Genomic DNA, 72,089 nt, shown 5'->3' with positions numbered 1-72,089 from the left:
CCATGCCCTCATCATCTCCCGCCTTGACTACTGCAACCTCCTGCTCTGTGGCCTCCCCTCTAACACTCTCGCAACCCTCCAATCTATTCTAAACTCTGCTGCCTGTCTAATCCACCTGTCCCCCCGCTGTTCCCCAGCCTCTCCCCTCTGCCAATCCCTGCACTGGCTCTCCATTACACAACAACTCCAGTTCAAAACCCTAACCATGACATACAAAGCCATCCACAACATGTCTCCTCCATACATCTGTGACGTTGTCTCCCGGTACTTACCTGCACACAACCTCCGATCCTCACAAGATCTTCTATACTCCCCTCTTATCTCCTCTTCCCACAATCACATACAAGATTTCTCCCACGCATCCCCCCTACTCTGGAACTCTCTACCGCAACATATCAGACTCTCGCCTGCCGTGGAAACCATAAAAAAGAACTTGAAGACTTACCTCTTCTGACAATCCTACAACCTGCAGTAACCACCAATAGACCAAACCGCTGCATGACCAAAACTCTACCCTTGCCTACTGTATTATTGCTCATCCCTTGTAGATTGTGAGCCCTTGCGGGCAGAGTCCTCCTCATGTACCAGTCATGACTTGTATTGATTAAGATTATTGTACTTGCTTTTTATTATGTATACCCCTTCTCACATGTAAAGCGCCATGAAATAAATGGCGCTATAATAATAAATAATAATATATATATGTGTATGTGTATATACATACATAAGATAAAACTTGCACTAAGTAGTGCACAAGTTTATATTTTCAGACTTACTCACCAGAATAAAATGATGATAAATCCAGGGCTAAATGCAAAGAACATAAATGAAATTTCGAACAACTGCAAGTTAACCACAGGAACAGCTCTGGCATCAAACTTTTCCTGTCATTTATAGTACATTAGACTTTTCCATGTCATGTAATTTAATATAACAGTTGTAGCTTAGCTATAAATGATTTTAGCAGACACAGCAATTATGGTACAAGGTAACTTTTTAGGTAACCTTCACTTTGTTTGCCGTAATTTCCTGCATTGTCGTTGACCTAATTAGAAGTGATACCAAAATGCTGCACACAATGAAATAGTTCTGCAAATTACTTTTGGTATGAGTCCCAGAAAGGGTCACCCCATCTTTTTTTCTTTCTCAGTGTAAAGATGTTATTATTATGCACCTGGAGTAAATTATAAGATTATTCAGGAGGAACAGAAGGCAGAGTTACTCAGAACAGGGTAAATTGCTGCTTCCACAAGAAAAGTGCTAAATGCCAATTTACACTATTACTTACTGTTTACAACATTAAGCTGCATCATCAAAAGTAGGATTGTGAGTACAAAAAAGAAGAGCATAATTGTTTTTTCCAGTAGAAAATAGTTGTAAATTTGTAAATAGTAGTAAATTTACTCAGGGCTAATTACATGTCATATTACCATGCAAATTAAAGCCATTTTCCAAGACTACAAAATATGATTTTTTGCCTCAAGGGATCTAATGCCAAGTTGCTTAAATAGAAGTGTATGTGGCTCACTGTCAGAATTACTATATGGACGTGTTTATGTTTAAAGAGGAGTGCAAGGGCCAAATTAAAATAAAAAAATGTATGCTAAGGTTAGTGTTAGGAATATGTCAACTCAAATATGTGTCCATGCACAGACATTGCGTTAGCTACTTTGTTTCTTAGGTTGCAAGCGCTTGCTGAAATTTACCCTTACACCCCTGTGCCAGATTCTGAGGTGGCCCCTGGGTTTTGTCTACATAGTTGCTTCTGGCCATTTGAGTGAGTTGAAGAAAAATGTGATTGCTGCATTGCAATCAGAGAGACAGCAACCATGGCATAATTAGGCAGTCAAAGGTTGAGTACTCTGGCAGTCCACAGGTTGAATCAGATGTATGAACTAAGAACAAAGTCTGGTTAGATACAGGGATTAATCCAACAATAAGTGCACAAGGGTAGTCTAAAAAAACAATAACTGGGAGGGAATCACATGGGGAGTTAAGTAGTGCATTATGCTCCCCAATAGGCCATCAAACTCATCCAGCTGTTGGTCTATTGCCTAGCCCTCATGAAGAATTAGCAAGCAGGACCATAATTATCTGTATTAACATGAATGGTTGCATAGCTCAGACATGCCAATCACCAGGAGTGCGGTCACTCTCTAGAGGAGCTGCTTACTGAGTTTTCTGGGTTGTGAGTGGAGATGAGCTGGTCGATTCATGGAGGATCAAGGTCAAGTAGAATTTTGTACATTTATCGGTTTTACTTGATTTCAAACTTTTGATATTTGATTTACAGTTTGCAAAAAAAAAAAGCCCAACACTAGTTCCCACACTGCTGAGGAATCAGAAAGCAGAATAACGTCTTTTTGTATTCCTATAGAAACTGGTAAGTGAATGCCAAGTATAAAAAAAGTAATCTTTATTTAACATAATGAGGTAAAAATCTGATTCAATGGAGATACATGTACAAAAACAAGACTACAAGCATCAGATAAATATATTGACAAGTGGCTCAGTCACTTCAAATGTATTTCTTAACCCAACAAGTTGAGAAAAGCTCTACTTCTGCTCAAAATTTACATGCACAAAATAAAAGTATAAATAAAAATTAAATTTTTCAAATATTTTCCATAATGTAAAGTGCTTAGTGCTGTATGTCAGTAGGTCAGTGGTGAGTAACCTGGTACATCATAAAGTATGTGTCCAGCTACTGCAGTGCAGTACAGCACAACCTCCACCAGGGTTAGCTTGAGAGGGAAGTGAGACTGCACACACAGAGCAGCAGAACAAACGCCACCAAGTGGCGGGGGAGTGGTAAGACAAAAGGAGTCAAAAGCACGAGATAGCACGACAGTAAAAAAGGATTGGACAGAACGGATAGTCAGGACGTAGCAAGAGATCAGTAAACCAGAACAGGCAATATATGGTACAATAGGGATTAACAGTAACGGAGTCAATAGCCAAGCCAGGATGTCAGAACCGGAGAATCAAGCAGATAAACAGACAAGCAGAGAAACGCTGGGAAAAGGGCAGACAGAGGGAGTTAACAGACACAGGACAAGTCAGGGTTCACAGCAGGACAAATCAAGAGCTACCAGCACGGTCAGGTTCACACGCCGAAGGCAGAACTATAGCTGACTACCAGCAAGATTCATAGGAGCTAAATAGCAAACCTGAACCCAGAATGAGGCAGAGCAAAGTTAACTCTTGACATGATCTGCCCAGAAAAAGGGCAGACAGGAATAAACCCTGGAACAGATCATGACAGTATGTGACCATCTGACATACATCAAAAAGTGCATATAGTGTATTAGTGACAGCAAAAATACATATTCATATTAAAGTGCATATGGGAAATTAGTAAAAGCAGATTGTAGCAACAACAAAAATCTCATTTATAAAGGGTTTAAGCAGATTAAGCCATACATCAATGTCGCATATTGCCAGTGCATAAGGCTATATATACATGGTCAGAAGGTGACGAATAGATGATAGTGGTTCTAAAAATACATAGCCTGAGGTGTAGTCACGGGTCTCGATGCGCGTTTTGTGTTTGCTTCTTCTCAAGGGGGTAGTCTGCAAAATTCACTTTCATCTGACAATGACACTTTGGACCACTGAGCAACAGTCCAGTTCTTTTTCTCCCTGGCCCAGGTAAGACGCTTCTCGCCTTGTCTATTGGTCATCAGTGGCTTGACACAAGGAATGTGACTCTTGTAGCTCATGTCCAGGATACATCTGTGTGTGGTGGCTCTTGAAGCAATGACTCCTTATGAATCGCCTCCAAATTTTTGATTGGCCTTTTCTTAGCAATCCTTTCAAGGCTGCGGTTATCCCCATTGCTTGTGCACCTTTTTCTACCACACTTTTTCCTTCCACTCAACTGTCAATTAATAGGCTTGGATACAGCACTGTGTGAACAGCCAGCTTCTGTAGCAATGACCTTTTGTGGCTTGCCCTTCTTGTGGAGTGTGTCAATGACTGCCTTTTCAGCAGTCTTCCCCATGATTGTGGAGCCTACTGAAACAGACTAAGGGACCTTTCTAAATGCTTAGGAAGCCTTTGCAGGTGTTTTTTGTTAATTATTCTAATTTACTGAGATAATGACCTTTGGATTTTCATTGGCTGTAAGCCATAATCATCATTAACAGAAATAAACACTAGAAATAGATCGCTCTGTTTGCAATGACTCTATATAATATATGAGTTTCACTTTTTGTATTGAAGAATTGAAGTAAATTAACTTTTTGATGATATTCTAATTTTGTGAGAAGCACTTGTATTTTTTAGCATGTCAAAGGAGACCTCATCAACACAAACCTTCAGCAAGCAGTGCAGCTTGCTGAATACTTACAGTATGTACTATACACACTGCTAATGCAGGTGCACACAACCATTTTCTCCCCATCCAAGAAACATGTCCAATTATTCTTATCAGACCATTTAATCAGAGTGGCATCCATTTTTCTCAGAGGTGGACAGAATAAAATTCTCCACCCTCTCCATTCTGTCAGTCTGTGAAAATTGGATTGCACTCAAATATCATAGGATATTTCCCATGGACCCAAAGAGATGCATTGCTGATTTTGATCTGACACTCAGATCAAAATTCATCATGCTTCTTGGTCAGAGGAAAAAAATCAGATGTGCACAACCTCATAGAATATTATGGGTACGATTTCTATCCAAGAAAACCACAGATAGCACTTGTCCGATACAATCAGTCGAGTGCGCAAACCCTTAGGAATGAACTTTGCTAGCCTATTCAAGCAGTCATCGTGTCACTGTAATATGCGAATTGTACGCTTGAGATCATATGTCAACAACTTGAAATGAGTAGAAGACCCGAATCCTGACTGTTAGTTTTCAGCAAGCTGCACTGCTTGCAGAAGTTTGTCCTGGGATGGACACCATAGTTTTTCATACACGTGTCAAAATATGGGATGTTTAGCTATACCAAGGAAAGGTACTGTAATTATGTTGGTTTGCCGCCCATTAATAAGGCATGGAAGAGCAGTTGATCAGAGTTTATTTCATGGGCTACAGACAATTTAATTCACAGCTGGACAATGAAGCCAATACACATGAAGAAGTGCACAGGTATATTTTATAATGTGATCGGTTCCTAATTACTTCTGCAGAATGGAACAAGCCTTTACTGGACAGTATGTCCTGCCAGTATTTAGTGACATGTGTATAGAGCAGACTTTTGATATTCAATGTACTGTGGATCTCAATATTTTCTGTTCCAAATTATTCCAATTTACTTTAGTCATCCATCCATAAATCTGGAAGGTTTCTGTAAAATTGAATACATTTATTGTTTCCTAAGTTACAAAAGGCCACTTCATTAATTGAGATTAGACTCGCGTAGAGCATGAGCATTCTCTGCAATCATTAGTATGCCTTGATATTTGAATTTCAAACATTTTAATTGCAATTTCAAATTTACACTTTAATTTCCGGGAAAGTTGCCAACCGGTAACTTGTTTTATTGAAAGTTTTTGGTAAAAGTAATAGATAAAAAACAACTGCAATACTTCTTAGTTATAAAAAATTACCTTCCTGTACTATGAAAATGTAAGAAAAAATGTAATGTCAGACATTAGAGTGCAAAGAGGCCAATTGAACTCAACAGGGAAGGATGGGGAAGAAAGAGAATTAGTTTTATTTATCAAAAGTGTCTAAAAAAATGAAAGCTTTGATCTGATTGGTTTGAAGATCTGAAACAGTTCTGGTAAAATGAAGGTTGCACTGTCATTGGTTATAGCAAAAAAAACCTTTTTTCTTTCTCAAAGAGAGAGGTCTCAATTCAGAACCTACATCTATTAGCTAGAATAGAAATAGGCTGAATAAAGCGGACAATGCTCAAAGACCCTGTAATATTCATGCACATCAAGGACAGTGGATCACACCAATACCTTATATGTGGTGGAAAACTACTGTTTAGACACACAGCAGTGCTCGGAAAGGAAGGAGCACCGTTTGACATTTTGAACGCAAAATTTGCTGAAATCAAGAGCGGACGCCATGTCAAGTTTGGAGAGCTCCTGATTTGCCTAAACAGGGAAAATCCCTTACAAGTGACCCCATTTTGGGAACTAAACCTCTCAAGGAACTTATCTAGATGTGTGGTGAGCATATTGATCCTGCAAGTGCTTCACAGAAATTTATAGCATTATGCCGTGAAAATTAAAAAAATCATATTTTTTGCACAAAAATGTTTCTTAGCCACAATTTGTCATTTTGACATGGGTAACATGACAAAGTGCACCCCCAAAATTGCAATTGTTACTGAGCACGATGATACTCCATATGTGGGGGAAAACTATTGTTTGAGTGCACAGCAGGGCTCAAAAGGGAAGGAGGAGTGCCATTCGAATTTTGGAGCGCAAAGTTGGCTGGAACATTAACGTGTTTTGATAGCCTCTGATGGGCCTCAACAGTGAAAAACACCAAAAGTTACCCCATTTTGGAAACTAGACCCCTCAAGGAATTTATATAGATGTGGGGTGAGCACCTTGAACCCACAAGTGCCTCACAGAAATGTACAAAGTTGATCTATGAAAATGAAAAATAAAATTTCCAAGAAAAATGTTTTAGCCCCAAATTTTCTCATTTTCACTAGAAAAACTACTTTTGAGGCACAGTGCAAAGCTCAGAAGGGAAGAAGCAAGGGATGCAGTGATCATATTGACCCCACATGTGCCTCACATAATTTTATACCATTGGACGGTGAAGAAAGAATAATTAAATTTTTACCACTAAAATGTTGTTTAAGCCCCGAGTTTTGTTTTTTCTAAGGGCTATTAGGAAAAAATTGACCTCTGTTTGTTATAAAAATGCTCAAAAACCCTACATGTAATCAATAAATACTTTTCAGGCACAGAGTAAAGTTCAGAAGGTAATGAGCGCCATATTGTAGTGAAGATTTTACTGTTATGGTTTGCTGGTGCCAGGACCCACTGGAAGATACCATGAGGTGCCAGAACAGCGGAAACCCCCATAAGTGACCCCATTTTACAAACTACACTTCTCAGTGAATTCATCTAGGGGTGCAGCGATCATATTGACACCACAGATGTGTCACAGAATTTTATACCATTGGGCAGTAAAGAAAAAATAATTACATTTTTAACCCCTTAACGTCCAATGACAGACACAGTCACCACTTAGACAAAAAGAACCTAGACATGTTTTGTGTCTATGAACTCGGAATGACCTGGAGAATCAAAATAGCAGGTCAGTTTTAGCATTTAGTGAACCTAGTAAAAAAGCCAAACAAAAACCAAGTATGGGATTGCACTTTTTTTGCAATTTCACCACATTTGGAATTTTTTTCCTGTTTTCTGTTACAAGACATGGTAAAACCAATAGTGGCGTTCAAAAGTACAATTTTTTTTCCTACAGTCATTATTCGGTGATGACTTAAAACTAGCACCATTTGCAATTATACTAATCTGAAAGTATGTACCTGAATTTGCACACGACATCATCCTTGGTGCATTTTCATGGTACTTTAGAGGGGTTTCCAATTATGCGTATTGGCTTTATTGTACAATGGGTTTTATTTGATTAATGATTGTGTGATAACATAGACATCAAACCAGTTTACTTCATTTTGACTTGATCTTTGCTACAAGGCTGTAATTTTAGGGTCGCTTTGATCCAGAATGTATTTTTGTTCCCTTTCTATCTAATGGTGTCCATACCAAATTTGCATCGCATGTAGGATATTAGTCTAGCACAACATACATCAATTGCGCATGCCTGTATTTTATGCTGTCTTCATAGGCATTAACAAATTATCGATTGAATCTGCATTTGGCAGTAATGTTTTCTGTTTGTGAGTGCCTCTACATCAAATCCGCTTTTGTATGTGCGTTGCTTGCCTTGTTCACCAACGCATGCTGCACCAATTGCGCATGTGCATTTATGTTTTTTGCTTTTTTATGGTACTAACAAATGTTATAGTTTGCATAGATAATCAATAAACATTATTCAAAACCTGCATTATATTTGCAGCAATTGCCCTTGTTTATTGGTATATTAAACATATTAAACATTATGATTGCCTCATGCACATAAGTGGGACCTACAACACCAACGCTTATTGAAATATTGAGCCTAGGCAGCGCATGCGCATATGACATCTCTTTGGTACGTTTATTTGGTGTCTGTGGTATGCATGCGGAACCCTTGTTTTCTAAGAAAGCACTAAACTTTCAACGCGCACGTGCGCGGGGGGGTGCGCTATGCCGCCTCTTTGACAATCCTGACGGCAATGGTATCTCGTCCAGTATTCATGGAAGCATTAAGCCTGTACCACTCAAGTGCAGACTTTCTGTGAGTCATGCCGTCTCTATGGCAATGTGGTTGGCCATAGCGTCCTGGCTTCAGTTTACTGCGCATGCGCAGATGCTGTTTCCGGACGCTATCTTCCTGCACGAACCAGCTCATAAACCTGGCATTTACAATCATTATAATGTGTATGAAAGACACTAATTTGGACAAGTCCACTTTCTCTCCCTTGAAGAAGCCATGCTCCAAGGTGGCGATACGCGTGGGGTCTGCCTCCTCCTTACCAACTTGCTGGAAGCAGGTTTAACCTTGTTTTGACTACCTTACGGCGCATTTTGCCTCTTTATTGGTGTAACAATATCTTTCTTGCGATTGCGATTATTCACCATTCGCATCCAAACCTCTATCCGTATTCCTTATTTTTTATTAGCACATTTGCTCCCTTTGTGGGTCTTCTTACCCTAACAAATCATTTTGCTGTAATAATGTGCTGTTATTTGATTCATTTAGGATATGAGGCTTAATGTCTGTATTTATTTTTTTTCTGTGCTTTAACTAGCTGTACCATCTTGCCAAGCCGCTTTTGTGGTTTTCAATTGCTTGTTTGTTTATCACATATTAGGATGATCTTTATTGCCCATAGATGTGAATATATTTATTCATGATATGTAAATCACTCTGTGATCAATGGGGTTAGAGCACTACTTTATATTATATTGAATGATTTTACTATACCTTATATTAAGTTAGGAAACATACAGTGCCTTGCGAAAGTATTTGGCCCCCTGGAACTTTTCAACCTTTTCCCACATATCATGCTTCAAACCTAAAGATACCAAATGTAAATTTGTGGCGAAGAATCAACAACAATTGGAACACAATTGTGAAGTTGAACAAAATTTATTGATTATTTTAAATTTTTGTGGAAATTCAAAACCTGAAAAGTGGGGCGTGCAATATTATTCGGTCACCTTTACTTTCAGTGCAGCAAACTCACTGCAGAATTTCATTGTGGATCTCTGAAAGATCCAATGTTTTCCTAAATGCCTAATGATGAGAAATATAATCCACCTGTATGTAATCCAGTCTCCGTATAAATGCACCTGCTCTGTGATAGTCTCAGGGTTCTGTTTGAAGCACAGAGAGCATCATGAAGACCAAGGAACACAACAGGCAGGTCCGTGATACTGTTGTAGAGAAGTTTAAAGCTGGATTTGGATACAAAATGATTTCCAAAACTTTAAACATCTCAAGGAGCACTGTGCAAGTGATCATATTGAAATGGAAGGAGTATCAAGCCACTGCAAATCTACCAAGACCCGGCCGTCCCTCTAAACTTTCATCTCAAACAAGGAGAAGACTGATCAGAGATGCAGCCAAGAGGCCCATGATCAATCAGGATGAACTGCAGAGATCTACAGCTGAGGTGGGGCAGTCTGTCCATAAGACAACAAGCAGTCGTACACTGCACAAATCTGGCCTTTATGGAAAAGTGGCAAGAAGAAAGCCATTTCTCAAAAATATCCATAAAAAGTGTTGTTTAAAGTTTGTAACAAGCCACCTGGGAGACACACCAAACATGTGGAAGAAGGTGCTCTGGTCAGATGAAACCAAAATCGAACTTTTTAACAACAATGCCAAATGATATGTTTGACGTAAAGGCAACACAGCTCATCACCCTGAAAACACCATCCCCACTGTCAAACATGGCGGTGTCAGCATCATGGTTTGGGCCTACTTTTCTTCAGCAGGGACAGGGAAGATTCTTAAAATTGATGGGAAGATGGATGGGGCCAAATACAGGACCATTCTTGAAGAAAACCTGTTGGAGTCTACAAAAGACCTGAGACAGGGATGGAGATTTGTCTTCCAACAAGACAATGATCCTAAACATAAAGCAAAATCTACATTGGAATGGTTCACAAATTCCATGAACCCATAAATTAGGTGGGCTCTCATCACTACAGAAATGAAAAACATGTGGCCACTAAATGTGGTTTGGGCACACTAGGGCTCAGAAGGGAGGGGTGCATTTGGATTTGGGAGCGCAAAATTTGCTGAATTTCTTTTGTGGGGCGAGGAGCAGTTTAGCTTATCCAGAATCTTTGTACTACCAGTAACGTGGAAGCCCCCGATATTTCCGTTAACAGATGACAAACCTCAGTGGGGACTTGGGGACCTGTTTTTATTGATTTGAAGCTTTTCTTGGGAACATTTTACATAACATTTGTGAACACATTTATCCAGTTCTCTACGCTGAGCACTTACTTTGGCATTTCCATCTAATTCTCCGAGTGACAAACTTCAGATGAACCCCCCGTGGAATCCATCTATATATATAAAGCTGAGTGCGTGTGTGTATGTATCAAGCCACCCCCACTCCACATAGCCCCACCCACTCCGCATAGCCACAATTACTCCACACATAAAGTACCATCCACACGGCCCACATTGTTAGCACACACAGGTGGAGACAAATTCACCTCGAAATCCACCTGCAAAACTCACAGGCTGCGATGTCCCTGCCGCTGCGAGCTACAATCAGGGCCGCCGCCTTCAGAGTATCAGTGCGCAGCAGGCACAGGTCACATCTAGCTCCATCATGTCTAGAAAAAAGTTGCTCCTGTAAAGGAGTGACTTGGTACGTCACGTACCTCCCTGCCTTTGGACTCTTATACCTGTGTCTAGTGCGGCACTCTGATGTTTTAGCAATGCTTAGGTAATGTGTGGTTTCCTGCTGTTTATTAATGTGCACTGTAATGTATTTGTCATGAACTGTAATATGTTGTATTGTGCTTTAGTTTAGGGATAGATTAGTATAGTGGGGTTAGCTTAAGGGGGGCACATTAGAGCAAGGCAATACCATGCAATAGGTTAGTGAGATACAGGCAGCACAGGGGTTAAGCAGTTGGGAGGGGTTAAAGAGCAGAGCAGCACAGAGCAGGGATATAGGAGAAGGACTTCCTGGTAGAAGCCAGTTTAGCCTGGGTATCTTGCCCTAGGGCAAGGAGCATGCTGTTTATGGGGCTTCTTCAGGCTGTGAACACAGAGCTGCTATGGAGGAGAGGAGCCTCAGGCTGTAGGACAATGTGAGTGGGCACCAGCTTAGTGAACTACCCCCAGGAAAATCCGGGGTCTATGACTGGGACGGGAGCAGCTATAATAGTGTTTCTGGCACCTTTTCCTATGGGACAAGGGGATTATAAGTAGCTGGTAACGCAGAAAGGACAGATGGGACAAGAATTGTCCACAGAAGCAGCTGGGACTACTGAAGGTATGAAAGGAGAGGTCATAGAAATATTGAAGTTTGCCTGGAAGCCAGGGAGAGAAAAGGACATGAAACTCTGTATGAACTGTGCTACTGAAGTGACATGTGCCTGTGTTTTCAGTAAAGTTGATATGTGTGCAAAGGACTATGACTCATCAGTGATTCTTGGAACTTGGAAGTCAGAATGGCAGAAACCGTAAGTGCTATGCACCTAAAGGAACTTTATATTTCACCTGTGAGGCGCCAGGGTGAGGGAACGCTAACCTCTGTTGCCATGGCTACCACCCTGGTCCCCTTACACTCCTTTGAGGCATGACATCAAGAGAAAGGGAGGAGCCTCATGGATTACACCGCTGTGCTCATAACAGGAAGTTGCTGTGCACCTGTGAGAGGAAGAGAGGAGAGAGGGGAAAATGAGAGGAGTGAGGGGAAAATGAGAGGAGTGAGGGGAAAATGAGAGGAGTGAGGGGTAAATAGTGGAGTGAGGGGTAAATAGTGCAGTGAGGTGAAAATGAGAGGTGTGAGGTGAAAATGAAGAGGTGTGAGTGGAAAATGAGAGGAGTCAGGGGAAAATAGTGGAGTGATCAGAAAATGACAGGTGTGAGCTCAAAATGACAGGTGTGAAAAGGGAAAATGAGAGGAGTGAGGGGCAAAATGAGATGTGTGAGGGGAAAGTGAGAGGTGTGAGGGGGACAATGAGAGATGTGAGGGGGAAAATGAGAGATGTGAGGGGGAAAATGAGAGGCTTGATGTGAAAATGAGAGAAGTGAAGTGCTGCTGCAGTATGAGGCTGTGTATAGAGAAGAGTGAGGCACTGCAGGTGGAGGCTGTGTATAAGGCCACATTCACACGTTCAGTATTTGGTCAGTATTTTACCTCAGTATTTATAAGCCATAACCACGAGTGGGAGAAAAATACAGAAGTGGTGACGTGTTTCTAAGATACTTTTCATCTGATTGTTTTACTCCAAGTTTTAGCTTACAAATACTGAGGTAAAAATACTGACAAAATAACTTATAAACAAGGTCTAAAGGAAAAAAGTGTGGTGCTGCAGAGTTACAGACCCTGATCAAGCATTATTCTATCCAATAGAGTTCCTCAACTCCTGGGAACCACAAGGACTTCCGCCGCATAAACTCTTTCTAAAACCAGGAGCGCCTATTCTACTGTTGAGAAATTTAGATCCACCAAAGCTGTGTAATGGAGCAAGACTCTTGATTGAGAACATGTTTACACATGGAATTGAAGCAAAGATTTTGACAGGATGTGCCAAAGGAGAGGACATTTTCCATTCCATCTGACTTGCCTTTTGATTTCAAACACCTCCAATTTCCAGTTCAACTGGCATTTGCAATGTCCATTAACAAGGCTCCGGGTCAGTCCTTGAAAGTAGTGGGAACTGATGTGCAATCTCCATGCTTTTCTCATGGTCAACCTTACCTGGTCTGTTCAAGAGTTGGAACTGCCAAAAATTCTGTTCATCTTTGCACCGCAAGGAAAAACCAAAAATGTTGTTTAGCAAAAGGCTCTTGAATGAGTTGAAAATAAAATACTATCAATAATTGGGTAATAATTTAGTTAATTTGTCATGCAAATCTGTAGTGTTGAATATATGATGTGAAATGTTTTTATTTGCAATACAATTCATTATAATTTGTTATAACTAACCACAGTTAGTTACTATGCCCGTGCAATGCCGGGCTCTTCAGCTAGTTCACTATATTAAGGCAACATAGTTACTCTGAACTCCATCTGGCCTCTGTTCAGCGTTGTCCTCCTTTTCAGAAGTGCACATAATTGTGGCGGACCGCACTGTTATGCATGCCTTAAAAGATGGACACCACCGGATCACTGGCCAGACGGCATCCACAGTGGCTCTATTTACCTCATTATAGTGAATATTATGCCAGGGATTCCATCTGAATCATATATTTCAGAGATTTACATGGAAAAGCTGGTATAAGCTCTCAGCATAGAGCACAGGATAAATGTGACCCAAGCCTTACTGCGATCCTTGGGAGGCACAGTGAAAAAATCAACAGCAGGTGAATAATTGGTTTTATTTATTTTTTACGCCATTTCTCGTGTGGTATAAATGATTAGATGACTTTATTCTTTGGGTCGGTGCGATTATAGTGGTACCAGATTTATATCTTTTTTTTTGTTTGGCAGCTGTTACACACTAAAAGATGCTTTTTGTTGCACATTGCCATATTTTGATAGCTATAATTTTTCCATATTTTGGCTGACAGTCATGTGATGGCTTGTTTTTTGCTGAACGAGTTCACATTTTCATTGGCACTATTTTCAAGCACTTGACTTTTTTATCACTTTCTATTTTGATTTTTGGAAGCAGAATGAACAAAAAACAACAATTTAAGAATTGTTTTATTTTCTTTTTAATGGCATTCCGCGTATGGTAAAATTGATAAGGCAGTTGTATTCTTCGGATCAGCATGATTACAATGATACCTTCTTTTTTTTTTTTTATGTTTTGGCGCTTTTACGCAATGAAAACTATTTTGTAGAAAAAAATATAAATTTCTGCATCGCTTTATTTTGAGAGCTATAACTTTTTTATTTTTTCCTCTAATGGAGCTATGTGATGAGTAGTGTTGAGCATTCCGATACCGCAAGTATCGGGTATCGGCCGATACTTGCGGTATCGGAATTCCGATACCGGGATTCCGATACTTGCCGCGTATCGGATACCGGAATCGGAAGTTCCAAGATTCAAAATGCAGAAATTCAGCCAATGAGAATGATTCCAAGTGTGGGCACATCCTGTTTAGCATGGAGGGCATGAAACTACTGGCAAAGCTGTGATTGGCTGCTGAAATGATGTCATGATGCAGTTTAAAAGTCGCTGGCGCCATTTTGCGATCACTCTGCTGTGAATTCAGTTAGTGACAGGACGCTGTTTGCTGACTGAGGGACAGTTTAGAGATAGCGATTTGCTTCTTTGTGCTTTCCAAAGGCTAATTTAGCAACCGCTGTGTTCACCTACTATTCACCTTGCTTTTGCCTTGTAGCGCTGTTTTCACAGCGATCTGCAAGGTCTGTGTGTGTGTGTGTGTGAGTGCAGCCCACTCTCTAGTCTGAGTGCAGCCACATAGGCCATCCATAGCTGGTTGTATTCAGTTCAGGGAGGGTGGTTCATTGCCTCATACTGTTCTTTTTTTTTTTTTTTTTCAAGTAGTGTAGTCTGCTGCTAATTTATTCAAAAAAATCCTATTAGTGTCTTTCCACCCGTCTCCAGCTAATTTGTGGAAAAACACTACATAGGATAACGTAGAGGAGGGTTTTTGGGCCTTGCAGCGCCGTTTATGGCTGTCTGCACGGTCTCCGTGTGACTGCAGCTCGCCCTGTAGTCTGTGAGCAGCCATAGCCTGGTTGTCTCCAGCTCAGGGTTGTTCACTGCGTCATACCGCCAAATCAATTTTCATTTTGTTTTAAGTAGTGCAGGCTGCTGCACATTTTTTCAAAAAATTCCTATTAGTGTCTTTCCACCCGTCTCCAGCTAATTTGTGGAAAAACACTACATAGGATAACGTAGAGGAGGGTTTTTGGGCCTTGCAGCGCCGTTTACGCCTGTCTGCACGGTCTCCGTGTGACTGCAGCTCGCCCTGTAGTCTGTGAGCAGCCATAGCCTGGTTGTCTCCAGCTCAGGGTTCTTCACTGCGTCATACCGCCAAATCAATTTTCATTTTGTTTTAAGTAGTGCAGGCTGCTGCACATTTTTTCAAAAAAATCCTATTAGTGTCTTTCCACCCGTCTCCAGCTAACTTGTGGAAAAACACTACATAGGATAACGTAGAGGAGGGTTTTTGGGCCTTGCAGCGCCGTTTACGTCGGTCTGCACGGTCTCCGTGTGACTGCAGCTCTATCCGTTGTCAGTTCAGCCCCCCAAAAATAAATAAATAATAAAGTTCACCAAACACACCAGTTACACCACTTTACATTTGTGTAGGCCACATTAGCTCATATTAAAGTCTAGTCCACACTTTAGAAAATTAGTGTTTCTTATACCTGTTAGGAGGAGTTGCTCAGGAATAAGCACACAAAGCCGTTAGTACTTTTCTGCTTATCTTTATCAGTCAACCAAGATGAAGAAGGCAGTGAGTAAGGCACGTGGGCGTGGGCGTAGGCGCGGAGCAGGGAGGGGACGTGGGGATTCTGTGCCTGCTGCGGGCACCGGTGACTCATCAGCACCCACTTTCACCAGGCAACAGTCATTCATGCGCAGCTTTGTGTCAGAGCGCCGTACACCGCTGCTGCGTGAAGAACAAATTGAAGCCGTTGTCGGATGGATGGCAGCTAATGCATCAACTTCAATTAGTGCCACATCCTCTCAGACACAGAGCACTGGAGAGCAGCCATCTGTCTCTTCACCACCTGCCAAATTGCCCAGGCAGACAGAGAGCCCAGGACAGGAGCCGTCTCTACTTCTGTTCTCTGAATCTCTTGGCTTGGAAACAGGGGGCCAGCCAAGCAGCATTGGAGAAATGGAAGAAGAGGCAGGGTGCAGTGATGCCCAACAGCTTTTTCTCTCTTCCTCTGAAGAGGCGGGTGGGCCAGTGGCTCCGGTCACCACATCGCAGGCCGCATCAGCTGATGATGACACTCAGGTGCCACTTACTGGTGCGTGCTCTGCTGCTGAGACTACCCAGGAGGAGCAGTTGGGGGCAGAGGGTAGTGTAGATGATGAGGTCCTTGACCCATCTTGGCGTGAGGGACAGGAAGGTGGTGGGAGCAGCTCTGAGGAAGAGATTCCCCGTACGGCCCAAAGAGGGAGAGGGAGGGGGAAGACTGCGGATCCTGCAGCCTCAGCTTTGGCACCCGTTAGGAGCATGTCTCTTCCAAAAGCCAAAAAGGGCGCTCCCAAGACTTGCAGTGCCTGGTCCTTTTTTGACACAGTTGCAGATGACATTTGCTATGTCAGATGCAAGGTGTGTCATCAAAAAGTCAAAAGAGGTCGAAATGTCAGCAACCTCAATACCTCCAACATGTGGAAACATGTGCGCAACAGGCACCCGGCGGAGTTAGAAAAACACACTGAAGAGTTAGGCCAACCAACAGCGGCAGCTACCACCTCTTCAGCTCGTGTTGCCTCTTCCTCTAGCTCACACGCAGCTGGTTCGGCTTCCTCCCAGGATCGCCGTGGAAGAACCTCTGGCCCTGTTGTCCAGAGACCCGCTGTAATTCCACCCGCAGCACCACTTTCCCAGTCATCCACACACTCCCAGCCCAGTCTACAGCCATCGGTAGTACAGGCATGGGAGAAAAGGCGGCCTTTCTCGTCAAACCACCCACGAGCACAGGCTCTGACTGCAGGCATTGCCAAACTTCTGTCACTGGAAATGCTGTCATTCAGGCTGGTGGAGACTGACAGCTTCCGTGACTTGATGTCATTGGCAGTCCCACAGTACAATGTGCCCAGCCGCTTTTACTTCAGCAGGCAAGCCGTCCCTGCCCTGCACAAGCATGTGGAGGGACACATAAAACACGCGCTACTGAACGCCGTCAGTAGCAAGGTCCACCTCACCACCGATGCGTGGACCAGTCAACATGGACAGGGGCGATACCTTTCCCTCACTGCCCATTGGGTTAATGTCGTTGAGCCGGGTACAGACCGTGCGAGTGGCGCAGGACGTGTCCTGCCCACTCCAAGGATTGCAGGAATCCATTCTGTACGCATTGACTCCTCCTCTTACACCAGTTCCTCAGAATCATCGCTGCAGGAGCCGTCACAGTCCACCTCCACATGGACCCGTGATGAACGTGTACCTGTTACGACCGACATGAGCACAGCCGTGGCCAAACGTCAACAGGCCGTCTTGAAATTAATTTTTTTGGGGAATCGTAGCCACACAGCGCAGGAGCTCTGGAATGCCATCAAGCAGGAGAGCGATGTGTGGTTTGTGCCAGCGAATCTCCAGCCTGGCATGGTAGTGTGTGATAATGGCCGAAATCTGGTGGCAGCTCTGGGCCTCGGCAACCTCACTCACATCCCATGTCTGGCACATGTGCTCAATTTGGTCGTGCAGAGCTTTTTGAGGGACTATCCGGATCTTGATGCACTGCTGCACAAGGTCCGCCTAGAGTGTGCTCACTTGCGGCGTTCCAGCACGGCAAAAGCGCGCATTGCGGCTCTGCAGCGCCGACACCGCCTGCCGGAACATTGCATCATATGTGACCTACCTACCAGGTGGAATTCCACGTTACATATGTTGGAGCGGTTGTGTGAGCAGCAGCAAGCTGTAATGGAGTACCAGCTGCTTCAGGCGCAGAGAAGTCGCAGTCAGCGCCGTACAGACTTCACAACCACAGAGTGGGCCACTATGAATGACGTCTGCCAGGTTTTGTGTCCCTTTGATTATTCCACGCGGATGGTGAGTGCAGATGATGCACTAGTCAGCATGACTGTCCCCCTTATCTGCCTGCTTGAAAAATCACTGCAAGCGCTAAGGGATGATGTTGTGGAAGAGGTGGAGGATGAGGATTCAGCATTTCCATCATCTTCTGGACAGTCAGCGCCACGTGGTTCCTCACAAACGCGTAGGCAGGGGACAGTTTGTGAGGAGGATGAGGAGGAGTCAATGGAGGAGGAAGACATCCGTCCAGAGGAGGGAGTTACCGAATTGTCCAGTACTCAGTGTGTACAGCGAGGGTGGGGTGATGACGAGCGGGCAGATATCACGCCTCCAGCAGGGGACAGCGTTTCTTGGGCAGTTGGCAGTCTGCAGCACATGGTGGATTACATGCTGCAGTGCCTGAGAAACGACCGCCGCATCGCCCACATTCTCAACATGTCTGATTATTGGGTGTTCACCCTCCTCGATCCTCGCTACCGGGACAACGTAGAAAGCCTCATCACACCGTTGAACCGGGAGCGAAAAATGCGGGAGTACCAAGACACACTGGTCAATTCCATCATCTTCTCCATTCCAACTGAGAGAAGTGCTGCTAGTGCATTCCAAAGCAGCTCAGTGCGTCCAGGCAGTGGTGGAGGCTCTGCACAAAGAGGGAGCAGAAGCAGTGCCTCTGCCCAAGGCAAGACCAGTATGGCCCAACTATGGCACAGTTTTCTGTGCCCCCCACAAAAGTCTACACCATCACAGACGGCTCCAGTCAGCAGGAGGCAACGGTTCCGTCAGATGGTGACAGACTACATGTCTTGCCCTCTTGCTGTACTCCCAGACGGCTCTTCCCCTTTCAAGTTTTGGGTCTCAAAGCTGGATACATGGCCAGAGCTAAGCCAGTATGCATTGGAGGTGCTGTCTTGCCCTGCGGCCAGTGTATTATCGGAACGTGTCTTTAGTGCTGCAGGTGGTGTACTAACTGACCGTCGCATGCGACTATCCTCCGATAACGTTGACCGGCTTACTTTCCTGAAAATGAACAAGGCCTGGATCTCGCAGGAATTTGCCACTCCTCCTCCTGATTAAATAATTAGGTCACTGTATACGTTATCCAGGTCTCCTGTTGTGTTCATCTTTCTACCACCTGAACTTAAATTCCTGGGCTCCAACACCGCCAGTTGAGGCTCAGAAGTGCCGTCTGCACAGTCAAAACATACGACCCAGTGTTATTGGGTTTCAGTAACGTCAGCTGATCCCCAGCTGTGTAGCCGGCAATGTGTCATGCGACCGCCACGCTGACACAACAACTGAAATGTAAGGGAATCTGTCCCCCCCCCCCCCAAGGCGTTTGTTACTGAAAGAGCCTCCTTGTGCAGCAGTAATGCTGCACAAGGAAAAGGTAGCTATTTTGGTTTAGCTCCTTGCACACGCAGAACTTAACACTTATAAAATGTGTCCACTGATACCGTAAAACCGTCCTGGAGGTGGGACTTTCCTTCGTAATATGACGCAGCACAGCCGTCATTCCTCCCCCCCCGGCGCCGCGCCCCGGCTCCTCAGCGTTGTTTGATTCTGTCCCGGAGCCTGCGCTGTTATGTTATCCCGTGGCCAGGCACACTTAGCGCTGCCCGTCTTCTGGCATCATTTGGTGTCCGGATGGCTGCGCCTGTGCGGCCGCGCTGGCCGAGAGCCCGCCTCGCAGTGTCTTCTGATTTAATCCCACTGGGGGCCTGGGATCCATGGACATGCGCAGTGCATATCTGAACCTCCACCTCTCACTCATCTCCCTATGGCTTCTTCAGACTGTTCGGTGTCAGCTGGTCCCTAATAGCATGCCACGGCCGTGACACCGCACAGTCTTAAGAAGCCGTAGGGAGGGGAGTGAGAGGCGAGGATATGCACTGCGCATGGCCATGGATCCCAGGCCCACAGTGGGATAAAATCAGAAGACACTGCGAGGCGGGCTCTCGGCCAGCGCGGCCGCACAGGCGCAGCCAGCCTGACACCAAATGATGTCAGAAGATGGGCAGCGCTAAGTGTGCCTGGCCAAGGGATAACATAACAGCGCAGGCTCCGGGACGGAATCAAACTACGCTGAGGAGCTGGGGCGCGGCGCCCGGGGGGGAGGAATGACGGCTGTGCTGCGTCATATTACGAAGGAAAGTCCCACCTCCGGGACGGTTTCACAGTTTCAGGGGACACATTTTATAAGTGTTTAGTTCTGTGTTTGCAAGGAGCATGATGAAAAGAGCCACCTTTTCCTTTTGCATCTTTTGTGCTGCACAAGCTTGCTCTTTCAGCTACAAACGCCTTGGGGGGGGGGTTAAAGGTTCCCTTTCGACTTTCTCAGGCTTCGGCCTACATTGTGTTCCTCTGCTTTTCCACCTGTCCCTGGGCTCCAACACCGCTAGTTGCCGTCCAGAAGTGCTGTCCGCACAGTCCCAACAGTCGCTCCTCTGTTATTGGGGTTCAGTAACGTCAGCTGTTCCCCTGCTGTGTGTGTGGCAATCCCTCCTACCTCCTCCACCTCCTCCTCCTCCACCTGTCCCTGGGCTCCAACACCGCTAGTTGTTGCCTGGTAGTGCTGTACGCACAGTCCCGACAGTCCCTCCTCTGTTATTGGGGTTCAGTAACGTCAGCTGTTCCCCTGCTGTGTGTGTGTGGCAATCCCTCCTACCTCCTCCACCTCCTCCTCCTCCACCTGTCCCTGGGCTCCAACACCGCTAGTTGTTGCCTGGTAGTGCTGTACGCACAGTCCCGACAGTCCCTCCTCTGTTATTGGGGTTCAGTAACGTCAGCTGTTCCCCTGCTGTGTGTGTGGCAATCCCTCCTACCTCCTCCACCTCCTCCTCCTCCACCTGTCCCTGGGCTCCAACACCGCTAGTTGTTGCCTGGTAGTGCTGTACGCACAGTCCCGACAGTCCCTCCTCTGTTATTGGGGTTCAGTAACGTCAGCTGTTCCCCTGCTGTGTGTGTGGCAATCCCTCCTACCTCCTCCACCTCCTCCTCCTCCTCCACCTGTCCCTGGGCTCCAACACCGCTAGTTGTTGCCTGGTAGTGCTGTACGCACAGTCCCGACAGTCCCTCCTCTGTTATTGGGGTTCAGTAACGTCAGCTGTTCCCCTGCTGTGTGTGTGGCAATCCCTCCTACCTCCTCCACCTCCTCCTCCTCCACCTGTCCCTGGGCTCCAACACCGCTAGTTGTTGCCTGGTAGTGCTGTACGCACAGTCCCAACAGTCCCTCCTCTGTTATTGGGGTTCAGTAACGTCAGCTGTTCCCCTGCTGTGTGTGTGGCAATCCCTCCTACCTCCTCCACCTCCTCCTCCTCCACCTGTCCCTGGGCTCCAACACCGCTAGTTGTTGCCTGGTAGTGCTGTACGCACAGTCCCGACAGTCCCTCCTCTGTTATTGGGGTTCAGTAACGTCAGCTGTTCCCCTGCTGTGTGTGTGGCAATCCCTCCTACCTCCTCCACCTCCTCCTCCTCCACCTGTCCCTGGGCTCCAACACCGCTAGTTGTTGCCTGGTAGTGCTGTACGCACAGTCCCGACAGTCCCTCCTCTGTTATTGGGGTTCAGTAACGTCAGCTGTTCCCCTGCTGTGTGTGTGGCAATCCCTCCTACCTCCTCCACCTCCTCCTCCTCCACCTGTCCCTGGGCTCCAACACCGCTAGTTGTTGCCTGGTAGTGCTGTACGCACAGTCCCGACAGTCCCTCCTCTGTTATTGGGGTTCAGTAACGTCAGCTGTTCCCCTGCTGTGTGTGTGGCAATCCCTCCTACCTCCTCCACCTCCTCCTCCTCCACCTGTCCCTGGGCTCCAACACCGCTAGTTGTTGCCTGGTAGTGCTGTACGCACAGTCCCGACAGTCCCTCCTCTGTTATTGGGGTTCAGTAACGTCAGCTGTTCCCCTGCTGTGTGTGTGGCAATCCCTCCTACCTCCTCCACCTCCTCCTCCTCCTCCACCTGTCCCTGGGCTCCAACACCGCTAGTTGTTGCCTGGTAGTGCTGTACGCACAGTCCCGACAGTCCCTCCTCTGTTATTGGGGTTCAGTAACGTCAGCTGTTCCCCTGCTGTGTGTGTGGCAATCCCTCCTACCTCCTCCACCTCCTCCTCCTCCACCTGTTCCTGGGCTCCAACACCGCTAGTTGTTGCCTGGTAGTGCTGTACGCACAGTCCCGACAGCCCCTCCTCTGTTATTGGGGTTCAGTAACGTCAGCTGTTCCCCTGCTGTGTGTGTGGCAATCCCTCCTACCTCCTCCACCTCCTCCTCCTCCTCCACCTGTCCCTGGGCTCCAACACCGCTAGTTGTTGCCTGGTAGTGCTGTACGCACAGTCCCGACAGTCCCTCCTCTGTTATTGGGGTTCAGTAACGTCAGCTGTTCCCCTGCTGTGTGTGTGGCAATCCCTCCTACCTCCTCCACCTCCTCCTCCTCCACCTGTCCCTGGGCTCCAACACCGCTAGTTGTTGCCTGGTAGTGCTGTACGCACAGTCCCAACAGTCCCTCCTCTGTTATTGGGGTTCAGTAACGTCAGCTGTTCCCCTGCTGTGTGTGTGGCAATCCCTCCTACCTCCTCCACCTCCTCCTCCTCCACCTGTCCCTGGGCTCCAACACCGCTAGTTGTTGCCTGGTAGTGCTGTACGCACAGTCCCGACAGTCCCTCCTCTGTTATTGGGGTTCAGTAACGTCAGCTGTTCCCCTGCTGTGTGTGTGGCAATCCCTCCTACCTCCTCCACCTCCTCCTCCTCCACCTGTCCCTGGGCTCCAACACCGCTAGTTGTTGCCTGGTAGTGCTGTACGCACAGTCCCGACAGTCCCTCCTCTGTTATTGGGGTTCAGTAACGTCAGCTGTTCACCTGCTGTGTGTGTGGCAATCCCTCCTACCTCCTCCACCTCCTCCTCCTCCTCCACCTGTCCCTGGGCTCCAACACCGCTAGTTGTTGCCTGGTAGTGCTGTACGCACAGTCCCGACAGTCCCTCCTCTGTTATTGGGGTTCAGTAACGTCAGCTGTTCCCCTGCTGTGTGTGTGGCAATCCCTCCTACCTCCTCCACCTCCTCCTCCTCCACCTGTCCCTGGGCTCCAACACCGCTAGTTGTTGCCTGGTAGTGCTGTACGCACAGTCCCGACAGTCCCTCCTCTGTTATTGGGGTTCAGTAACGTCAGCTGTTCCCCTGCTGTGTGTGTGGCAATCCCTCCTACCTCCTCCACCTCCTCCTCCTCCACCTGTCCCTGGGCTCCAACACCGCTAGTTGTTGCCTGGTAGTGCTGTACGCACAGTCCCGACAGTCCCTCCTCTGTTATTGGGGTTCAGTAACGTCAGCTGTTCCCCTGCTGTGTGTGTGGCAATCCCTCCTACCTCCTCCACCTCCTCCTCCTCCACCTGTCCCTGGGCTCCAACACCGCTAGTTGTTGCCTGGTAGTGCTGTACGCACAGTCCCGACAGTCCCTCCTCTGTTATTGGGGTTCAGTAACGTCAGCTGTTCCCCTGCTGTGTGTGTGGCAATCCCTCCTACCTCCTCCACCTCCTCCTCCTCCTCCACCTGTCCCTGGGCTCCAACACCGCTAGTTGTTGCCTGGTAGTGCTGTACGCACAGTCCCGACAGTCCCTCCTCTGTTATTGGGGTTCAGTAACGTCAGCTGTTCCCCTGCTGTGTGTGTGGCAATCCCTCCTACCTCCTCCACCTCCTCCTCCTCCACCTGTTCCTGGGCTCCAACACCGCTAGTTGTTGCCTGGTAGTGCTGTACGCACAGTCCCGACAGTCCCTCCTCTGTTATTGGGGTTCAGTAACGTCAGCTGTTCCCCTGCTGTGTGTGTGGCAATCCCTCCTACCTCCTCCACCTCCTCCTCCTCCTCCACCTGTCCCTGGGCTCCAACACCGCTAGTTGTTGCCTGGTAGTGCTGTACGCACAGTCCCGACAGTCCCTCCTCTGTTATTGGGGTTCAGTAACGTCAGCTGTTCCCCTGCTGTGTGTGTGGCAATCCCTCCTACCTCCTCCACCTCCTCCTCCTCCACCTGTCCCTGGGCTCCAACACCGCTAGTTGTTGCCTGGTAGTGCTGTACGCACAGTCCCAACAGTCCCTCCTCTGTTATTGGGGTTCAGTAACGTCAGCTGTTCCCCTGCTGTGTGTGTGGCAATCCCTCCTACCTCCTCCACCTCCTCCTCCTCCACCTGTCCCTGGGCTCCAACACCGCTAGTTGTTGCCTGGTAGTGCTGTACGCACAGTCCCGACAGTCCCTCCTCTGTTATTGGGGTTCAGTAACGTCAGCTGTTCCCCTGCTGTGTGTGTGGCAATCCCTCCTACCTCCTCCACCTCCTCCTCCTCCACCTGTCCCTGGGCTCCAACACCGCTAGTTGTTGCCTGGTAGTGCTGTACGCACAGTCCCGACAGTCCCTCCTCTGTTATTGGGGTTCAGTAACGTCAGCTGTTCACCTGCTGTGTGTGTGGCAATCCCTCCTACCTCCTCCACCTCCTCCTCCTCCTCCACCTGTCCCTGGGCTCCAACACCGCTAGTTGTTGCCTGGTAGTGCTGTACGCACAGTCCCGACAGTCCCTCCTCTGTTATTGGGGTTCAGTAACGTCAGCTGTTCACCTGCTGTGTGTGTGGCAATCCCTCCTACCTCCTCCACCTCCTCCTCCTCCTCCACCTGTCCCTGGGCTCCAACACCGCTAGTTGTTGCCTGGTAGTGCTGTACGCACAGTCCCAACAGTCCCTCCTCTGTTATTGGGGTTCAGTAACGTCAGCTGTTCCCCTGCTGTGTGTGTGGCAATCCCTCCTACCTCCTCCACCTCCTCCTCCTCCACCTGTCCCTGGGCTCCAACACCGCTAGTTGCCGTCCAGAAGTGCTGTCCGCACAGAGCCAAACACCTCGCCAATGTGCTAGTGGGGTTCAGCACCGCCAGCTGTTCCCCTGCTGTGCAGCCGGCAACGTGTACTGCGACCGCCACGCAGGCACAACAAGTTAAATTTAAGGGAACCTGCCCCCCCCCCCCAGGCGTTTGTTACTGAAGGAGCAACCTTGTGCAGCAGTAATGATGCAAATGGAAAAAGTGCCTCTTTTCGTGGTGCTCCTTGCACATGCTGATCCTAACACTTATGAAAAGTGTCCCCTCCTACCGTGATACCGTACGGTTGGTGGAACTTTCCTTTGTGATGTGACGCAGCACAGCCGTCATTCTTACCCCCTTGGAGCCGTGCGCCGCCTCCTCAGCGTTGTTTGAATCAGTCCCGGAGCCTGCGCTGTTAGGTTAGCCCTTGGCCATGCACACATTTTGCGCTGCCCGTCTTCTGACATCATTTGGTGTCAGGCTGGCTGCGCCTGTGCGGCCGCGCTGGCCGAGAGCCCGCCTCGTACTGTCTTCTGATTTAATCCCACTGGGGGCCTGAGATCCATGGACATGCGCAGTGCATATCTGAACCTCCACCTCTCACTCATCTCCCTATGGCTTCTTCAGACTGTTCGGTGTCAGCTGGTCCCTAATAGCATGCCACGGCCGTGACACCGCACAGTCAGAAGAAGCCGTAGGGAGATGAGTGAGAGGTGGAGGTTCAGATATGCACTGCGCATGTCCATGGATCTCAGGCCCCCAGTGGGATTAAATCAGAAGACAGTACGAGGCGGGCTGTCGGCCAGCGCGGCCGCACAGGCGCAGCCAGCCTGACACCAAATGATGTCAGAAGACGGGCAGCGCAAAATGTGTGCATGGCCAAGGGCTAACCTAACAGCGCAGGCTCCGGGACTGATTCAAACAACGCTGAGGAGGCAGCGCACGGCGCCAAGGGGGTAAGAATGACGGCTGTGCTGCGTCACATCACAAAGGAAAGTTCCACCTACCGGACGGTATCACGGTAGGAGGGGACACTTTTTATAAGTGTTAGGTTCAGCATGTGCAAGGACCATAATTAAAAGAGCTAAGTTTACCTTTTCCAGCATTAGTGCTGTACACGATGGCTCTTTCAGCTACAAACGCCTGGGGGGGGGTTAAAGTTTCCCTTTCAACTTGCTCCAGTGCAGGCCTACACTCTGCTCCCTCTCCTCCTCCTGCTGACCCTGGGCTCTAACACCGCAAGTTGGGGCCCGGTACTGCTAGCTGCACAGAGAAAAACACCAGCCAATGTGTCAGTGGGGTTCAGCACCGCCAGCTGTTCCCCTGCTGTGCAGCCGGCATCGTGTCCTGCAAAAGCCACGCAGACACAAGAACTGAAATTGAAGGGAACCTGTCCCCCCTCCCCCAGGCGTTTGTACGTTTTTAAGGCCACCTTGTACAGCGGTAATGCTGCATGTGTGCAAGGTGGCTCATAAACGTATTCTCCTCGCACATGTGGAACTGAAAACACGTCTAAAATGTGTCCTCTGTGTGACCATTTAACCGTCCCGGTGGTGTGACTTTCCTTTGTAATGACACGCTGCAACCCCCTTGGTAGCGCTGCCCGTCTTCTGGCATCATTGTTTGGCTGCCTGCGCCTCTGCGGCCGCCCTGACCCACACAACGCCCCTCGGTGTCTTATTTCTTGGGACTGCGAGGGTGTGATTGATGGGCATGAGCGGTGCATCACTTCGCCTGTCCCTCATCTCCTTCCGCCTTCTTCAGACTGTGCGGCTTCATGGCCGCGGCATGCGATAAGGGATCAGCTGACGCTGCACAGTCTGAAGCGGGTGTAAGGACCCGAGTGTGAGAGGCGAACATATGTGCTGCGCCAGGCCATGAATCCCAGCCCTGCAGTGTTTTAACAATGTTAAGACACTGCGGGGCTGGGATTCATGGTCATCGCGAACCGCACCGGCCGACATTAAATGAGGTCAGAAGATGGGCAGCGCTAACAGCGCTAGGCCGGGGGATAACACGACAGCGCAGACTCCTGTACAGCAAATAACAACGCTCAGGAGGCTGCACCCAGCACCAAGGTGGGATTCTTGACATCTGTGCTGCGTCTCATTACAAAGGGAACTCGCGCCTCCAACACAGTTTGACTGTATAAAGGGCTAAATGTTATACGTGTTTCATTCAGCGTGTGCAAGGAGCAAAATTAAAAGAGCAACCTTTGACTTGTGCAGCACTACTGCTGCATAAGCTGTGGCTCTTCTACTTTGTAACCCCTGAGGGGGGGTTAAAGGTTACCTTTGAAATTGGTTCAAGTAGGCTTCGGCCTACACTCTGCTCCCCCTGCAGAGCCCGGGCTCCAACACCACCAGTTGGGGCCCGGTACTGCTAGCTGCACAGAGCCAAACACCAGCCAATGTGTCAGTGGGGTTCAGCACCGCCAGCTGTTCCCCTGCTGTGCAGCCGGCAACGTGTCCTGCAACTGCCACGCAGGCACAACAGACCCAAAGCTGCCGCCAGTGCAGGCTTCGGCCTACACTCTGCTCCATCTCCTCCTCCTGCTGACCCCGGGCTCTAACACCGCCAGTTGGGGCCCGGTACTGCTAGCTGCACAGAGAAAAACACCAGCCAATGTGTCAGTGGGGTTCAGCACCGCCAGCTGTTCCCCTGCTGTGCAGCCGGCATCGTGTCCTGCAAAAGCCACGCAGACACAAGAACTGAAATTGAAGGGAACCTGTCCCCCCTCCCCCAGGCGTTTGTATGTTTTTAAGGCCACCTTGTACGACAGTAATGCTGCATGTGTGCAAGGTGGCTCATAAACGTATTCTCCTCGCACATGTGGAACTGAAAACACGTCTAAAATGTGTCCTCTGTGTGACCATTTAACCATCCCGGTGGTGTGACTTTCCTTTGTAATGACACGCTGCAACCCCCTTGGTAGCGCTGCCCGTCTTCTGGCATCATTTTTTGGCTGCCTGCGCCTCTGCGGCCGCCCTGACCCACACAACGCCCCTCGGTGTCTTATTTCTTGGGACTGCGAGGGTGTGATTGATGGGCATGAGCGGTGCATCACTTCGCCTGTCCCTCATCTCCTTCCCCCTTCTTCAGACTGTGCGGCTTCATGGCCGCGGCATGCGATAAGGGATCAGCTGACGCCGCACAGTCTGAAGCGGGTGTAAGGACCCGAGTGCGAGAGGCGAACATATGTGCTGCGCCAGGCCATGAATCCCAGCCCCGCAGTGTTTTAACAATGTTAAGACACTGCGGGGCTGGGATTCATGGTCATCGCGAACCGCACCGGCCGACATTAAATGAGGTCAGAAGATGGGCAGCGCTAACAGCGCTAGGCCGGGGGATAACACGACAGCGCAGACTCCTGTACAGCAAATAACAATGCTCAGGAGGCTGCACCCAGCACCAAGGTGGGATTCTTGACATCTGTGCTGCGTCTCATTACAAAGGGAACTCGCGCCTCCAACACAGTTTGACTGTATAAAGGGCTAAATGTTATACGTGTTTCATTCAGCGTGTGCAAGGAGCAAAATTAAAAGAGCAACCTTTGACTTGTGCAGCACTACTGCTGCATAAGCTGTGGCTCTTCTACTTTGTAACCCCTGAGGGGGGGTTAAAGGTTACCTTTGAAATTGGTTCAAGTAGGCTTCGGCCTACACTCTGCTCCCCCTGCAGAGCCCGGGCTCCAACACCGCCAGTTGGGGCCCGGTACTGCTAGCTGCACAGAGCCAAACACCAGCCAATGTGTCAGTGGGGTTCAGCATCGCCAGCTGTTCCCCTGCTGTGCAGCCGGCAACGTGTCCTGCAACTGCCACGCAGGCACAACAGACCCAAAGCTGCCGCCAGTGCAGGCTTCGGCCTACACTCTGCTCCATCTCCTCCTCCTGCTGACCCCGGGCTCTAACACCGCCAGTTGGGGCCCGGTACTGCTAGCTGCACAGAGAAAAACACCAGCCAATGTGTCAGTGGGGTTCAGCACCGCCAGCTGTTCCCCTACTGTGCAGCCGGCATCGTGTCCTGCAAAAGCCACGCAGACACTTGCTCTTGTACCTTCTGCTCCCCATCCTGGTTCCAGTACCGTCAGCTGGTTCTGGGCAGAGCCTTTGGCTTAGGTGCCTCCCTCTGGGTATCCGAGTTCCACCAACGTCAGGTGGTCCTTGGTAGTGCTTTCAGGCACAGGTACCTTCTGCTTAGTAACCGGGTTCCAGTAACGTCAGCTGGTCCTCGGTAGTTCCATTGGCTCTTGGACCTTCGGCTACCCATCCGGGTTCCAGCACCGTCAGCTGGTTCTCGGCAGTGTCTTTTGCTCTTGTACCTTCTGCTCCCCATCTTGGTTCCAGTACCGTCAGCTGGTTCCGGGCAGAGCCTTTGGCTTAGGTGCCTCCCTCTGGGTATCCGAGTTCCACCAACGTCAGGTGGTCCTTGGTAGTGCTTTCAGGCACGGGTACCTCCTGCTTAGTAACCGGGTTGCAGTAACGTCAGCTGGTCCTCAGTAGTTCCATTGGCTCTTGGACCTTCGGGTAGCCATCCGAGTTCCAGTTCCATCAGCTGGTTCTCGGCATTTTCTCAGCCTTCTTGTACCTTCTGCTACATTTCCAAGTTCAAGAGACTAAACACGATGACCCGGAAGACCACCCCTAAGATGACGACGACACCAGAGACGACAACCACCGTGATGACGACGACCCTGGAGACGATGACCCTGAAGACCACCCCGATGACGACGACCCCGGAGACGACGACCCTGAAGACCACCCCGATGACGACGACCCCGGAGACGACGACCCTGGAGACGACGACGACCTGGAAGACCGAGAAGCAGAAGAACAAGAGGCTGCAGAACAAAGAGCAGAAGAACATTAAGCATAACACTAAATATCAGAGCAAAAAATATTATCTAAATTATAAGCAGAAGACTAAGCAGTGTATGGGGGTGAGTCCGTTCCTCCTCGTGGTGCCCCTGGATAAAGCATGATGCTGCAGGCCAAACTGAACGCGGACAAATGTAAATCTTTTGTGACAGGCAGAACGGAAGGTGTAATCTTCAAACTTTTATAGATAACAACTACGGGAATGCCTGTCACAAATAAGAATATGATGAAGAAGTAGAATATGATGAAGATAATAGTAAAATAAAAAGAATATGAACAATGTAACCAAAAAAATAATAGGTAGAAGATGAAGAAGAAGATGAATAAGGTGAAGAAGTTGATGTCAAAGAAGCTGATGATGAGGATAATGAAGAATAAAGTGTGGGAGAAGTAAAAAAGAAGGTGAAGGGCGTGGAAGTAGTGAAACATCAATATCTGACAAAATAAAAAAAAAATTAACATAGTCAAAATCTTTCTACCGCCGAACGTCATAAAAAAACCCAAAATCCTGCTATTCTATTACATTGGGCTAAACCTCTGTGCCTTTAATGTCTCCGCCACGTCCCCCAATACATCCTACATTATTCTTAGTTGTTTTCCTTCATGTAGAATGAACCTACAAGTTTATAAAGGGTTTATTTTAATTCCGATATTTTCGTCCCATTGACTTGCATTGGGATCGGGTATCGGTATCGGATTAGATCCGATATTTTGACGGTATCGGCCGATACTTTCCGATACCGATACTTTCCGATATCGGAAAGTATCGCTCAACACTAGTGATGAGACTTGTTTTTGCCATACAAAACGATGTTTAAAGAGATATCAATATTAATTACGGTATATTTGTTTTTTTGATCACGTTTTATTCAACATTTTGTTCGGCAGTATCATAATAAGGCATTTTTTTAACTTTTCTTTTTTACAGTGATCACTGTAGGGGTTAACATGTGGGACAGTTTAATAGGTCAGATCATTCCGGACATGGCAACACCAAACATGTACGTTTTTCTGTAAAAATATAAATTTATGGGTACAATATATGTACTGTACACATTTTCTATATATTTTATTACATATTTTTACAAAAAGTGTTTAACTTTTTTTTTAACTTTTTTACTTAATCCCTCTATGGGACTTTCACTAAGGGCTCATACTAACTTGCGTGAAATACGGTCGAGTCTCGCAGGTTAAAACCCGGCTCTGCCGCCGACACTCCAGAGCGGAGAAGGTGTGTCCAAACTTTTGGTCTGTACTGTGCTTTGCGAAAGTACTCGGCCAATCAACAACAAGTGGAACAGAATTGTGAAGTTGAATAAAATTTATTGGATATCTTAAATTTTTGTGGAAATTCAAAAACTGAAAAGTGGGGCGTGCAATAATATTCAGCCCCTTTAACTTAATACTTTGTTGTGCCACCTTTTGTTGTGTAACTTACACACTTATTATCTCTGAACTATTTCAATATTTTCTACTACAAATGTTTTTTCCCCTTCCCATGTGGATAATTCTGCTTCACATCACTTTCCCTATTTACTGCACTACTCATGTGTCTTCTTGACCAAAAGTTTGTGACTCTTCATGCAATTGTATCCATGTAATCCTTGTGTGACGAAGAGACCTGAGTAGTCCCAAAAGCTTGATACAAGTCAACAACTACTCAATTTGCAATTAAAGGGAACCTCAAAGTTGCTGGAGGGCTCCGGAGTGCTGTCTGATAAAAGAAGGTGGTACAACAGCAAGTATTAGGAGATACCTTTACCTTTCATCAGGTGAAGGCTTTGGTTTGGAGCCGAAAACCAGTTTGTGCTTGGAAGACGTCTAATAAAGGTATCTCCTTATACTTGCTGTTGTCTCACTTTCTTTTATCGACAGTGTGCTGGCACCCTTCCACGACTCTAGAAAATTTTAACCCCTTCATCTCCTGAAAAGGGAACTAATCGGTGCTGTAACCCGTGTTATAGGTGAATGTGTACATATATCACATCACCAGACACTAACCACCAGAGAGCCACCTATCTATTGCTTCTGTAAAGGGAACCTGTCAGCTGATTCATGCTACACAAACCATCAACATATTGGATTGAACATATTTTAATTACCGTAATACCAGTAAGCAGTAAGTAAGCTCCCTGTAATGGTAGCTGCAAGCAACCATAGTGTTATTTTCCAAATATAGGTCCTTCCAAGGCATATATAAGTACACCCCCTTTGAAAAGTAAGATTTTAATCAGTATCTCACCGACCACAAGAACAACATTAAAGTTATGTTAATATTATAGTCTTCATTATAAAATCTTCATTTTTCCATCAACTAATTTGAGTAAAATTGAATACACCCCACACCAAAAAACAACTATATCTAGCATTTTGTATGACCTTCATGATTTTTCAGGACATTACCAATATTTCTAGACATAGAACTAACAAATTGGTAACACATTGCAACATCTATCTTTTACCATTCTTCAAGAATGACCTCTTTATTGCCTGAATGCTGATTGGAAAGTTTTGCTCAACTTGTCTCTTTAGAATTCATTATAGGTGTTTGGTTGGGTTCACATCAGGAGACATACTTAGCCACTGAATCACCCTGTTCTTTCTCACAAATGCAACATATGTGTGTTTTGGATCATCATGTAGGAAAAGTGCACAGCTACCAAGGGCACTGAGTGATGGTCTCATCATCTCTTATAATATATATACATCTGTGAATTCATGATATCATTAACAAAATGTAGCTCGCCGACTCCAGCAGCAATCATATGATGTACATAAGGACACTGCCACCACCATGTTTCACTGTAGGCATCATGCATTTTTTTAAAGGCATGGTAACCACAGTGAAAGATGGTAGTGGCTTTGTCCTTATGTGGGTCTGTGTGAGTGCTGCTGCTGTCGGGGAGCTAAATTTCATTAATGGAAAAAGATAGATGTTGCAATATGTGCATGCTAGTACACGCCCTTATCATCTCTCGCCTCGACTACTGCAACCTCCTACTCTCTGGATTCCCCTCTAGCACTCTGGCAACACTCCAATCCATCCTACACTCTGCTGCCCGACTAATCCACCTGTATTCCCATTATTCCACCGCCTCTCCATTCTGTCAAGCCCTTTCCTGGCTTCCTATTGTCCAGAGGCTCCAGTTCAAAACCCTAACTATGACATACAAAGCCATTCACAACCTGTCTCCTCCATACATCTGTGACATGGTCTCCCGATACTTACACACACGCAACCTTCGATCCTCTCAAGATTTCTTTCTCTTCTTCCCTCTTATCTCTTCTTCCTACAACTGCATACAAGACTTCTCCTGCACTTCCCCCATACTCCGTAACTCTCTACCCCAACACATCAGACTCTCGCCTACAACGGAAAACTTCAAAAAGAACCTGAAGACCCACCTCTTCTGACAAGTCTACAACCTGCAGTGATCCTTAGTCTGCTGAACCGCCGCATGACCAGCTCTACCCTCTCCTAGTGTATCCTCACCCATCCTCTCTAGACTGTGAGCCCTCACGGGCAGGGTCCTCTCTCCCTCTGTACTTGTGCGTGCATTGTTTTGCTCATGTTTATTGTGCTTGTCTATATTTGCCCCTTTCACGTGTATAGAGACATGAAATAAATGGCACTATAAAAATGTATAATAATAATAATATGTTGCCAACTTGTAAATTCCATGCCTAGAAGACTTGGCTCTGTTCTTAAAAATCATGAAGGGCATACAAATTCCTAGATGTAGTAGTAGTAGTAGTTTTTGATGATGGATGTATTCATTTTTGCATCAACTCATTTCAGTGAAACTGAAGGTTTTTGTAATGAAAGTTATATTATTTATATTATTTTTATGATGTGCGTTAAAATATGTTCTACAAAGCTCAGTCTTGTCAAAATGTTGGAAAGTGTTCTTGTTTTAAGTAAGATACTGATTAAAACCTTACTTTTCAAAGGTGGTATACTCATATATGCTGAGCTCTGTATGCATTAGAAAAAGTAAGTAAGCTCTGACCGCTAAAAATATATTAAGAAATTAATCAGTACAGAATTAAAAATTAAAAACTACATGGAGATAAAAAGTGGAGATTCCAATTTACATTTACATAGCTTGCTAGCTGAATCTTCTCTCTTCATGAACACTTATGTAGATATGATTAGTAACTGATGACCAATTTAATTTGTTGACTGACTACATGTGATTTTTTGGTGGAGGTAATATGTTAAAATACGACAACGTATCACTAATTGAATGAAACTTGTTGATTAGTTCTGTTGATGCAGTTAATGATCATTTGACTGTTGCCTAGATATTCCAGGCTGTATCAATTATACATGGCAGAAATACTTTCATAGACTATGGCATAGTGTTATTCTTCTATAGAGTAATCACTGGTGTGAATATTTCATAGCTTTTGATAACATATGATAATAAAATGAAATGTGCGGCTTCAGAAAGGAAAACAACTTAATTATATAAGACATTTATCAAGGGAAGATAGAGAAGTCATGATTATGCAGTATACAGGGGATTTATATTCAGGACACAAGCAGAACTATTTATCAAGCCTTTTGCATCTTTAATCTCAGATAAAGCCCTATAGTAGTTATAATATTAAACAAGTTAGAAATGCAGACAATGTACTCTTTACCATTGCCACTACTGGGGCAAACAGGTATTTCAGACAAAGGACAGCCAATCACTAAAATATGCTTTTATCTGCTGAATGGTGAGAGTCTGATGACTGTGACCTCCACCAATCCCCTGTATTTTTGAAAAACCAGCCAGGCAAAACTGACAGCTGCAGGCTGCAAGTCTCAGCTGTCAGTGTTAGCAAGGCTGGTTATCAAGAATAGCGGGATCTCCACCCCGTTTTTTAAAACATTTAAATAACACATTTTAAAAAGCGGCGTGAGGTTTCCCTCATTTTTGACACCCAGCCAGGTTTAGGATTGATGTCAGCTGTTTTATGGCCGCTGACAACAAGCCCATAAGTTAGTAATGGAGAGAAGTCTCTAAGATGCAAGGTGTTGTCTTGCTAATTGCCTATCATTTCTACATGTTGTTAGAGATGGGCAAACCTGAACAGGAAAGTTCGGGGTCCGTACTGAACACCTACTGTTTGGGCATGGACTCCGAACACAGACTTCACCAGGAAGACAGTGTTACTGTTCAGGTTAGGCACCCTGAACACCGAGTTGTTCTCACCCTGTCATCTGCATGAAACTCCGGTGGTTGTGACCAGCCAAAAGATTAATACCACAGGTCAGAGCACTGCAGTTCTCATGCTGTTAGATGACAGCGTTAGCCTGCAGCTGTGATCTCATGCTTGTTTCGAGTAATGAGCATAATGGGAAAGACGAGATTTTTTCCAGTAGACCCTACAAAGAAGTCTAGTGGACAGTGAAAATGTTCAGATTGATGGGAAAAATCCTAAATGGAAGGAGAACAGCATGGGGAAGACCCCCTAGAAGCATCTCTAACTTCCAGATCGCTGCTGAGAACAATGGTGTCACACTTTTACTCCACTTAATAAAAGACAATAAAGCATTCCAAACCGATGAGAAATTGCATTTTACAGGAAAACAACATTAAGAAACACTTTTTTCCTGTATAATCACTTGTATTTAATGCAAAATTTCAAAACGATGTAAAAAAATATAATTTAAGTAAACCAGAACTTATTTTTTTATTAAAAGATAGGAAATTTCAGTGTAACTTATGAAATAAGCAAGAACTGCCAAAAATATAGAACTCAAATACTTCCTGTATTAAACATAAAGGAGGGCCTCATACACATTCTGTTCAATTTGTCATGTATTGGTACTCCTAGATTCATAAAGGTTGTGCACTTTTGAGGGTTATATACCAAGTAAATGTACTCCAGACCATGAGTGAGCAATATGATACCTAGAAGGGTATGTGCAAACGTTGAGTAAAATTTCTGCCCCATTTTTGCATCTCTTGGCAGGAAAAATGCAGCTTTGGTGTGTTTTTGATTGATTTGAGTGAAGTCAATGGTGAAAAACGCAGGGCAACAACGCTCAAAGAATTGACATGCTGCAGATTATTTTCTGCACCAAATCTGCAAGTCAAAATTACTTAATATGTGAATGACACTTCTAAGTTTCTCATTTACTTTGCTGGCATAAGGTTTTGCTTCAGGTTTTGTCCCAAATCCGCTTAGGAAAAAAAAATGCGATAAAAACGCAAAAGATTTGCAACGTGTGCATACAGCCTAAAATTTTGAACAAGTTTTTTGAGGGTTATTATCCAACAAGATGAACTCAAGATCACTGAATAGTTTATGGGTAAGCAGTATAATACCTATAAGTTTGGAACAAGTCTTTTGAGGCTTTTATTGGAACAAAATGTACCCAGGAAGATGTAATACCCTACGGGTGAGCAAAATAATTTAATTTTAATTTAAAGTTTTTTGAGGGTTATATACCAACAAAATATGACTCATCCATAGACCCCTGATATGCAACAACAGGCGGGTCTCATTAAAATACTTAAATAATGACAAACCTTTTATGTGCTGCTGTCATCAGATTGTGTGGGCTAGTCCAGGCTTTGTTCTTTTTTATGAGAGTGAGCCTGTGTTATGTCTTCCTCCATCCCCACCTTGTCCGCATTCAAAGCTTTATGTTTAATTGTAAGCATTCCCAATCCATGGGCAGTGTGTATCAGGCACTGACTGTAAGATTTCAACTGGGTATATTTGTGAAAAACACAGTTTAAAAGCTGCCGTGCACACCTAAGGGACACAACTAGTCATAATTTGGCCAATTCATGCATGCCCATCAACCAACGACAAGGTGGTCTCAAACCTGATGGGGTATAACATGTCTAGTGTGAATACCTCTCTAAGACTGAAGTCTGAATTCCTGGGTAGATGTGAATACCTCTATTCTAAGTCTGATTTTATAGGTAAGTTGGACCCTGTTGCAATTAAAATCCACCACATGCTGACAGCAGAGTGCTCAGTCAGAGAGCTACTATACAATGACAAAAAAACTTTTTGTCAGGCATTATTAATAAAATAAACTCTTGTTTACTTGTCTTGAAACAATATACACTAGGTACTAGGTAAAAACTTTAATTCTTGACCTGTATTATATGACAGAGGCACAAACATTTTGGTTGCGAATGGCTGCAGTTTTTGAGGATCGTAACTGCTGAATAACAGGTTATATATTTAAACGCTTTAAGGGCACACTAGACAAAATACAATATACACAATGGTTATGCATATACAATAGTTAGATATACAAAAACAAATCATGGTAGTACAATATATGCAGAAGGTAAGAGTCAGTTACCAGTCAGATGAAGGCCTGGCTTGTGGGGGAGGCACCGCCACATAGGAGGCTGGTGGTCCCCCCTATGCTCCTTGACTTCACCTCACATGATATGTTGCAGTGACCTAAACAGAAAAAGTGATAGGCCCTTAGGTTCACACGTCTCACGCCCCATGGGCTGGACCTAAATCTTCCCCCCCTTGCATCTAGCACAGTGTTCCCCAACTCCGGCCCTCAAGAGCCACCAACAGGTCATGTTTTCAGGATTTCCTTAGCATTGCACAGGTGATTGAATGCTTCCCTGTCCAGGTGATGCAATTATTTCCTTTGCAATACTAAGGAAATCCTGAAAACATGACCTGTTGGTGGCTCTTGAGGACCGAAGTTGGGGAACACTGATCAAGCAGCTAAAAACTCCAATACCTAAGATGGGTAATAACTAGTGATAAGCGAGCACTAAAATGCTTGGGTGCTTGTTACTAGAGTCGAGCAAATTGTAATGCTCAGGTGCTCGACCCAAGTAAGGAGTATAATGTAAGTAAGTGGGAAACTGAAGTATTTTTCCCCTCTCCCCGAAGGTCTGGTTTATTACAGACTGACAACAAAACATACAAAATCAAAGATAAAATGGATTTTACTGGAAAAAAATATTAAGAAACATGATTTCCAAGATAATGGCTTGTATATAAGGCAAAAAATGCTCCTCCATACCTTGGGCTATGTTGACTCGAAGTGCTTTTGCTGCATTATTGCAAGTTTGCATTGCTTTCAATGGTGAAACAACATTCACTAGGAAATGTAATTTTAACATTTTACTACCATATCTGGCCATATGTTGTGTGAAACATGATCAGTCAAATCCTGTTAATTTATGAAGGAGGGACTCTGAAAGTCGCAAGGTTTTTTTTCAGTGCTGCAGTGTGTGGCGCCCCTAGGGGTATTTGCCACAAAAATAGTTATTGACACCGAATACAAATACTAAAATAGCAAGACTGCACTACCATCTCCGGCCAGAAGGGGGAGCTCCAGAGACTCCCCTTGATCTATTCTGGTCTGAGAAAAGGACTGGCAGTTGGGCTGAGGAGCTGAAAGTGAGAGGTCGTATAAATGAACTCCTAACAGCCCTATGACGGATTATAGGCCTATAGTACCCATAGTAGGAAAAGGGGAATAAAGAAAAAGGACATTGTGAGTACCGGGTAGCAATAATCGCTGCCCAGAATAGGCGCAGAGATGGATACCGGATCCGTGGCTATATTCATTATATATAATACAGCAACCGGAAGGACGTGAGGTGATATCAGCTTCACTAGGGTAAGACGCAGCAACAGACACAGTTCAGCGGTACTCCCAGAGAGGGTAAGCCAACAAAAAAGGACTCGGGTTGTCCGTCGAACCAGAGCATAGAAGAGACAGATTGGGTCGGCAGCCAGTTCACATACAGCAGCAGGGCCATACAGAAACTGCGCATAGTAAGAGGTGGAAATCCTGACAGGGTCAAAGTAATTCAGAGTTCTTAAACAGACTCCGGTGACAGTATTGGTTGCAAATCCCTTTTTGTTGAAGTAAACTGGTTGAACGTTTCAGCGCCTCAGTCTTTCATTTGGACAATAGCCATCGATCCAGGATCGGGGTCATCACAGCTGAGAGGACCTGCTGCTGATCAAGTAAGTGTCTGTTCCTTCATGATATCCCTTACACTGTGCATCGCCTGAGGCCACAGCACCGGGTCAAGCCACTAGTGACATCCCCCTCAAGAGACGAACCTCTTTGATCTGGTGCTGGGTACCTCGGTCTCCCGGGCGTCACAAGTGCTTAGAGCTTGTGACTGATATTGACATTTTGGAGATGGAGGGTGAGGAGGAGGAGATGCAGGAACTGATTGAACTAGGGACCGCAATCCTTAGTGTTGGTAGCACATGTTCCATCCCAGGGTCCAACTGCCTAAATGGCAACATTGTGTCACCCCAGCCTGTACACATGGACCATACTTTAATCTGGACTACATTAGCATTCCTTGCCCTGTATCTGGTGGGGGCATGCTTGTCTTTGTTCCCCTCTGCAGGGGGCATCTCCAATACACAAACCTGTAGAGAGACTGCAGACAGGGTTTCTGGAACTTTCTTAATCCCTGAAGCTATGTTTAAGGGGGTGGGTGTTGGGATCAGCCCCTTTGCTGGGCAGAGATACTAAGGGTGGTAGGACAACAAGCCACATCTTCTGTTAGTCGATGCTGTGTGCTTTGAAGGACAAAGATCTGCTGCTGCAGCTGGATCCTGGTATCATGTATGGAGATTGGAGATCATTTTGCCACATAGAATTGTGAGGTCTCACCACTAGGGTTGAGCGAAACGGGTCGGCCATTTTCAGAAGTCGCCGACTTTTGGCAAACCCGACCCGAACCCTGTGTGGGGTCGGCCATGAGGTCGGCGATCTTCTGAATCTGGTATCGGAATTCCGATACCGAGTTCCGATATGTTTGCGATATTGGGAATCGGTATTGGAATCCATATTTAAGTGTTAAATAAAGAATCAAAATAAAAAATATTGATATACTCACCCTCGGACGCGCCCTAGTACTAACCGGCAGCCTTCCTTCCTAAGAATGGGCGCATGAATGACCTGCGGTGACATCGTGGCTTGTGATTGGTCACGAGCGGTCACATGGGTGGTCACGCGACCAATCACAAGCCGCGACGTCATCTAAGGTCCTTCACGTGCTCATTCTTAGGAAGGAAGGCTGCCGGAAAGAAGCAGGGCGCGTCCGAGGGTGAGTATATACCTAATAGGAATATACTCACCCTTGGACGCGCCCTGCTTCTTTCCGGCAGCCTTCCTTCCTAAGAATGAGCGCGTGAAGTACCTTAGATGACGTCGCGGCTTGTGATTGGTCGCGTGACCGCCCATGTGACCGCTCGCGACCAATCACAAGCCGCGACGTCACCGCAGGTCATTCACGCGCTCATTCTTAGGAAGGAAGGCTGCCGGTTAGTACCAGGGTGCGTTGGAGAGGTGAGTATATTTTTTATTTTGATTCTTTATTTTACACATTAATATGGATCCCAGGGCCTGAAGGAGAGTTTCCTCTCCTTCAGACCCTGGGAACCATAGTATCCCATTGCACTGCATTGGGTTTCGTGTTTCGGCCGACCCCGACTTTTTTATAGGATCGTCCGATTTCACTCGACCCGACTTTTGAGAAAGTCGGGTTTCGTGAAACCCGACCCGATCCTATAAAAATAAAAGTCGCTCAACCCTACTCACCACCCTATTGGATTTAAGGACTGAATCTGAAGACTGTAGTTGTGAGGTGACTTAGAAAGGGCTGGGATCTTATGCTGAGGCGAGATCCTGGTGCCAGAGTGTGGAGGGTAAAAAGCTGCCACATTGGACTGTGTTGTGTCCCACATCTGCTGCAGCCATTGAATTCACTAAAGGACTATTTCTATTTCCCTGGCGTCGGATTGCCGGGTGGCACCCCTGGATCTGCTACCTTTGTGTGGATTCATTGTGGACTCATTGTGAACTACTTACGGACACTGCAGAACTACTTTCATTTGTGTTATCCCAGTTCCCTGCTCCAATAAATCTTGTTGGATTGTCTATCGGCCTGGTGTCTCTTTCTGCTCTTTCGCAAACCCCGTCACAAACATTTTCAGGGCAAGCAGTCTAGAAATGTGGCTGTTTAGTATTATGGCCTGTGGGTGGGTGCATATTTACACAAACGTTCCAAGGACGGTGGTAGGTACAACTGAACCCTGCGCTGGGACATGGTTGCTGGTGGTGGTTTCAAGTGTGCAATGACAGGTGTCGGGTGGGAGGCATCTTCACCTGCATCATGGACATTGGATTGGCGTGCACATAGAACAGGGGAATAGGTTGTGGTGTCACCCGCAGACACTGTTTCTGTATCCTGGATTTCGGACAAACTAGTCTGGTGATTTGCTCGAATGTGCCTGAGCATGCTGGTGGTGGTCAGACTGGTAGTTATGCTGCCTCTGCTGGTGGTGGTATTGCAGATGTTGCAAACGGCCTTTTTTGGGTTGACTGGACTGTCTTTAAAAAAAAAGCCAGACTCGGGAACACCCAACCCTTGGCTTGGCAACTTGACCCATGTTGCTTTTCTGGGGAACAGTTGTCTGCCTTGTGTCTTTGGCCACCCAGTGTCTCTTTCTGCATGTTTTCGTGCTAGTGGTCCCTCCTCCTGTGCTATTCAGTCCTTGTTCTGCATATCACCTTTCCAGGTTGCGTCAGTGATGTCATTGTCCACCACCTTGCCTTCCACTTATACCACCTGCTCCTCCACCTGATTTACTGACATAACAACACCACTTGTTGGCAATTGTGTCTCATCATCATCCACCTCTTGCGAAACAAATTGCATTTTCCCACCGTCGGCTACTTGTGAGCGTGACTGCTCAAATATTTGGGCATCGCTACCTGCAATCTCCTCATTTCCTGCTTGAAGCGGGCAAGTTGAGAGGCCAGAATCTGTAAATGGAAATGTGAACAGCTCTTTGGAGTGTCCAAGTGTGGGATCACTTGCATCCAGGCACTCGGCTTGGTGGGAGGAAGGAGGATCAGGGTGAGGATTATGTGGTCCAGAATCATGGCTACTGAGACTAGACATTTGGTAGATAGGGTGGTCCTGGCAAAGTGACTGGAAGCATTATCTGCTATCCATCTAACAACCATTTCACACTGGTCTGGCTTCAAGAGTGGTGTTCCGTGCCCCCCCACAAAGTGGTACAGGAAACTAGGTCGACATGATGTGAGTGTTTGTTGTGCTCCTGCAGAAGGCATAGTTTCACCTTGCCAATGGCCACCGTGCTCACTAAGAGCTGACATCCACTTCCCTGTCCCTGGCCAGGTGCCTTGCCCATTTTAAATAATGTATGCTATATCCATGTTAAGAAAATTTTGCAGGATTAGTATTGTAAGCAAATTTGCCCACCTCAGATGGACTTGTTACACTGCAGTAGCAATGTAGCAATGCTATTGCAACCAACCAAGTCTGACTGTATGCTTTTGACTCACAACTGGCACGGTATAAATGGCATAAAATATTTCCCTGCTGAAAAAACTTTGCAAGATTAGCATCGCAGGAATATTTGCTTACCTCAGATGGACTTGTTGCACTGCAATAGCAATATAACAATGCTATTGCAACCAACTAAGTGTGGCTGTATGCTTTTTACTCACAACTGGCGCAGTATAAATATATATATAATATTTCCCTGCTTAGAGCAATTTGCAGGTTTAAAAGCAAAAAGAATATTATGGGGACCTGACAGATTCCCTTTAATTTTCCTCCTAAATCCCTATCTATTTAATGTCATAATCTAAGCTAATTTCTAATATACTTGAAATAAAAATTCCATACTGTTCCCTCTCTACTCTAACTGCTTTTCTTTTTTTTTTAGAACTTTCTTTGTGGTGACACTTCATTTGAGAATCCCAGTGCATGCTGGGATACTCAAAAACAGTGTCAACAGGGGACAAAGACTGCTACCAATGCCAAAGCCCTTGCCTCCTTGTTGCCTCCTTGAAGCGAAGCGTCATCAGTAGTGTTGAGCATTCCGATACCGCAAGTATCGGGTATCGGCCGATATTTGCTGTATCGGAATTCCGATACCGAGATCCGATACTTTTGTGGTATCGGGTATCGGTATCGAAACAACATTAATGTAAAAATGTGTAAAAGAGAGAATTAAAATAAAAAATATTGCTATACTCACCTCTCCGACGCAGCCTGCACCTTACCGAGGGAAGCGGCAGCGTTCTTTGTTTAAAATTCGCGCTTTTCTTTCCTTACGTGAAGTCCCGGCTTTGTGATTGGTTGCGTCGCAGTCACATGGGCGACGCAACCAATCACAGCAAGCCGTGACGTAATTTCAGGTCCTTAAGGATTTTAAAATTACGTCCCGGCTTTGTGATTGGTTGCGTCGCAGTCACATGGGCGACGCAACCAATCACAAGCCGTGACGTCACGGGAGGCTGGACACGCGCGCATTTTAAAATGCGCGCTTGTCCAGCCTCCCGTGACGTCCCGGCTTGTGATTGGTTGCGTCGCGATCAACCAATCACAAGCCGGGAGGCTGGACACGCGCGCATTTTAAAATGCGCGCTTGTCCAACCTCCCGTGACGTCCCGGCTTGTGATTGGTTGATCGCGACGCAACCAATCACAAGCCGGGACGTCACGGGAGGCTGGACAAGCGCGCATTTTAAAATGCGCGTGTGTCCAGCCTCCCGTGACGTCACGGCTTGTGATTGGTTGCGTCGCCCATGTGACTGCGACGCAACCAATCACAAAGCCGGGACGTAATTTTAAAATCCTTAAGGACCTGAAATTACGTCACGGCTTGCTGTGATTGGTTGCGTCGCCCATGTGACTGCGACGCAACCAATCACAAAGCCGGGACTTCACGTAAGGAAAGAAAAGCGCGAATTTTAAACAAAGAACGCTGCCGCTTCCCTCGGTAAGGTGCAGGCTGCGTCGGAGAGGTGAGTATAGCAATATTTTTTATTTTAATTCTCTCTTTTACACATTAATATGGATCCCAGGGCCTGAAGGAGAGTTTCCTCTCCTTCAGACCCTGAGAACCATCAGGAATACCGTCCGATACTTGAGTCCCATTGACTTGTATTGGTATCGGGTATCGGTATCGGATTGGATCCGATACTTTGCCGGTATCGGCCGATACTTTCCGATACCGATACTTTCAAGTATCGGACGGTATCGCTCAACACTAGTCATCAGTGACGTTTGTTTCAGAGACTGGTCTAGTCCTTGCGCAATGTGCACCATGCGAAGTGCACAATGACAGTGCACTTTCTCGCTGGATCAAATCACTAATGAGTCGGCACTGTCAGTGTGTGTTGTAAGATGAATACCTGGCTTGCTGAGACCAATGCTGCCACCACAAGTGATGATTTATAATGAAAATTATGTTGGACTGCCTCTTTAAGTTTAAATGAAGGGAAAAATAACAAATATTTTTAAACACAAAGTTAAATAGTGCTTGATTTCGGTTTAGACTTTGCTGTGTGGGATTATATTCATTTATATTTTTATTTTTCTGCATAATAACAATAACACTATTGGAAAATCCACAGCATTTCACAGTAACTGTGTCTTTTACTATCCGTGACGTTCTCATACTATTCTCCATCTTTTGGTAGATTAAGCTTAATTTTTTCATATCTCTATCATGCTGTGTGTTATGATATTTCTCACTAGCAATATGTCTTTTTCCGACTGAAATGACAAAATAAGTTTAGTGCCTGTCCACAGTGGAGATGTATTCCTTAATCTTTCATATTATTAGTCAATTACACAGTGATGGCTTGTACAGCGGCACAATACGTAACTGGCTGCATCCACAGGGCCCGTCATATGGCCATTTGTAGTTGAATGCACATTGGCTGTTTAAGTAATTGCTTTATTCTCATTTTCTAGTTTTCTTTCTATGAAAGCATTTGTAAGGCATCAGGCTCATTATGAGCACATGGTGTCAATGTACAGGGCCAAACAACAAGCAAAAATGAAGTCATGCAATGGTAATCAGCATATTGCGTGCATATACTGGAAAGCGTTCATTTTTTATCAAAGTATGGTGGAGATTTTATTTCCTTGTTACCATAGAAACGTCTTCTTTTACTATAACTTTTTTTTAAGTGCATCGTATTTTAGCAACTGATGCCACATTACATAACTAAAGAAAATTAACCCTGATGTACTGTTTGGGTCTAAAAAGTTTGTGAAGCTGCAGATTGTTTATTATGAGTAGTGATTGGTGACCCAAACAGTAAACTTCTACAGAAAGTCCGTGTCACTATTAGGGTTCTGCACGCTGAACATTGGGTGTTTCCCACACTGTCATCTACATAACAGTGTGAGCAAGACCGGCGGCTCTGATTGGCAGTAAGGTCATTACTGCCGGTTAGAGAGCTGCATGAGCACTTGCTCACGCAGCTCTCTGACTGTCAGTAATGATCTTACCGGAGGTCAAAATGTGACCAGAGGTAACAAGTTTAACGCCAGTCACAGAGGTGTCACCTGATGGGAGTACTACTCACATCAGCCTACGCCTGCTGTCACTGATAACAGCGAGAGCAGGTGCTGCTGATTGGAATATTCATCAGCCTGTGCCATAAATAAATATAAAAAAATGACATAACTTCTGTTCTATTTTTGATAACCAGCATGGCAAAACTGACAGCTGCAACCCTCAGCTGGCATCTGTTCTATTTTTGATAACCAGCATGGCAAAACTGACAGCTGCAACCCTCATCTGTCAGTTTTATCATGGCTGACTACCAAGAATAGAGGGGTCCCCACATCAGTTTTTTAAATTATTTAAACAAATAATTTAAAAAACAGCTTGGGGTCCCCCCATTTTTGACAACCAGCCAAGCTAAAGCATCTATAAGAAGCTTCGCCATTACTAACCCCATAGTCATATTGTAAATAAAAACACCAGATTAAAGTCCTTTATTTGAAGTAAAAATCCACTTCCTGTTTAACAAATGTATTTAAAAATAAAAACAAAGTTATGCTCACCTTACACCCATTCCTTTGAAGCCCTTGTCACCTGTAAAAATCAGAACATAGTAAACAACAAAAATACTCACCTTACATGTAATCCACCGAAACCCATGTCCCCTATATATAATGAAAAATAATAATATCCCACACCTGTTTTAAGTGATAATGTTCTACGCAGTAATTTATGTTTGCGATATGTGGTTTACAACCTGAACAATGGCTTGATGCGACCATCCAGTTTTAAAATCACAGGAGAATGAGGTGCTGTGAGTACAGTGTCAGTGACTAGAGGTGACATCATTGAGGTTACCGCAGGTCACTGTGGCTGCATTCCCAGCTCACTTCACTGTGACCTGTGCCAATGAACTGCAGTTACCTCAGTGAGATCACCACTAGCACCATGAAAAGAAGTCTCATGATGCAGCACTGACCTCAGTGAGTTCACATCAGTTCATCATAACAAATTCCTCATAGTGAACTGCAGTGTACTCGCTGATCTCAGCGCTGCACCACGACAATTTTTCTTATGGTACTAGCGGTAATCTCACTGAGGTCACTGCAGTTCAGGAGCCCACTCGCTGCTTCCCAGTATGAACAGTCACATGATGCCACCATTCATGCTGAAGATCACGTCACACAGATGGATTACGATGTGGGACAGTATGGATTCTTTCCACTTCAGACAGGTGGAGGATATGCTTTTTTTTATTTTTACTTTGTTTACAGGAGACAAGGACATCAGGATGATGCTTAAGGTGAGTATTTTTATTGTTTATTATTTTCTGTTTTTACAGAGGATGAGGGTTTCAATGGAGTGGCCATCAGGTGAGTATAAATTGTTTTTTTTTATATTAAACGCAGTCTATGTCATATATTTCAATTAAAGAACTTTATTCTGGCTCTGAGTAAATTTCAAAACTTACTATGGAGTTAGTAATGGCGGTGTCTTAGTCAGACTAAACAACTAGTCTGATGCAAGCCATTCTGTCTGAAAACAACAAAATTGTTATTTGGAACTTACAGCCTTCTGCCCAAGCAGAAAAATTGTCCTCTGCTAACATTTGATAATTCTCTAATAACTAGATGACAAAAAGCCGTAGATGATATTAGATTATAATTCAAAAAATGAGGCAGTCGATAGACTAGATCGACTAATAGCTATGTATACAAGCAAGCACAAAAACAACTGGTGGTCTATGGTTTTATTTAAGAACATTGTTGATGTACAGTATCTACCTATAATGCATTTGTTTTATGGTGTGAAATAAACCATGATTGGAAAGCCAATAAACTGCACGAACGAAGACTCTTTCTGGAAGAATAAGTAAAGTAACTTGTTATGCCACGTATTTTAGGAAGAAAAGTAAAACGTCGAAGTGAAGGACAAGGAGCCATAGCAAACTGTATCCAGGAGCATGTTCATCCTTGGACTACTTCGGACCAGCATGACTTTCTTACTTTTAATAAATTGGTGAACCATAGAGTCAGGAGTTTTTTTTAAGATAAAATATTTTTGTGTGTGTTTTTTTTCTTTTAACTTAAAGGGTTTGTAATGGGGTTGTCTAATAAACGCCTCTCCATTACTAAACCCTGGGCTTGATTCAAGCTGATACTACATAACTGACATCAACTCCAAAAAATATTATGATTGCCAGTGCACCAGGGCAATCAGGAAGAGCCAGGCAATCTGCCAGAATTGGCGCATCTAATGGTATGCGCCAATTCTCAGGATGCTGTGGACAGGTTTTTTTAAGCTGGGAAGGGAGGGATGTCCATGACGCTTCCCAGCCTGATAATATCAACCCCCAATTGTCAGCTTTACCTTGGCTGGTTATCAAAAATGGGGGGACCTCACACTTTTTTTTAAATTAATTATTTATTTATTTAATAAGTTTAAAAATCTGTTAAAACCACTCTTTAGTTCCACATGACGAAGCCACAAAACAAACTGGCCAGGTACTTGAGCATCGTGATCAAGCACTTGCGATACTTGTTCGAGTAACAGGGGTGCCAGTGCACCCCAATACTTGATTAAGTATCGAGCAATGGTGAACATGCTCGCACATAAATAATTACTGCTACTTTATAAAGAATATGACCTCATCTGGAATATGCATTTTAGTTTTGGGCACCAGTTCAGAGAATGGATGCCAAGTAACTAGAAGTGGTATCAAGAAGATCATCTATATTGATTGATTAGTCTTGAGAACAAGGAATTCAAGGGAACTGACCATCCTGTGCAAGTAAATAAATAACCCATGCAAAAACTATGGTCAAAGCTGTTTCGCATAAAACCCCTTAAACTCTTCACCCCCAAAGCTTGTTTGCTCCTTCATGACTAGGCCAAATTTTACAATTCTGAACAGTGTCACTTTATATGTTAATAACTCTAGAATGCCTCAATGGATCTCAATGATTATGAGAATCTTTCCTCATGACATATTGTACATCATGAAAGTTGTAATTTGTGAAAAATAATGGCATTTTGGTGAAAATTTTGAAAATATTGCATATTTCAAACTTTTAATTTGTATGCCCTTAAACCAGAGAGGTATGTCACACAAAATAAATAACTTTTCCAGCATCAGCGCAACTTTACATCAGCACAATTTTGTAAACATATTTTTTTTTGTTGGGAAGTTAAAAGAGTTAAAAGTTGAACAGTGATTTCTCATTTTTTTTCAACAAAATTTACAAAGCCATTTGTTTTAGGGACCACATCACGTTTGAAGTGACTTTGAGAGGCCTATATGACATAAAATATGCCAAATTGACACCATTCTAAAAACTGCACTCCTTAAGGGGCTCAAAAACACATTTAATAAGTTTATTAAGCCTTCAGGTGCTTCACAGGAATTTTTGCAATATGAAAAGAAAAAGTGAACATTTAACTTTTTTCACAAAAAATTTACACAATTTTTTGGACCCGTTTTATAGATGACATATTTTTTATTTGGCGTGGCAATTCGGTTGATCTTTTAAATTTTATTGAATTTTTAAATACGAACCAACTCAATATTAAGTTAACATGCCATTTTGATGCGTCCACTGTTGATTTTTTAGATGTTACTATAAAACGGGATGATTTTGGGACCTTGCAGACTGATCTATATCGAAAAAAGACAGCTGTAAATTCTGTTTTGCATGCCTCTTCATCACACCCTAAACATGTTATCAGTGCCATACCCATTGGGCAATTTTTGAGGTTGCGACGTGTGTGCTCATCTTTGGAAGATTTTAAGATAAGGGCAGATGAGATGAAACAGAGATTCATGGATCGTGGATATAGCCACAGATGTGTCAAGAAAGCGTACTATCGGGCTTTGAGATCTGATCGTGAAAATTTAATTTTCACTAGATTAATCACTGAGTATCATTCCCATTGGGATTTGATGCGTGATATTCTTGCAAAGAACTGGTCAATACTCACAAGTGATCCTGTTTTAAAACATTACCTACCAGAACGACCATGTGTTACAGCACGTCGTGCACGTAATTTGAAAGATCACCTTACAAGAAGTTTCTATCCAATTAATAATCAATCATTGTTATTCCCCTCTCTTATTTCAAAACCCATTGAGAAATGGGGCTGTGCCCCATGTGGGAATTGTATTGCGTGCTCTAATATCGATTGTGCTACTAATTTTGTCGGATCTGATAATAAAAGTTATAAAATCACTCAGAAAATTACATGTAACACAAAAGCCGTAATATATCATGCGACATGTCCCTATTCGAAAATTTATATCGGCCTTACAACTAGACGTTTTAAAACACGTGTGCGGGAACATGTAAGAGACATCATAGCAGCAGCAAAGGAAACATCTGTGGAACATTTGAAAACGCTACCATGGCATTTTAAGATCCACCATAACTGTGACCCAACTGGTCTTCGTGTGATCGGTATAGACAGGATAATTACCGATTTGCGTGGTGGGAATGTGAGCCGCAGACTTGCCCAAAAAGAGAGTAGATGGATATGGACTCTCCGTACACTACAACCTCTGGGTCTCAATGAGGCTCTGAGCTATTCATCCTTTCTCTGATCATCATTTTATATATTTTTATACATTTTTATATTTTTCTATATATATGTTTTTAATATACTTTTATTATTTTATGCATAACTAACTACTCCATATTATCTATTCTTAGTTTGTGGTCCATTCTATACCATGTTGAATTATGGGATCAATTACATGCATTTTGGAACTTCGTAATGAAGAGTACAAATTCATTGGATGGAGTATCCCCTTGTGGACTATGAATATCAATTAATATAGTATTTGTTTTGTCATTTTGTGTGATATTTAGATATTTATATTTCATAATTTTTCTATTTTAGTTCATATATAATTTCTTATTTATTTTTGTAAATGTATTATTATATATATATATATTTTTGTTTATTTATTTATAACTGAATATTATTTTTATTTATTAACATGTGTATGTATAATTATATTTTGAGTATTGTAAGAAAGTTTATTAAACATATTTGTTGTATTATTTAATGTAGGTAATATATACATATAATTGTATTATTTCATGCAAAGTGTCAAGTGGCATAGTGCTTACATTGGTATTCACCTATGATAAATTACTAGTATGAAATATGGTCTGTTAGGTCGCAGTATTGCATAATGTTTTACTTATTCTGTATTTGGTTGCTTTCTCCATTGTTCCTGAGTCCCGTCCTGGTGGTTGTGCGCGTGCGCGGCTTTCCAGGTCTCTGGTTTCATTCATTCCGGCGTCTATATCCCTGGTAACGCCGCCTCCGCCTCTCCGTCCACGTGGTTCACGTGGGCGGCGTTGTTGATGTTATGGTGTTGCTGGGGTGACGCTGGATGGATGCGGCCATTGGCCGGGCGGCCGCGCATGCGCCGTGTGAACCGGCCAGCACTGAGTGACTCATTAATTAGCACCTTATAAAAACCCTTTGTTTGTGTCTATTGTATACACCCCCCGGAAGAAGGCAGGCGCCGAAACGCGCGTAGGGTATTGTGCACATGTAGGTATTTATGAGCCACCTTATTTATTGATTTGACGATAGTTCAAAAGGAAAGAGGAACGCAGCACTCACCGGAGTTGAAGGAGGTATATCTTCTTTATTAATAACGATACATCTTCACGGCACGGGGGAGTAGGGAGTGAGGAGCGTGTGAGGCAAGACGGACAACGGCCGTTTCGCGCTGAACGGTAGCGCTTCTACGGGTCCATAATCAGAGGGAAGGTACGCCAGGAGAAATAAGGTAGAAACTCCTCCTCTCCGGCGTCACTGCCCTCCGAGTAAACATGTGCAAAATATCAAGGTGCTAATTAAAACCATATTAACATGGATAAAATGCAGATTAGAACAGATTATAATTGTCAAAATACAGGAAGAAATCTCATGCCGACAATCATGATGTAAATCATATAGTCTTACAAACTCACAGATTTATGCATATATAAATATAAGAGTTGGGAGCATAAGGTCCGCCTATTGACACACATAGATCCAGCTATACGTAGGGAATAAGACCCTAAATAAGGACAGAAAAACCCAACGGCCTAAAAAAGAAGAAAAAGGGACAACAGCAAAGAAAAACAAAGCAAAAAAGTACATCTCCTAATAAACTTACTTAATCTATTGTAGCCCATTTTGCGATAAATAACGCCACCAGGAATTGATCAAAGAACAACAATAAAATATCTATCAGCACCGGAAAGCACCGATTCAACAAGGATTAATGTCCAAACATTAGGGGAATATTACAAAAAAATAGACATATCTGTCCTATCGTTAAAACCAGAGGGGCCTGTGGCACGTGTCCTCATAATCCATTTTGTCTCTTGTTGCAACAGGATTTTACCCAAATCTCCTCCTTTAGGAGTAGGAGAGACTTTCTCTAGTCCTACAAAGGTAAGGACTGTCGGATCACTCTGATGGCATTCTCTGATGTGACTTATGAGTCTTGGAACCCCTTTACCCGTGGATACGGATTTAAAGTGTTCTCTAAATCGGACGTATAATTTGCGTATGGTTTTGCCCACGTAGAATCGTTTACATGGGCAAAATAACGCATAAACAACAAATTCCGTTTTACAAGAGATGAAATGACATACATTATGTGAGATGGGACCAATTTCGACCATTTGTCCTGTCATGTGATATTGGCAAAAAGGACAATGTCCACAACGGAAATTACCTTGTGGAATAGTTTGGTTTAGCCAGGTAGTTTTTTTGTCCTTTGTCACTCTATTTCGGACCAAGATGTCCCTAACTCTGGTGCTTCGCCTATTGGAGATAAGCGGACCTGCTGTGGTTTTAGCAGAGAGATCGCCGTCCCTCTCCAAAACGTGCCAATGTCTGCGAATGGTGGAGCGTATCGCGTCATCCATAGGACCGTATTGGAAACAGAAGGCGAATCTCTGTTGAGAATTATCGGGAGGAATTACGTTCTGGTGAATATTCGAATCAACACGTTGGATGGTGGATTTTAGTAACTCTTCGGGGTACCCTCTTTCTCGGAACCTATTGAAAAGTTCTTTAGATTGCGCTTGAAAGCCACTACTTGTGTTGTTTAATCGTTGTACTCTAAGGAACTGTCCATAAGGTAAAGAATTTTTTACATGATTTGGATGATAACTGTTATAATGTAACAAAGAGTTACTAGAAGTGGGCTTACGGAAAACAGAAGTGTGTATTTCATTATGTTCTACTTGTACTGACACATCTAAAAAGTCTATAGTATGACCTCCAAAATGGGAGGTGAAAGACATCCCCATTAAATTGGTATCATTGAGATGGGTGACAAATGATTCAAACTCCACTTGGGTGCCATCCCATACCATAATCACATCATCCACGTACCTCATATATAGTTTAATGTGTTTTAGATAGGTGTTATTGTGGGAATAGATGTAGTCCTCTTCAAATACCGCCATATATAGGTTGGCGAAAGTACATGCGACCGGGGTCCCCATGGCAGTCCCAGTGGTCTGCCTGTACCATACATCTAAGAACATGAAGGCATTGTGGGTGAGTATGAATTGGAGACCTTCACACACAAATTGAACATATTCAGGACTCTTTGTAGTGGTGAGCAAAATTCTCCTAATCATGTCCACGCCCATATCTTGAGGAATGTTAGTGTATAGGCTGACCACATCTAGGGACACCAGGGAGAAACCCGGGCTGCCAAACAAAATTTTGAATGTGTCTTAAAAATGAGTTGGTATCTTTAAGGTACGAAGGGACATCCGTGAGTATCGGGCGTAGCAGCCAATCAATGTACTGGGATAGGGGCTCAGTGAGTGACCCTATCCCAGACACGATTGGTCTGCCTGGGGGGCAAGTGGTAGACTTGTGAATTTTTGGTAAATAATACCAGTGGGGTTTGGTGGGATAATTAGGAAGTAACTTCTCCGCTTTCCTTTGAGTCAATACTCCGTTTTCTACCGTTTTCCTGAGGAACGTACACAATCTGGACTTATATTTTTGTGTTGGGTCACCTGGTAATTTAACATAGATCTTTGTATCTGATAACTGTCTGTCCGCCTCCATTAAATAGGCTTCTTTCGGTAATAACACTGTTTTGCCCCCCTTGTCGGCGGGGCGAATAATGACATCTGACCAACCGGCTAGTTCAAATAGAGCCTTTTTCTCATCGACCATTAAATTAGGTCGTGCTTTTTTATAAATTAAGGCCTCAATGTCCCTCAAAACCAAAGTCTCAAATAAATCAATTGTATTGCCTGGAGATGTAGGTGGCATGTAAGTAGAGGGAACCCCTCCCACAAAGGGGGTAATGGTTCGAGAATTGGGTGTCTCTGAAATGGTGGACTCGGCATCAGTTAGACTTAACAGTTGTTGTGCGTCATATTGGTACTCTGCCAGGGCTTCTTCCCCTGACCCCACCATAAAACCTAGTGGACCTATGGTACAAGGTTGTTCCCCTTCTGTGCCAATGTTATTGGTAGAATTCGTCAAGAAGGACTTATATAGATGTATTTTCCTGGTGGCCTTAAAAAGATCTATCTGAAATGAAACAAAATCAAAATCATTGGGGATACAATAGTTTAAACCTTTGGATAATAACGAAAGGTGGGCTGGACTTAGCACACGATTTGTAAGGTTAAGGACATAATCATCAGGACAGGAGACTAGCGACGTTCCTGTCTCCAGGATACAAATTTCCTTTTCTGAAGCCGGTGGGGGCCGAGATTTTCGTTTGCCCCTCCTTGTCTTCCTCCTAAAGGGGGTGATGTATTTATCGGCAACTCGGATGTCGCGTTTCCTGTAAGGTCAGCATTACTGCTAGGACCCTCGCTGAGACTGGAGTCGGATTCTGTAGTTAAATAGTCTTTTTTGTTTGGTTGACTACGTCTTTTTCTGTTAAAACTCCGTTTTCTCTGTCTGGGATTGTTGCCATTAAAACTGCGATTCTCTTTATTGAATTTATTCCAAGTAAAAACATTGCCAGAGTCATAATCATTTTTTTGACAGACAGAGAAAACGGAGTTTTAACAGAAAAAGACGTAGTCAACCAAACAAAAAAGACTATTTAACTACAGAATCCGACTCCAGTCTCAGCGAGGGTCCTAGCAGTAATGCTGACCTTACAGGAAACGCGACATCCGAGTTGCCGATAAATACATCACCCCCTTTAGGAGGAAGACAAGGAGGGGCAAACGAAAATCTCGGCCCCCACCGGCTTCAGAAAAGGAAATTTGTATCCTGGAGACAGGAACGTCGCTAGTCTCCTGTCCTGATGATTATGTCCTTAACCTTACAAATCGTGTGCTAAGTCCAGCCCACCTTTCGTTATTATCCAAAGGTTTAAACTATTGTATCCCCAATGATTTTGATTTTGTTTCATTTCAGATAGATCTTTTTAAGGCCACCAGGAAAATACATCTATATAAGTCCTTCTTGACGAATTCTACCAATAACATTGGCACAGAAGGGGAACAACCTTGTACCATAGGTCCACTAGGTTTTATGGTGGGGTCAGGGGAAGAAGCCCTGGCAGAGTACCAATATGACGCACAACAACTGTTAAGTCTAACTGATGCCGAGTCCACCATTTCAGAGACACCCAATTCTCGAACCATTACCCCCTTTGTGGGAGGGGTTCCCTCTACTTACATGCCACCTACATCTCCAGGCAATACAATTGATTTATTTGAGACTTTGGTTTTGAGGGACATTGAGGCCTTAATTTATAAAAAAGCACGACCTAATTTAATGGTCGATGAGAAAAAGGCTCTATTTGAACTAGCCGGTTGGTCAGATGTCATTATTCGCCCCGCCGACAAGGGGGGCAAAACAGTGTTATTACCGAAAGAAGCCTATTTAATGGAGGCGGACAGACAGTTATCAGATACAAAGATCTATGTTAAATTACCAGGTGACCCAACACAAAAATATAAGTCCAGATTGTGTACGTTCCTCAGGAAAACGGTAGAAAACGGAGTATTGACTCAAAGGAAAGCGGAGAAGTTACTTCCTAATTATCCCACCAAACCCCACTGGTATTATTTACCAAAAATTCACAAGTCTACCACTTGCCCCCCAGGCAGACCAATCGTGTCTGGGATAGGGTCACTCACTGAGCCCCTATCCCAGTACATTGATTGGCTGCTACGCCCGATACTCACGGATGTCCCTTCGTACCTTAAAGATACCAACTCATTTTTAAGACACATTCAAAATTTTGTTTGGCAGCCGGGGTTCTCCCTGGTGTCCCTAGATGTGGTCAGCCTATACACTAACATTCCTCAAGATATGGGCGTGGACATGATTAGGAGAATTTTGCTCACCACTACAAAGAGTCCTGAATATGTTCAATTTGTGTGTGAAGGTCTCCAATTCATACTCACCCACAATGCCTTCATGTTCTTAGATGTATGGTACAGGCAGACCACTGGGACTGCCATGGGGACCCCGGTCGCATGTACTTTCGCCAACCTATATATGGCGGTATTTGAAGAGGACTACATCTATTCCCACAATAACACCTATCTAAAACACATTAAACTATATATGAGGTACGTGGATGATGTGATTATGGTATGGGATGGCACCCAAGTGGAGTTTGAATCATTTGTCACCCATCTCAATGATACCAATTTAATGGGGATGTCTTTCACCTCCCATTTTGGAGGTCATACTATAGACTTTTTAGATGTGTCAGTACAAGTAGAACATAATGAAATACACACTTCTGTTTTCCGTAAGCCCACTTCTAGTAACTCTTTGTTACATTATAACAGTTATCATCCAAATCATGTAAAAAATTCTTTACCTTATGGACAGTTCCTTAGAGTACAACGATTAAACAACACAAGTAGTGGCTTTCAAGCGCAATCTAAAGAACTTTTCAATAGGTTCCGAGAAAGAGGGTACCCCGAAGAGTTACTAAAATCCACCATCCAACGTGTTGATTCGAATATTCACCAGAACGTAATTCCTCCCGATAATTCTCAACAGAGATTCGCCTTCTGTTTCCAATACGGTCCTATGGATGACGCGATACGCTCCACCATTCGCAGACATTGGCACGTTTTGGAGAGGGACGGCGATCTCTCTGCTAAAACCACAGCAGGTCCGCTTATCTCCAATAGGCGAAGCACCAGAGTTAGGGACATCTTGGTCCGAAATAGAGTGACAAAGGACAAAAAAACTACCTGGCTAAACCAAACTATTCCACAAGGTAATTTCCGTTGTGGACATTGTCCTTTTTGCCAATATCACATGACAGGACAAATGGTCGAAATTGGTCCCATCTCACATAATGTATGTCATTTCATCTCTTGTAAAACGGAATTTGTTGTTTATGCGTTATTTTGCCCATGTAAACGATTCTACGTGGGCAAAACCATACGCAAATTATACGTCCGATTTAGAGAACACTTTAAATCCGTATCCACGGGTAAAGGGGTTCCAAGACTCATAAGTCACATCAGAGAATGCCATCAGAGTGATCCGACAGTCCTTACCTTTGTAGGACTAGAGAAAGTCTCTCCTACTCCTAAAGGAGGAGATTTGGGTAAAATCCTGTTGCAACAAGAGACAAAATGGATTATGAGGACACGTGCCACAGGCCCCTCTGGTTTTAACGATAGGACAGATATGTCTATTTTTTTGTAATATTCCCCTAATGTTTGGACATTAATCCTTGTTGAATCGGTGCTTTCCGGTGCTGATAGATATTTTATTGTTGTTCTTTGATCAATTCCTGGTGGCGTTATTTATCGCAAAATGGGCTACAATAGATTAAGTAAGTTTATTAGGAGATGTACTTTTTTGCTTTGTTTTTCTTTGCTGTTGTCCCTTTTTCTTCTTTTTTAGGCCGTTGGGTTTTTCTGTCCTTATTTAGGGTCTTATTCCCTACGTATAGCTGGATCTATGTGTGTCAATAGGCGGACCTTATGCTCCCAACTCTTATATTTATATATGCATAAATCTGTGAGTTTGTAAGACTATATGATTTACATCATGATTGTCGGCATGAGATTTCTTCCTGTATTTTGACAATTATAATCTGTTCTAATCTGCATTTTATCCATGTTAATATGGTTTTAATTAGCACCTTGATATTTTGCACATGTTTACTCGGAGGGCAGTGACGCCGGAGAGGAGGAGTTTCTACCTTATTTCTCCTGGCGTACCTTCCCTCTGATTATGGACCCGTAGAAGCGCTACCGTTCAGCGCGAAACGGCCGTTGTCCGTCTTGCCTCACACGCTCCTCACTCCCTACTCCCCCGTGCCGTGAAGATGTATCGTTATTAATAAAGAAGATATACCTCCTTCAACTCCGGTGAGTGCTGCGTTCCTCTTTCCTTTTGAACTATCGTCAGCTCTAACATTTGTTCCTGCACGCTAGCACCTCCGTGGTGAAGCATGTCTGACTTGGTGCACAGGTCCGATTAGTCCTCTGGTTGAGGAGTGGTGCCACTTTGCTTTATTCTTTGGTTGGACTTTACTTATTTATTGATTTATTTATCCTCCTTGATATGTTTATGGGATTGCAATTTCTTTGTTCAGCACTCCTTGCACTTTAGTGTGAAAACCAAAAGCACCTTATGATAATTTTAAGTGGTATTATGGGTTTATGTGGATCTTGTTGTGCAATATATTCATGGTATGGAGTCCCTATAAGACACTTTATCCAGCACACTGAGTGATTTTGTATGGGCCTGTGCAATATAGGTCCAGTTGCAATATATATATATATATATATATATATATATATATATATATATATATATATATATATATTTTTTTTTTTTTTTTTTTTTTTTTGGAGCAAGTTTTTGGGCACTTTATTTAGCACATTGCACTTACTATATGTGGTTGTATTTAGGTTTATGGGCTTGTGCAATATAGGCCCAGTTTTGATTACCTTGGCACTTTATTTGGCACATTGCACTTTGATTTTTAAGAAATATATATAAAATTTACTTTGCACAAATTGTTTCATTTTTATTTATTTTTGTCAAATATATTTTTGTGATTATATATATATATATATATATATATATATATATATATATATATATATATATATATATATATATATATATATATATATATATATATATATATATTTTATCAATTTCTTTGCACCATTTTTTGGGGTTTTCCTTAGTAGGATTAGACTGACTTGTATCATACTATTATGGAGGTTTAGTAATTATATGTTTATTGGTTGGCATCATATTTTTTACTATTACATTGTGCTTATGTATCAGCTATATTTGATTAAATTTAGTCTTTTTTATATATGTTATAATCTTTAATAAAATAATACTTTTATACATTGTCTTTTTTGCACTGTTTTTTTTGGATGATTTATGTTAATCTTAGTGCTTGACACATTATTTTATATATAAATGGTTTACATATCTGATTAATCCCTCGAGGAAATTGTTCAGATGTGTTATGAGCATCTTGATCCCCAGTTTCTTCACGAAAAATGATAACGTTTAGCTGTGGGAAAAAAATACTGTCTGGGCACAGGGCTTGGTAGGGATGAAGCACCTCTTGACTTTTTGAATGCAGAATTGGCTGGAATCGAGAGCGGATGCCATGTCACGTGTGGAAAGCCCCTGATGTGCCTAAACAGTGGAAATGCCACAAGTGAACCCATTTTTTAAACTAGACCTTGACCTCCAGTTTCTTCACCAAAATTGATGACATTGAGCTGTGAAAACAAAAAAAATCGATTTTTTTTACACATAACTGTTTTTTTAGGCCAACATTTTTTTATTTTCACAAGGGTATCAAGAGAAAATTGATGCAAAAAATTATTGTTCAATTTTTCCTGAGTACGCTGATACTCAATATGTGTCGGAAAACTACTGTTTGGGCGCATGGCAGGGATCGGAAAGAAAGGAGCACCGTTTTACTTTTTGAATGTAAAATTGACAGGAATCATTAGCGGATGCCATGTCGCGCTTACAGAGCTCTTGATGTGCCTAAACAGTAAACCCACCCCAACTAATGGCATTTTGGAAATTAGACCCCTCAAGGAATTTATTTAGGTATGTGATGAGCACCTTAAACCCCCAGGTGCTTCTCAGGAGGTTATAATGTTTAGCTGCGAAAATAAAAAAAATGTAATTTTTCTCACAAAAATGTAACTTTAGCCCCAATTTTTTTGATTTTCACAAGGGAAATAGGAGAAATTGAACCATACAGTTAGTTGTGCAACTTCTTCTGAGTATGCTGATACCCCATATGTGGGGGAAATATTCTGTTTGGGTGCATGACAGGGATGGGAAGGGAAGGATGCCATGTACCGCTTGAAGAGCCCCTGGTTAGATGTGAGCGAACCTTTCAAGGTTTGGTTTAGTTTGATTTGCTGAACGTTTAGATGGTCCATAACCATGTTCACTGCACTAGTGACGGAGGAGGAAGAAGCAGATGTGGTTGATGGGATGGCGAGTGGTTGATCTCACATTTGCCAGTTCATGCATGTAGTAGTCAAATTATTGCAAATTTTACCTCAGCTGAATTTTTTTGTGAATTTGGCAGATAACGTGTGTTGGATCATCTTTTGCTGACTGAAAAAAGGCCAAGGCTAGGTAACCCATGCTGCCCATGTGAACTGCACACTCGTGACTGGTGCTGGCCACAGCCAGAGTTGTGACTGACAATGCAGTGCTTGCTATGGTTACATTACTTTGTGGGTGTGTGGGAATCTGCAATGTAACCTCCTCTTCTTCCTTCTTCCTAGTCCACCTCCTCTTCTGAGCTACTCAGCTGCATACCTCTGAGTTCACTCCAAGTGGGTCTACAACCTCATCATCATCCTCTCTGTTCTCACACTCCTTACCCTGAGAGTCACCCTCCTCCACCTTCCACCTCAGCACTACAGTACAGTCCGCGTACTCCTCTGGTATCTGAGTCTAAGCAGGAACACGTTCACCCCTGGTGGTTAACGTTTGATGACAAGGGTCTGGATTCTGCTCGAACGCTACTTTATCTGGCCCTGAATCCTCCTCCACTTTCAACCTCAGCACTACAGTACAGTCCGCGTACTTCTCTGGTATCTGAGTTTAAGCAGGATCACGTTCACCCCTGGTGGTTAACGTTTGATGACGAGGGTCTGGATTCTCCTCGATCCCTACTTTATCTGGCCCTGAATTCAACATGAAAACATTTTGGGCATCGGTGCAGATGCTTTCCTCCTCTTCTGTGTTCTGTGATTCTTCAGAGCAGACCTCTGATGTATATGGAATAGAATGTGTGAACAGCTCTGCAGAATGTCCTATCTGTGGTTCCTCACAGTCAGTTTGGATTTTGGAAATGTATGAGGCCAGGAGAAACAAGGGTGAAGATTGTACTATGTGTGATGTTAAGGTGGAGGAAGAGGATAAGAGGCCACTTTATGCAGAGCTTACCATCCACTGGAGCACATGCTCTTTCTGAGCCTCATCTGCAAGGCGTACTGCTGTGTGGCTGCCAAAGAAAGGGATTCGAGTAGCCCATCCAGTAACAGATGATGTCAGTGGTCTTTGGATAGGAAGAAACTGTGGTTGTTCAGTTGAGCTTTCATTAACATTAATACCTAACCCATGTACACGTCGAACACCAAGCCTATTCCACTTTCCAAGACGACCTTGCTTTTTCCCACTCACGTATGTAGCCTACCCCTGTAACCTGATGTTTCACAACCTTAGTCCCACAACTGTCAATCACCTGTCACTAAATGAGCAATCACTATTTATTTTCTTAGATAGCGTGCCTGAACAACATTGTTATACCTAATGATTTTTAAGTGGAAACTGGCCTTCTGATTTGTCACAAATCAGGGTAAGTAAAAAAGTATCCTTACTAGATGCAAAGAGAGATAGTAAGAGGTCTTTTCCAGAGAAAGAAAGAGAATACCGGAATAATTGCATCTAAACTACTGGACAAAACTTATATAGTTCTACGTTATTTTAAATAGGAACATATAGACAAAAAACTTATATTGAACAAAGTAGCAAATTTATTAATAATCGCAACAAAGCAAAACAAAAATTATTTGAAAAGTAGCCATGAGTGCCTGAAAGGAGCCAAAATAGATCTCAGTGGCACCACCTTGGGAAAACAAGCAAGGCAGGTACAAGTACAACTAAATGGCAAGGAATGGCGATGTTATACTAAGTGTCTGTGACATAGACAAATAAATGCATCCTGAAACAATTGGTAATCCATATCAATGGCAATACATAATTACAGTCATATGACATGAGGATGAAGGTTTCAGGATTAGATAGTGCAAAAAGACGCCAATGCTGCCAGAAAAAGGATTGAAAAAACCTTAAATGATAGTGAAAAGTTGCCTTACCTAAACCCAGATGTGGTGCCACTTCCTTGGGTAGCTGAGACCCCAAAGAACATGGTCGGGGTCGGTTATTACCGACCCCTGTTTTGCGATCGCCGGTAATTAACTGTTTACCGGCGACCGCAAAAAAAAAGCGGCGAGTCATTCTCTGTCCTCTGATGTGATCGCACATCAGAGGACAGAGAAATAGGGGGATTCGGGGACCCTGTCATACTTACTGGTGTCCCTGGGTCCTCTGTTGTGGATTCTGTTTTTGGGCTCCCTCTGGTGGTTACAACTGGTACTGGGTGACTTTGGTGGGTTGCGGTCTCTGGTTTCCACCTGTCCATCAGAGGCTGGGTGTTTCCTATTTAACCTGGCTTTCCTGTCATTCCCTTGCCGGCTATCAATGTATCAGTGTGTCTCTGTTACCTTTGCTACCTGCTCCTAGGCCTTCAAGACAAGCTAAGTCTGGATTTCCCTGTTTCATGTTTGCTTTCATGTTTTTAGTCCAGCTTGCAGATATGTAATTCTCTGCTGCTGGTTGCTCTAGTGGTCCGGCTATACTGTCATGTTCCCAATGGCAGGGAATTTAGCAACATAACACGGGCAAAAACAGGACGAGCTCTAGGGTGATGGAACCTGAGCTGACCGCGATCCTGAACCTCAACACTCAACTAACAGCAGCCGGGGAATGTTCCTGGGGGGACTCTAGATGTCTCGCGCCAGCCGGAGATCTAGCTACCCCTATCAGAAGAATCACAGACCTATCTTGCCTCCAGAGAAATATTCCCACAGAAATAGCAGCCCCCCACATATAATGACGGTGAAATGAGAGTTGGCACATGAGTTCAAGTAATTTCAGCCCACTAGAGCAACCAGCAGCAGAGAATTACATATCTGCAAGCTGGACTAAAAACATGAAAGCAAACATGAAACAGGGAAATCCAGACTTAGCTTGTCTTGAAGGCCTAGGAGCAGGTAGCAAAGGTAACAGAGACACACTGATACATTGGTAGCCGGCAAGGGAATGACAGGAAAGCCAGGTTAAATAGGAAACACCCAGCCTCTGATGGACAGGTGGAAACCAGAGACCGCAACCCACCAAAGTCACCCAGTACCAGTTGTAACCACCAGAGGGAGCCCAAAAACAGAATCCACAACAGTCCTCCTGCGTCCCTTCCTGGCCGCTGGCTTATTCCTCCGGGAAGAAAATGGCGGACACATACGCAGTGCGTCCGCCGTGATGTGCTGGCCAGCAGAGGAAGATTCTTCCTCTTGTTTCAATTTGGTCACTGTGATCAAAATAAAAAAATAGTAAATAACCCCCCTTTATCACACCCTTAGTTAGGAAAAAATGATAAAATAAAAAAATGTATGTATTTCTATTTTCCAATTAGGGTTAGGTTTAAGGTAAGGGCTAGGGTTGGGGTTAGGGCTAGGGCTAGGGTAAGGGCTAGAGTTAGGGCTAGGGTTAGGGCTAGGGTTAGGGATAGGGTTAGGGTAGGGCTAGGGTTAGGGTTAGGGTTGGGGCTAAAGTTAGGATTAGGGTTAGGTTTGGGGCTAAAGTTATGGTTAGGGCTAAGGCTAGGGTTAGGGTTGGGGCTAAAGTTAGGGTTAGGGTTGGAGCTAGGGTTAGGGTTAGGGTTGGGGCTGAAGTTGGGGTTAGGGCTAGGGTTAGGGTTGGTGCTAAAGTTATGGTTAGGGTTGGGGCTAAAGTTAGGGCTAGGGTTAGGGTTGGAGCTAAAGTTAGAGTTAGGGTTGGGGCTAAAGTTAGGGTTAGGGTTGGTGCTAAATTTAGGGTTAGGGCTAGGGTTAGGGCCATGGTTGGAGCTAAAGTTAGGGCTAGGGTTAGGGTTGGTGCTAAAGTAAGGGCAGGGTTGGGGATAAAGTTAGAGATAGGGTTGGTGCTAAATTTAGGGTTAGGGCTAGGGTTAGGGCTTGCGTTGGGGCTAAAGTTAGGGTTAGGGTTGGGGCTAAAGTTAGCGTTAGAGTTGGGATTAGGGTTAGGGTTGGGATTAGGGTTTGGATTAGGGTTAAGGTTGGCATTAGGGTTAAGGTTGGCATTAGGGTTATGTTTGGGATTAGGGATTAAGGTTTGGGATTAGGGTTAAGGTTAGGGTTGGGGTTAGGTTTGAGGTTAGGGTTGAGATTATGATTAGGGGTGTGTTGGGTTTAGGGATTTGATTAGGGTTAGGGTTGGGATTAGGGTTAGGGGTGTTTTGTGGTTAGGGTCTTGATTAGGGTTATGGATTGGGCTGGGATTAGCGTTATGGGTGTGTTGGGGTTACGGTTGGAGTTAGAATTGGGGGTTTCCACTGTTTAGGTACATCAGGGAGTCTCCAAATGCGACAGTCAATTTTGCGTTCAAAAAGTCAATTTGTGCTCCCCTCCCTTCTGAGCTCTGCCGTGCGCCCAAACAGTGGTTATCCCCCACATATGGGGTATCAGCATACTCAGGACTGAATGGACAACAATTTTTGTGGTCCAGTTTCTCTTGTTACCCTTGCGAAAATGAAAAAAATTGGGGGCTAAAAGAATCATTTTTGTGGGGAAAAAATATATATATTTTCATGACTCTGCATTATAAACTTCTGTGAAGCACTTGGGCGTTCAAAGTGCTCACAACACATCTAGATAAGTTCCTTGGGGGGTCTAGTTTCCAAAATGGTGTCACTTGTGGGGGGTTTCTACTGTTTAGGTACATCAAGGGCTCTGCAAACGCAGCATAACGCCTGCAGACCATTCTGTCAAAGTCTGCATTCCAAAACGGCGCGCCTTTCCTTCCGAGTTCTGCCATGCGCACAAACAGTGATCCCCCCACATATGGGGTATCAGTGTACTCAGCATAAATTGAACAATAAAATTTGGGGTCTAACTTCTCCTGCTACCCTTGTGAAAGTAAAAATCTGGGGGTGAAAAGATCATTTTTGAGGAAAAAATATGATTTTTTTTATTTTCATGGCTCTACATTATAAACTTCTGTGAAGCAGTTGGGGGTTCATAGTGCTCACCACACATCTAGATAAGCTCTTTCGGGTGTCTATTTTCCAAAATGGGGTCAACTGTGGGGGGTTTCTACTGTTTAGGTACATCAGGAGCTCTGCAGATGCAACATGACGCCCACAGACCATTCCATCAAAGTCTGCATTTTAAAACGTCACTACTTCCCTTCCGAACCCCAATGTGTGCCCAAACAGTGGTCCCCCCTACATATGGGGTATCAGCGTACTCAGGAAAAACTGGCATCAAATTTTGGGCTCTAATTTCTCCTGTTGACCCTTGAGAAAATAACAAATTGCGAGCTAAAAAATCATTTTTGAGGAAAAAAAAAGGATTTTTTATTTTCACGGCTCTACATTATAAGTTTCTGTGATGCACTTGGGGGTTCAAAGTGCTCACCACACATCTAGATAAGGTCCCCAATGGGTTTAGTTTCCAAAATGGGGTCAATTGTGGGGGGTTTCCACTGCTTAGGCACATCAGGGGCTCTGCAAACGCGACATGGCGTCCGATCTCAATTCCAGACAATTCTGCATTGAAAAAGTCAAACGGAACTCCTTCTCTTCCAAGTTCTGCCATGCTCCCAAACTGTGGTTTACCCCCACATATGGGGTATCAGCATACTCAGGACAAATTCCACAGCAAGTTTTAGGGTCTAATTTCTCCTGTTACCCTTGTGAAAATAAAGATTTGGGAGCAAAAAGATCATTTTTGCAGAAAGAATTTTATTTTTTATTTTCAAGGCTCTACGTTATAAACTTCTGTGAAGCACCTGGGTGTTTAAAGTGCTCACCACACATCTAGTCAAGTTCCTTAAAGGGTCTAGTTTCCAAAATGGTGTCTCTTGTAGGGGGTTTCTACTGTTTAGGCACACTAGGGGCTCTCCAAATGCGACATGGCATCCGATCTCAATTCCAGCCAATTCTGCATTGAAAAAGTCAAACGGTGCTCCTTCTCTTCCAAGCTGTGCCGTGCACCCAAACAGCGATTTACCCCCACATATGGGGTATCAACATACTCAGGAGAAATTGCACAACAACTTTCTTGGTCTAATTTCTCCTGTTACCCTTGTGAAAATAAGAATTTGTGGGCGAAAAGATGATTTTTATAGAAATAAATTGATTTTTTATTTTCACGGCCCTACGTTATAAACTTCTGTGAAGCACCTGGGTGTTTAAAGTGCTCACCACACATCTAGACAAGTTCCTTAAAGGGTCTAGTTTCCAAAATGTTGTCTCTTGTGGGGGGTTTCTGCTGTTCAGGCACACCAGGGGCTCTCCAAATGCGACATGGCGTCCGATCTCAATTCCAACCAATTCTGCATTGAAAAAGTCAAACGGTGCTCCTTCTCTTACAAGCTGTGCCGTGCACCCAAACAGCAGTTTACCCCCACATATGGGGTATTGACGTACTCAGGAGAAATTGCACAACAAATTTCATTGTCTAATTTCTCCTGTTACCCTTGTGAAAATAAGAATTTGTGGGCGAAAAGATCATTTTTGTGTAAAAAATGCAATTTTTTTATTTTCACGGCTCTAATTTATAAACTTCTTTGAAGCACTTGGGGGTTCAAAGTGCTCACTACCCATCTAGATTAGGTCCTTAGGGGTCTAGTTTCCAAAATGGTGTCACTTGTGGGGGGTTTCCACTGTTTATGCACATCAGGGGCTCTCCAAACGTGACATGGCGTCCGATCTCAATTCCAGCCAATTCTGCATTGAAAAAGTCCAACGGCGCTCCTTCTCTTCCAAGCCCTGCCGTGCGCCCAAACAGTGGTTTACCCCCACATATGGGGGCGTATTCAGGAGAAATTGCTCAACAAATTTTGTGGTTAATTTTCTCTTTTCACCCTTGTGAAATAAAAAAAATGGTTCTGAAGTAAAATGTTTGCAAAAAAAGTTAAATGTTCATTTTTTCCTTCCACATTGTTTCAGTTGCTGTGAAGCACGTCAAGGCTTAAAAAACTTCTTGAATGTGGTTTTGAGCACCTTGAGGGGTGTAGTTTTTAGAATGGTGTCAAGTTTGGGTATTTTCTGTCATTTACACCCTTCAAAGTGACTTTAAATGTGAGATGGTCCCTAAAAAAATGGTTTTGTAAATTTTGTTGTAAAATGGAGAAATCGCTGGTCAACTTTTAACCCTTAGAACTTCCTAACAAAAAAAAATGTTTCCAAAATTGTGCTGATGTAAAGTAGACATGTGGGAAATGCTATTTATTAACTATTTTGTGTGACATATCTCTCTGATTTAAGTGCATAAAAATTCAAAGTTTGAAAATTGCAATATTTTAAAATTTTTTGCCATATTTCCATTTTTTTATAAAAAATCGCAAGTAATATCAAAGAAATGTTACCACTCACATGAAGTACAATATGTCATGAAAAAACACTCAGAATCAGCGGGATCGGTTAAAGCATTCCAGAGTTATAACCTCATAAAGTAACAGTGGTCAGAATTGTAAAAATTGGCTCGTCATTAAGTACCAATGCCTGTGCGGGCATTGCGGCCACCCACCTTGGGAATCCCAGCCCCGCAGTGTGTTATGCATTATGCACAGTGCGGGGCTGGAAGGTGGGGGACCTGGGGGAGCGTCTGACACACGCAGTGCGCATGCTCAGGAATCCTAGCCCCGCACTGTGCATAATGCATAACACACTGCGGGGCTGGGATTCACAAGGTGGGTGGCCGCAATGCCCGCACAGGCGCAGTCTGCAAGCCTGGCTGGGATGTCAGATGGCCAGAGCTTAAACACAGCAGAGGCGCCTGTTTTGAAGCGAAAAAAGCGCGGATGGGGCAGCGCCGAAAGCCCCTGAAGATTTGAGTGACGGCAGAGTAGCGGTTCAAGCTGGGGAGTGAGGACCCGCCTCCCTGGCTAAAGACAGGTATTTTGGATAAGTTTCAAAAGGCTTTATTTTGGGAATACTTGAACCAAAAACTAAAAGAGCCACCTTGTTAGAATGCAGCATTACTGCGGCACAAGGTGGCTCTTTTAGTTTATAACGGCTGGAGGGGGGGTGACAGTGGCCCTTTAAATAGCAATGGTGCCAGCAGGAATTCCCTGGGTATGCCATTAAGACATTAATCCATTTAAGTACAGAACCATTTACACCTACTCACTGCATACAACCATTCAGCTTTGTTTTTATTCAATTATCAATTTTTTTTTCAGACCAAAATACTTTACCTTACCTATTAGGTATCTATGAAATAAAGTGCCAAATGCTCCCACAATATATGTGTAAGCATCTATTTGACATATTTTCACCACAAAATCTTTTGGATTTTATAGACTCGTCCTAGAATAGCTTCTTTTATAGGAAACTTAAGCCAAAATATAAATGTCTCATTGCCCTTGAATGTCCACATAAATTGACTAACAAGAGTTAGGTACCTTCTCGAATGTGTATACCTTTTTTTTCTTAGGTTCTGTCTGTTAAATGGACACTGTGTGAGTGCACACCTACTGTATGTATTGCACTTATACCAACATATGCTCCCGCTCTTTTTTTTTAGTTTTGTTTCAGATTTTTATACTTTGTACAAATAGGGTTGTGGCTCCCCCTTTTGTGGACCATCCATTTTGTTTATATAGTTTTCCATGGACAGGTGGCTGCACAGTTGGGACCCAGTACTGCTCTAACCTTATCTTTTTAGCATGTCTGCTGACAACAGCCCGAAACACTGTGTCTGCGAATTGAGATACTGATTTGGCTTTTATCCTAAGTCATATTGTACGACTCGTTAAAGGGTTGATTGTGGCTTGTAGGATCGCTACTTCCAACAGGTGGCGCTATAGAGTTCAAGTCCTCTTTTTCTCTGAAGAGGCAATCTGCATGCTGACATATAGTGAGGTGAACTCTTAAAGTTTAGGTACCTTCCTGATTTGGTACACCTTGTCGCAGTGGGATAGCTTCTATGCTTTTTTAAACAAACTAGTGGTAACTAAGTACCTTATGTTATTTACATGTATTATTACTATTCATTTACTTATTACATGGTATTTGCTCAATTTGTTTTCATCTGAGGTTCTGCTTGTTAAATGGGCACAGTGTGAGTGCACACCTATGCATTGCACTTGTACCAACATATGATGTGGGCTCATTTTTTTTGTTTTATTACATGTAGTAGCTGTGTAAAATATTTCTGGCTAATATTCAGGCATTTTCTGAGTCACCGAGTTCAGTAGCCAGACATTTTTGTTTGTCATCCTCACGGCTTTGATGGTGGGGCTGCTTGGTGTTCCCACCACTGCACAGGGGGAATCTCGAACCATGTCCTTTGCGGTCTCCCATTCTTCCCCAGCCACAATGGAGTCTGCTCAGCAGAGACGTCGGTCCCAGCATCTGGCTGAGGCTGATACTGTGCGTTTGGTTATAGTTGCCGCCCCAGGTTCAGCTTTTGTAACCAGCATTGATCAGCGGCGAGCAGACGTTCCAGGGACTAAGTCCTGATTTTCATCTACTGAGCATGCCCGTGGGATGACCTCTCATTGGAGGTCGGAGGTCACATGCTCAGGTCCTGTAGCAGTTCCGAATGGACCACTGGGAAGGTCCAGGAAGGCTACATCTATAAAAGGCTCGCATGGCCACTCGGCCATGTGCTAGTATAAACCTGACTAGGTGTTTGAGTGCTGTGTGTTTGAGACTAGTCAAAGCTCCTCAATGATCCCCATCCCCTTGGTTGTTGTTTGGGCATTAGGGTGAGTGGAGCAAACCGTCAGCACCATATCTAGGCAGCACAGCCATGTTTATATCAACAGTCAGTGTTGGGTGGGAATTACCACTTGGACTCAGCATCTGACTCCGAGCGTCCTCAGGCACGGGCTCAAAAGCCACCGAGGGTCAGAGCGTGTCCAATCACCAGTGTAGTGGGGGTGAATCATAGGGATCTCACTAGCGTCTACCGGCTGCACCCTGTGACTGCTAACAGGGCACAGCGTACCTTTAGCGACTTTGTGAAGCAACAGAGTTCGCTTCCATTTATACTGGGTGAAGTTTAACCCACGTGTCCAAAAGTGTTCATCCGCCAACTTGTTCTGCCATTTCTTAGCAGCAGGTTCCAGCACTGCACGGTGGATTCCGGGCTGCGAACGCACCTTATATGTCCCTTAATACTTTTGGTGCATTCCGCCAGCCCTAACACTTGGTCCTTTAGTTCAGAGACATTGATTCTTCTACACTAGTCCCCTAAGTTACTTCTGCCAGCAACAGTATACATTTTTTTAAAGTTAACTCAGACAATAATCTGCTAAATGGTGATATCACTGTGTGAAATGTATTCAAAGGGATTTTAGTAAATATACAATAGCTTCTCATAATAAGGTGTCTACAGGACTGGCTGGATTTCAATTCCTAAATCAGTTCTACACAGATACAGATGAAAAACTGGTTTCATCAAGGTTAGGAGAAGCTGTTCTGGCATCCAAAGTGTGATCCCCTCCCAGCCTTTCAGGAAAAATGAGAGCAGCGTCCAATCCAGGTGTAGAAGTTATAAAGAATCTTTATTCTGCCATACGAAACACACAACATTTCGGGCTCTTGTAGGTCTTTATCAAGTGTACAATACATCTCAAGTGGCCGGCTTAAGTAGTGTGGAAGCACAATCCGCTCCAATCACATCTCAAGCCCAGCCTGCAAACACATTGTTTGTGGTCGGCACTCATAGCAAGTGAGCATTTCTGCTACATAAAGGCGATCTGATCATCTCCTGTGTGTAGGAGAGGCGATCAGACAAATGCAGCTTCTTGTCTCCCATGGAGACTATTGAACCATGCAAAAAATTAAAAAAAAATTTTTTTCAAAAATATTTAAAAATTTCAAAATATAACATTTCATATCACACCCCTTTCGTCCCATTAAAAGTAAAACAATAAAAAAATCAAACATACACATATTTTGTATCGCCACAATCAGAATCGCCTGATCTATCAATATAAAAAAATAATTCAATTAACCCGATTGGTAAATGTCGTAACGAATCACGAAATTCAAAAAAATAGAATTACGTTTTTTGGGGGATAAATAAGAGCCAAGGCCCCCTAATGGAAGAAGCCTGGTAGGCGAAATGGTGCTGTCGGGGTGGTGGCAAGGGCACACTATACACTACAGCTTCATCTATGTAAGTAAACTTTCACCTTTATGTGTACTTTGTAGTTATGTATGCTGGTTTACTAGCCACTTGGCTCTTATTTATCCCAGCATATTACAATTCCTTCAGCATGTGGCACTTTCAAAGGGTCATGTTTAGTTCGATTGCTGGTTCTCTTTTTCTATAGAATCTCCAAGTATATTTTAGTCACTTGACTTTAACATTATGTGTACCATCATTTGATAGATGTAATTATTTCTAAAGCACTTTTTTCTTTTGAGCAAAAAAATATTTTTCATGAAACTGTATGACCATGTCTACATACTCATTTCAGCGGTATCTATCTCCTAGAGCAGAGGTGTCAAACTGCATTCCTCGAGGGCCGCCAACAGGTCATGTTTTCAGGATTTCCTTAGCATTCCACAAGGTGCTGGAATCATTCTGTGCAGGTGATTAAATTATCACCTGTGCAATACAAGGAAATCCTGAAAACATGACCTGTTGGCGGCCCTCGAGGAATGCAGTTTGACACCTCTGTCCTAGAGACTTCTGAGTGTTGCTATAGTCCTTATCTATTTATTCATTTTTGCTACCTTTTAATGAAATACCCTTTGTTGTATTTGAGATTTTAACTTTTCTTGTGAATGCCTCATTATCCCTTTAAATAGATTGGGATATTGTTTTTGATGGATTATATTTGAGATTAGACTATACATTTGTAGAATTTTGTGATATAACATTATGGTGAGGTGTCAGGTTACACCTCCTATTACACTCTATAGAGTGGAGAGGAGCAGATTGAGAAAAAAAATAGGAGACACCGAAAGATCGTGCTGAGCTTTCTAAGTCTATTACTTCACCCCAGAGTTGGATTCCATCTACACTTCTCAGTACAGTAGTACAATGTCATCTATACTTCTACTGATTTCTTTGTGTGTTAACTAAGGAATGAAGAACAGGAATCCATATCCATGTGCTCTGCTGTTTAGGAAAGGCATCACTGCAGCTTGTTTCCTTCTTCCCCCAGCTCCCAGTGGATTGCAAATTAGTGATAGATCTTGCGAAAACTTATGAAAATGCAGGATACAATTCATATAATGGCCAGATATACTATTATTCCTCATCTACTTGGATCTGAAAGATTTTTCTGCTAAGTTAATTGAAAGTATAGTTAGTCTTTAAATCTTCAGCTCATTTTTAAGGTTTTTGAACATAGATGCAGATTTATCAATATGTAGCTGCTTTTTCATCCTTTGGGAATATCAGCATACTTGCCTGCCTGTTTCTAACCCTGTAAAAATTGTAATATGAGCAATTGTTTAACTCTGATTGACAGAAAATTCGGCACGGGCTTAGCACATTCAGATTCGTCTTCGGTTTCCCAAGTATTTTTCCTCAAAGTTGGCTAAATTCGGTCACAGTTCATTTTCCAGTAATGCTTTTGTTTTTACTTTGTCTAGGATAATGGTGCTGTAAGATGAGTGGGTGGGGTGGTGGTTTTATGAGGGGAGGAGTTGTGTCTAGGTCAGAGGAGTTGCAGAGTGTAATTTTTTTTCGCTTTAATAACTTAATGTGCTTACATTCCGGAAGCCAATCAGGGACCACCCACAACCTCATCATGACACAAGGTTTTCTGTGATTGGCTGCCGAAGTCACATGTCCCTGTCCATAAAAAAGCGGACATCTTGTTTTGTTGACGTCATTTTCTT

The sequence above is a fragment of the Ranitomeya variabilis genome, chromosome 6 (genome assembly GCF_051348905.1).
Source record: "Ranitomeya variabilis isolate aRanVar5 chromosome 6, aRanVar5.hap1, whole genome shotgun sequence".
Taxonomy (NCBI): Eukaryota; Metazoa; Chordata; class Amphibia; order Anura; family Dendrobatidae; genus Ranitomeya; species Ranitomeya variabilis.
The sequence above is the reverse complement of the archived record's forward strand: the minus strand, read 5'-3'. Positions refer to the sequence as shown.